Source organism: Adiantum capillus-veneris, chromosome 25 (assembly GCF_014529385.1).
Source record: "Adiantum capillus-veneris isolate H3 chromosome 25, ASM1452938v2, whole genome shotgun sequence".
NCBI lineage: Eukaryota > Viridiplantae > Streptophyta > Polypodiopsida > Polypodiales > Pteridaceae > Adiantum > Adiantum capillus-veneris.
Genome location: NC_140955.1, coordinates 33384983 through 33457071, shown reverse-complemented (window position 1 = coordinate 33457071; position 72089 = coordinate 33384983). Strand labels below are relative to the sequence as shown.

At 42.3% G+C, this 72089-nt stretch overlaps 2 pseudogenes across 1 annotated transcript; both read right to left on the bottom strand.

The window, feature by feature from the left end:
* Nucleotides 1-21413: 21413 nt before the first annotated feature.
* Nucleotides 21414-23064, bottom strand: LOC147424683 (uncharacterized; annotated as a pseudogene).
* A 23980-nt stretch (nucleotides 23065-47044) lies between these two features.
* LOC147424682 (UDP-glycosyltransferase 85A3-like) lies at nucleotides 47045-49371 on the bottom strand (annotated as a pseudogene). Its single transcript, XR_015186429.1, has 2 exons — nucleotides 48649-49371; nucleotides 47045-48179 (listed from the first exon to the last, which is right to left on the bottom strand). The product of XR_015186429.1 is annotated as a UDP-glycosyltransferase 85A3-like (transcript).
* Nucleotides 49372-72089: the final 22718 nt, after the last annotated feature.

Below are 72089 nucleotides of genomic sequence, written 5' to 3'. Positions count from 1 at the left end.
CTTTGGCTTGATGATATGCTACAGCAAAGCACGTCCGGTTGTTTGAGCATCAGGATCAATTCCCATCATCATTCGAGCTAAATTTTTGCATATTGAATTACCATTACACCAACCTACAGAACATGTAGGAAATCAAAATCTTGCATCAGTATTCTTACTGAATTAGATGGACACGTTTCTTTTGAGCTCCACCACTTGAGGAGAGCAAGGACATCGCTTGTCTCTTGCGCTTACAAATGTGGTAGCCAAGGGGAATGTGTGTGAGATGATGGATTTGCTGATGCATTCTCTGAAGCGTGTTGTAGTTGAACATAATTGTCTAGTCGACACTCCTGCTCTTTTTTTTATTGATGTACTTTTTCAGTGAGATTCGCCATCTCATCGTTCAGTTGCTTCATCTTCTTGTTGTCTTCCTCTCTAACTTGCTATAGATCTTTCACAGGCTTCTCTTGCAGTGATGAATAGGCAGCCAAGAGATGTTTACTTGCTTCTCTTTCATTGACAAAAGCTGAATACAACCTCCAGCAATAGCCAAACAATTTGTCTCTTCCATCTCCAATAAAATGCAAAAGCTCAATGACATTACAAAAGGGTAGTGGTTCATTAGTCATTGGATCACCTGGGTAAATGTGGCCATCAACCCATAAGTTGATTGCCTTGCACCCAATGCTTTGTAGCTGATCTGCAGCATTGGGATTTGATATGCCAAGTCGCACAGTAGCGTACTCCTGCTCCAAATCAGCGTTTAATTGATATTGTTTTGGCCTATTAGTAATGTCTTACAGTGGAGGACGATTGAATGACATGTTTGTTAGCTCATCAAGAAAAATAGAGAGAGAATGTGTAATGGTGACTGTTACAAGCAGGGAAAGCTGGCTATGGAGGGAAAAAGTGGAAGGTACTCAGGGCTAGTAGAAAAGGATTATGTTGTGGAGGGAAGAAAGAGAGGGAGTGTAGCTCAATCTCCTTTGTATTCAAAATGTTGATCATGAGAGCTTTAGAGAAAGAAATACAACTGCACACAAAGGTAATGGAGTTCTCCATTGCTCTCACCTGAAGCTGGAGTGGCAGAAGCATGAGAGAGAGAGAGAGAGAGGGAGAAAGACATAAAGGAAGAGAGTGGGAGAGAGAGTAGATCTACATCCTTGGAGGATCTGCACTTTCTGTCAGATGTAGGCAGCATAGAATGTTTGTTAGCTCATCAAGAAAAATAGAGAGAGAATGTGTAATGGTGACTGCTACAAGCAGGGAAAGCTGGCTATGGAGGGAAAAAGTGGAAGGTACTCAAGGATAGTAGAAAAGGATTATGTTGTGGAGGGAAGAAAGAGAGGGAGTGTAGCTCAATCTCCTTTGTATTCAAAATGTTGATCATGAGAGCTTTAGAGAGAGAACTACAACTGCACACAGAGGTAATGGAGTTCTCCATTTCTCTCACCTGAAGTTGGAGTGGGAGAAGCATGAGAGAGAGAGAGAGAGAGAGAGAGAGAGGGAGGGAGAAAGACATAAAGGAAGAGAGTGGGAGAGAGAGTAGATCTGCATCCTTGGAGGATCTGCACTTTCTATCAGATGCAGGCAGCATAGAATGTCCTCTTGATGATTGGGAGGTGGAAGTGACAAGAGAGAAAAAAGGGGGGGGAAGAGAAAGAGTTCGCTCACATTTTAGAGAGAGAATGCAGTGAGAGAATATGTAAAATCTTTTTTTTTGGCAGGGGGCTGAAAAGTGCTTCTTTTAATGAGAACTAAGTGAGAGAGAATGTTTTATATGTTAGAGAGAGATGGGGAAAATACATTTTAAAATTCAGTTACTCACCTCTCTTTTGTGTTAAAATAGCCTGTTTTCAAAATACAAAATATACAAATGGTATTTTTTTTAAATCTTAATATAGGCCTTGTTGCCCTCTCTTTTAGGCTTGGTCAAACTTGGCTTAAGCTTTAGGAATTTCCTTAAACTTCCAAATAAAGAGGCCATCCTATACCCCATTACCTTCCTAATGTATAGAAATCACCTTATATAAGTCGTTCTAAGGCTATTAAGATAAAATGTTCTATTGAGATAAAATGTTCTCTTGCTGATTATCTGAGTAGAGGGTTTATTCAATCAAGGCTTTCACCTTGGGCATCTACCATTTGCTGGTGAATAAAAAAGACGATACTATGTGCATGTGTGTAGATTATCATGGTTTGAATATGCCTACCATTAGGAATAAGTATCCTTTTCCATGAGTGGATGATTTATTAGATAAAATCCTCCATGTCCATATTTTTACCAAAATAGATTTATGGTCAGGGTATCACCAAGTGCAAATTCAGCTTGTTGATATAACTAATATTGCTTTTCGAGAAAGGTTTGGACATTATGCATTTTTGGATATGCCTTTTGGCTTAACCAATATGCCAACTGCTTTCCTGACACTCATGGACATTGTTTTGAAACTATATCAGGGTAAGTTTGCCATCGTTTTTCTTGATGACATCTTAGTGTATAATGTATATGAAGCAAAACGCTTACAAGATTTGAGGCAAATATTTGATCTGCTATGGCAACACAGAGTATATGCTAAAGAAACCAAGTGTGATTTTTTTAAAAAAGAGATTTACTATTTGGGGCACGTAATCTTTGCTGCCGAAGTGCATATGGATCAATCCAAAGTGGATGCCATCCGAAATTGGCCTTCTTCTAAAAATTTAAAAGAGCTCCAGATGTTTTTGGGCTTCATATGTTTTTATCAATGGTTCGTTAAAAACTTGATCCAAATTGTTGTTTGTAACAGGCTTGGACACTCCAAGCGAGAAATCAATAGCAACAAATGAACAAAAAATTATAACCATTGAACTTTAATACACACACACACACACACACACACACACACACACACACACATATATATATATATATATATATATAGAGAGAGAGAGAGAGAGAGAGAGAGAGAGAGATAGAGAGAGAGAGAGTTGACACGGCCTACGGTGTAGTTCCGTGCCCAGAGGTATTGGTCCAAAGATTGATGCCCCTTTTGGTATTTCTTTATCATTAATCATTACAAGTAAAATTCCTGAGGGACCTCTACTCTCAGACTCTGCATCCAAATGCTCTACAAAGTGAGACCCCAAGGGCTCTTATAAATTTATAAGGAATGTCTCAAAAGCTTCTAAACTCAAAAGCAAAGAGTTCCAAAAGCAACTCGTCACATAAAAATTCATTCCAGATCTAAGACCATGATTCCATGCAACGTATTTAGCAATTGCATCTAGATCCACATAGGACCTCACTGATGTCGGATTCAACTAATCCTTATTGCAATCATGTCTATAGATTCTCAAGTCCATGATTCCTTGCAAAGTATTTGGAAATCATATCTAGATCCACATAGGACCCTCGATAGGACCTCACTAATGTCGGATTCAACTAATCCTTATTGCAATCATGTCTATAGTCTCGCAAGATAAAAATGTTGTAGCCATTTCATCTCACAAACCTGCACTTAGACACAATCACATGAGTGAGCACAAGAATGAAATTCATTCTTGGGAGTCCCATTTTGAAGTACTTCTTTCATAAAGGCATCCAACAAAATACTGTTAGCACATCAGTATCCCTCAAGTCTAAAAGAAAATCAGTGACTTTAGTTCATCCAAGTAATATGTGACAAAGGAGCAGAGTAACTCCCCTCTTGTGCAGTCTCGCATGCAACAAAATACTGTTAGCACATCAGTATCCCTCAAGTCTAAAAGAAAATCAGTGACTTTAGTTCATCCAAGTAATATGTGACAAAGGAGCAGAGTAACTCCCCTCTTGTGCAGTCTCGCATGCAACATACTCAACCCATTGATCTCCAGAACTCTTGAAATAGCCAAAACTAGACGAAAAGTGTCAAGGTAAAGTTCCAAATCTGAGGGGTATCCGCTAGGTCCTCCTCTTCCATCAACTTTGCATTCAATGCCGGATGGTTCTTCACTAAGAACTACCGTTCACTTTACCTTTGTCTTTTCTTTCCTACTGAGCTAGTATCTATTTAAAACAAAAATCTCCTCGCTCTCTTCCAATTTAGGTTGCTCCTCAGGCTCCCTATTAACTAGCACCTCATCCTGGAAATTTTTTTCAAGAGACTCACATGAAAAGCATTGTGAATCTTCCAAAATTCTGGCAACTTTAGTCTAAAGGATACATCATTTATCTTCTCTTGAATCTGGAAAGGGCCATTGTATCGCATTCTTAGCTTTGGAAAAAGCTATTCCTTTTATTTTTGTTCCATTAGGCATGCCTTTTCAAACCGTAAGAGTGCCCAATCATCTTCCTTCACCTATGGAATAGGTCAAATCTTATCGTCTATCTTCTCATGTCGTGCTTGAGACCTCTAAAGAGCCTTGTGCACCTTGGAAAAGGTAGTATCTAGATCTAGATCATACTGCACTTATCCTGGGTGTGGGGAGTTTTTTTATTTACCAATTGATTCCCTATTTCCTTTCTTCCCCTGTCCATTGGCACATCAATCTCAATCGTCAGAATGCTAAGACACATTATCATCTGATCCACTTTCTTTGGAATCCTTTGATGAACCTGCAATGTGGTTCCCTTAGTTTGTTGAAACCTTTGGATGTGCTATCATCTGATTCTCCAGAATCCTGCGATGAGTTGTCATCCGATTCCCTTGATACATTCTTTTTAATCTAGTAGACTTTTGCCTTGTTGATGTGGACACTATCCTGTCCATAAGATAAGTCAGTGAGCCTGCATGTATTCCAAATAATTTTTTAGCATGTTGCATAAGTCGCTGAATAGAGTCACACTTCTAATTTAGACAACAGTCTTGAATCCTTTTCTTAGCAAACCATAACAAAACCGCTCAATCTGGTCTTTCAAAGTAATATTTTGAGATGGACACTAGCAAATAAGTATCCCAAAACCTATGGCAGTAGTCATTCAATGTATCAATGTCAATCATTTTCAAGTGATGTCAAGCCATGATGACATCTCTTGCATATTCATCTGATATCCAAGTTGACATGAAAAGTAATTTTAACCACGTCACATGTGCTTCTGTATGTAACAAAAGAGTAAATCACCATGCTTGCACAGTTCCTTTCAAGTAAGGTGTCGCCTTTTGCACCCTGGAATTTTTCTAAGAATTATCCTCCAGAGAAGGCGATGTCAAATTGTTGTACAAACTCAAGGGCTCAATGGGTGTCCTGATAGCGTGAAAGCAACTCAAACCTGACAGCCTAACTCCCTTCCTTGAAATTCTTGGTTTTCTTGTTCATCTAGTCATTGTCAAAAGAGGACGAGCTCTCCTCCTCTGAACTACTAGATGGTCTTCCATGCCTTCTAGACTTTTTTTTAAAAATGCTTCAACAAATCTTATCTTTGGTGCTTAGAAATTGAGGAACCTTCTTAGCACCCTCAAATACTTCAAACGCCGCTTTCCCCGTGTGTTGTTATAAGCAAACTCCACCGAGGGCAGATAATTTTTCCCATCTAGTCTTTAAATCCAAAAAATAAGACTTCAATAAATCCAAAACCATTTGATTGGCTATCTCAATTTTCCCATTTGTCTACGGGTGGAACGAGGACGAGAATTGTAGTTGCGTGCCAATGTTCTCCTAGATTGCCCTCCAAAACAACTAGTAGATTGGGGTTCTCTATCCAAAACAATGGACTCAGGCATGCCATATATTCAAAAAAATTGTAAGATAGACAGTTTTGCCAAATGATTAAGGTTGACCAATTTCTTCACTAGAATAAAGTGAGCTTGCTTGCTAAATTTGTCAATGACAGTCCAAAGACCATTGTGCCCACTTTGAGTCTTAGGGAGATAAAAAATGAAATCCATAGAAATGATTTCCCAGGGGCGGGTGGGAATGGGTAAAGGTTGTAAAATTCCATGTGCCTTATGCCTGTCAAGCTTGACCTTCTGGCGTACTAAACAACTGTGAAGAAAGTCAGCCATATCCTTTTTAAGCCTCGACCAATAGAAGTAATGCTCTACATCCTTCAAGGTGGTGTCTATGCCACAGTGGCCTGTAAAAGGTGGACAATGGAACTTTGTCAAAACATTTTTTCCTCAAAGTCTATGTAACACACATCATTTTCCGTATAAAATAGCTATCCCGTATGGAATAGCTTGCAACTATCTCCCCACTCTGTATCCAATGAAGGATGTCTGCAAAATAAGGATATGTGGCATACTGATCTACAATATCCTTGAAGCTTTGATGATGAATCGCAAAAAATAGCCAGAACCAAGGGCTTCCAAGGCAATGCATTTGCCACCAAATTCTTATGTCCTTGAATATGGACAATCTAAAAGTGAAATTGTGACAGGATGTTAGTCCATCGCATCAGCTTTTTCAAAAGATGATTCTGTGACAAGAAGTAGCGTAAGCTCTAATGATCCGTAAATACTCTAAAATCAGCTCTATGTAAATAACATCGCCACTGAGTAAGAGCATGGATCACTACTAATATCTCTTTTTCATACATCTGTGCAACCATTTCAGGACGTAAAAACATTCTACTCTCATAAGAAATTACATGGCCTTCTTGCATCAAGAATGCTAACAAACTGCAACAATAAACATCACAGTAAATTGGGGATGGGAATGGAGGGAGCTTTTGAAGGGAGCTTTGGAGGGATCTTTTTCCATTTTTTTTCTCACCTGACCGATTAAAAAAAAAAGCTCGCTTCGCTCCAAAATCAATTTTTGGAGCGAGCCTGGAAAGAGTTTTTTTCTTACTCTCTCTCTCTCTCTCTATATATATATATATATATATTGATAGCCATTTTTTTGGCTCTTTGTAATTACCACAGTGAGTTACCTCACCCTACCAAAATCACACAAACACTGTGGCTATCCCTACCATTTCACTGTACATAGGCGTGCGTGAGTCACGGGACTTTTCCCATATCTTCTTAAAAAACCCTCAATTAGCTAGTCATTGGGCTAGTTGAGCCAAAAAAAATAAAAAATAAAAAATAAAAAAATATAAGTATATTATGGCCCATGCGTATGTAAATATTTCTTTATATATAGGGCCTAAATAAAAGATTTTTTCATAATTATTTTGGTATTTATTTAAATATTTCTACCTAGGTGTGTGTTATTTATGCTCTGTACATTGCCTCACCATTACCACAATTTTTTCTTACCATTTTTCATACTCTTTATTCCATATAGAAATATTTTCATGTAAGCTTCTCTTATATTTGGTGTAACTCCACCCCAACAAAAATCCAAAAAAACTAGTTTTATTTATGTGTATATTTTTTCACTATTTTGATTTTTCCCTTCCTACATCTATTTTGTTTTTTTCTAAAAAATTAGAACACCAAAAATATTTATCTTTTTATGGTAGCCTCATAATGAGAGAGATTTCTTTTGACCCCTTTATATTTTTTCCACTTATATTATTTATATTTGACATGTACATATTTTTTAGACCCCTCAATATTTGATTTTCTTAGTTGTACTATTCACTTATATCCTAATCTCAACAATATCTTCAATTATAGACCTACCAAATAAGGTCAAGGGTAGGTGGCATGCATACATGCACTATGGAGGGCTCACTCTTGGAGGTATTCAAAAGAATCATCCAAAGAAGGACCCCACAAGGACCTTGCAGTGGAAAAAAACGGTCGGTTTTGCTGAATTTTTAAAGTTCACTTGCTCTTCGAATTTGAAAAGGTGATACAAACAAAAGTTGTAGCTCGTGGGCTGAACTTTTGCCTCAAATTTTTTCATATTTTTTTGAGCTACGAGCTGTGAGCTATGATTTTTTTAGTGGACCCCAGTTTTCCCATGCTATGCAGCCACACTCTCTCTTCCACTTTATCATTTTCCTCTTTCACACACACTTCTCCACTCATCATCCCCACCTCTCTCACCACTCCTCTCTGCACCCTACTCACCTTCTCCTCAACCTTGAAGAATAAGAGAAACCATGGTGAACTCATACCTCCCACACACAATTCCATTCAAAAATTGACCACCTAGTCTCATTTTTCCTCCTCCAATTTACCCATATCTATCAAAAAAACCACAAAATTCATCCTCTTCTCTTAAAAGACAACATCATGGTGGTTGATTACTCAGCTTCAATTACCTTGTTTCTCAAGGAAGGTCAAGAGTGGAGAAAAAATGTACCGTCAAAGCTAGTGGACCGTCAACAAGCGTCAAAATCAGCCCTACTCAAGACACTTGGAGCATCAACCTTGTAAGAAAGCCACCTTTTCTTACCTCTTAAGAGTTTTTCTTCCTTATTTGTATCCTACATGGATACTCCCATTGTAAATATCCAATTCCATTTGTAAATTAATACTAACTCTACTAACACTAACCCACTATGAAAAGTCCTATCACCTCCATTTCTCTCCTCTCTCTTTCCTCACCAACTTCTTGATAATTCCAAGCAAAAGAAATTAGATAAATTGCTGAAAATCTAACCCAACCATGGTTAGAGGAGTAACCCTAGCCTTCAAAATTGCTATAAAAGGAGGGTGTAGCTAGCACAAAAGGAGGAGCCATAAGCAAGAGCACTATGCTATAGCTTGAGAAGCCAAGCTCAACCTCTCTAGAAGGAGCTCTTGAGTGGAAGCTCATTGTCTTATGCATGTGCATGTGTTGTAATAGGGGATTATCAAGGGAACTATATGCCATTGTAAGAGAGAGAGTGATCATTCAATTGAGAGTAGGAAATCTATCATTTCTCCTACTAGTGTAAGCCCACCATTTGCTGAATCAAGGAGGGTGGATTTGGACTAAGCTTGGATACTTTGTCTCCCTTCCAACGTGAAGTAATGGACAACAATGATGCGTAAGTGTCTTGGTGTTTTTTGTTAAGTTCTTGATAGCTTGTCTCTGGTGTTGTCATCAATCTAGCCATAAATCCCACATACTGTAAGAGGGCGACACGGTGGAGAGGACTCCCCTGGCCTTAAGACAGGGGAGTCCTTGATAGCTTGTCTTTGGTGTTGTCATCAATCTAGCCATAAATCCCACATACTGTAAGAGGGCGACACGGTGGAGAGGACTCCCCTGGCCTTAAGACAGTGATTGGGGTGGCTTTTCTTGTGATGTGTTGTGGTGAAATTTACGCAAGCTATGTTGAACAAATACTAATCTCACTTTGATTTGTCATGACAGATTTGTAAGAAGGTATTAATGCAACAAGCACCCCCTCCCCCTTTCTCTCTCTTTCTTAAATATATAGTTGTGTTTGCTTGATCATTGCCGATACATTTCAAAGCAGCCCGAGCACTATCTCTCTCTCTCTCTCTCCCTCTCTCGTGTCTTAGTGTATGAGAGTGTTCCATTGGTGTTAGGGTTAGTGTAAATTCCTTGCTTGTCTGTGGGTTGCTCTAACGATTCTCCTCTTTTGCGTCCTAGTTCGCTCTTAAACTAGGTGGTGCCCCTTGTGTAGTTGGGATTTGGCTGTGGGTTTGTTGTTTTGGTTTGTGTTGTGTTGTGCCCCAGCCCCATTGAGCAACACGAGAGCCTTGAAGGGTGTCTAGAGGCCACTCTTCTTGTTGCCCGCCCCGGACCGCCTCAAATTGGTGCCCCCACTGAGGACAGGGTTGTGTATGTTTTGTGAAGGCTCAACCTTTAGCATAATCAAGTAGCTTGCATGAATCACGAGAATTTGTATGATCCCTTCATTCCCATTGCAAGGCAAAAGGTACACATAATTGTTAGTACTAAGTTGCAATTTCAACGTGTCATTCGTAGAATTTTAGGTCCTCTTAGGTTGGCCGAGATAAACGCTTCAGTAAATCCTTTTATTTTGCCTCTCATTAGGTACGACCTTAGTTTGGACGTCTATATTTTTGTTTTGTTTTAAGCATTAGGACATGCATAGGCCATGGATAATGGCCCAGGAATAGAGGTTTTTCCCTTTCATTTTACTCCACACACTAGAATAAACGTTGCAATTAGTAGAAAGATCCATTTTCAACAACGAATGGTGTTCATGTTTGGTGCCCAAAGAGCAGGAGAAATTCTTGCATCACCAAACCCTGTCATTCTACCTCTCATCAACTACCACACTTCTTTTGATGTACATGTGTTCATTTTATTTTAAAATGAAGTGCAGCCCGGCAAAATAGTGTGTATGTTTGTTTTTTCTTTGTCCAAGTTGTTACAAGAAACAAAAAAACGATCATTTGTTCTAACTGGGAATGTGTGTGCAGTGAAAGTTCAATCCTTAGAGATCTAGCTCTATTACCAATTGAGTTGCAGGAGCAAGTAGTAAGGCGTCTCCCTCATAACAAGAGGGTGGTGAAGTTAAGACGGAAGGTCCTACGCGTGGATTCCATTTTCCTCTTGTTGTTGGGCACTAAGGAAGACCGCGCATTCATCCAACTAGTGTGTGCCCTAAGATTGGTAAATAGAGTGAAATTTGGCGTTTGGCGAGTGCATTTCACCATTGAGGAAGACTCTTCAGGAAACTTGCGGCCAGAGTTCACGCTTCATAGACTCACATTTGGTGAATTTTTCCCTCATTTGCATCTTATTAATAGTCTTCCTTTCGCTTTCAACAAAGGAGATAGGGAGCTATTTAGAGCTTGTCTTAATAAAGAGAGCATAGAGAAGATTGCAAATTTGTATAAATTCTCATCCTTCTCTACTTTCTATGACACTTTGTTCATAGAGACATTGTAAATCTCTTTATGCTTTTGAATGATTAAACCATAATCCTAAGGAGTTTTTGTCCAGGAATTTTGTAGCACAAGTGGAGTCTTTAAATCTTGCAAACTTGATTGGACTTGATGAGGATGTTCTTTATGAAATTGTGAGAAGGTTGCCTCACTCCGACTGTGTGGAACTCGAAGGAAAGGAGCTCCTAGTCAATTGCTACTTTCTCACGGCCTTCGACGAGCATGAAGATCTAGTTTTTATACAAACCACTTGTGCGTTGGGAATTGTAGAGCAAGTGCAATTTATCACTTGGGACGTGGTTGCTCTTTTGGATCCAGAAAATGAAGTTCTAGAGATTTATGTTTATCGCCTTATCTTTGGAGAATTTCAACCCTTCTTAGAGCTCATCAATAGTCTACCTTTTTGTTTTGATCAAACAAATCGAGACCTTATTGAAGCTTGGATAGCTGAAGAAGAAAACCTAGAGTGGTATTTTCTCACTTCTTCATTTGCAGGCGAGTGGTTCTAAATCTCTATTGTATCCCTTATTGTAACTCGTGTTGTAATCTTTCATAATAATGGAGAGCCAACGCCAAATGTCTGGATATCCTCTTTTCTTTGGAGAGCCTGGAGAGGATGCAGAATTATTTTTAGCAAATTTCAAGATGTCTTGCCGTATCAAGAGGATAGTAACCGATCAAGAACGTGTAGAAATGTTTGAGGTGGTCCTTAGGAAAGATGCTAGTACTTGGTTTGACTCTTTGCCTGAGGAAGTTAAGGGGAATTACACAGAAGTTTTGAATCGTTTTAAGAGATACTTCTTTGATCCCCAAAACACTCAAAAACTATGGCAAGACATTGTTTCTCATAAGCAAAAAGACTTAGATGACTACTACTTGTACAAGCAAGAGTTTCTACGTCTTTGGGCTCTATGGATACGAAATGTTGCTAACCCTGGTGATGGTGCAGAATTTTTAAAGAAGGAGAGGTTCATAGCTGGACTCTTTCCTGACCTTAAGGTAAAAGTTGAGGCGGGTGCACCTGCTACTTTTGATGCAGCTGAAACTAGGGCTGCTGAGAAGTATAGGAAACTCAAGTGCTTAAGGGGAGAGGTTCCAATAGAAGGTCTTAGACCCAAAGGTAAGTCACAAGCATCAACATCGAGGGAGCTTCCTGAGGTAACGGCAGAAGTAATTGAGAAGTTAAACGAATCTTTAAGCAGCCTGTCAATTCACCTTGCACAAGCTGTAGGTCCAAAGGGACAAGCAAAGAAGTCTGAAGAGCGAGATCCACGACCTAGGAGAGTCTTGCAATGTTGGAATTGCGGAGAGTCTGGACATGGGATGTATAATTGTCCTTGGCCCCGTGGGGAGCCAGGGAGACCTAACTTGAATTACCCAGTGATGAATGCAGGAGAAGGAGCTGGTCAACAACCAAGGCTTCTACAAAGGCCAAATGGACCAAGACCACCTCCACAAGGGGTAGAAGGAGTTCCACCTTTGCCAGATCCAAATGTGCATGTGGTAGAGGTGACAAATTCAAATGAGGTTGACATGGAAGCCAATGGCATTAAGCGTGGCCGAGGGAAAGGTAAAGAGAAAGAAGGAGTCACATCACAGAGTGACCATGGACAAGGCAAGAAGGCAAAGGAGACCAAGGAAGCTAAGAGGACTCGACGTCGTATCAATCTCCAAGACTTCCCTCTTGGACATGGTATGGCTCCATACAACCTGTTGGAAGACATGCGAGGTAAGGGTCCTGATATCTCATGGCCTCAGTTTCTTGCATTATGCCCACAAGTTAGGAGGGATTTAACAAGGGCAGTTAGCACTAGGAGAAAGGTAAAAGAGAGTGTGCCTGTTGTAAAAATTGCACAAGCTGAAATGAATGAGGACATTACACCGGTGCTAGACTGTTACATCAAAGGGAGATTGGTTAGGAAAGGTCTAGTGGATGGGGGTGCACAAATTTGCATCATGACAGAGGGACTCATGCAAAAACTAGGCATGCACATCCATGAGACACCTGAAATTAGGGTCAAGATGGCAAACAATAGCAAGGCTAGGTGCGTAGGCATTTGTAAAAATGTTTTTGTGGAGGCCTTTGGCATTAAGAAGGCAGTGGATTTCTATGTCATGTCTACCAAGGGAAATGGTTACCCATTTATCCTAGGAAGACCATGGCTAATGAAATGCGAGCTTTGCAGGATTGGGAGAGTGGAAAGCTAATTTGCAGGAATGACAATCACAAGAAGGTTGTCTTTGACATGAAGGAGCAACGCCAATAGGAGCTCCATGAAGAATCATCTCAAAGTGAGACGGAAGAAGGTTGGACCGATAGCACTTCAGAAGAAGAAAGTAGCAGCAGCATTACTGAAGAGGAGTCTTCCATCGAAGTCATGGGGGTAAGGTTTAAGCCAAGCAACCAAGAGACCTCTTGTCAAGGCTTGGAGGAGGTAGGTCCTCAAGAGAACGAAGGTGTTCAAGATGAAGGGATGCTGGAAGGTATGCTATCAACAACACTTACAAAGGATGAAAGAGAGGAGTTCAAATGTGTGCTAAGGAAGTTTCCTAGGCTTTTTGCTAAAGACTACACCGATGTGCGTGGAGTAGATACTGTTCAACACAAAATTGAGTTGAAGCCAGAGGCCACACCTAAGGCTCAGAAGCTACGAAGGCTAGGAGTCATCAAGGAGCAAGCTTTACTCAAGGAGGTAAGAAAGCTTCTAGCAGCAGGTTTCATTTATCCAGTGGAGAATTCAGAGTGGGTCTCTCCCGTTGTTGTCACTCCTAAGAAAAACGGAAAGTGGAGGGTGTGTGTGGATTACCGTCCACTCAATGAGGCAACAAAAAGAGATCACTTTCCCCTCCCATTTCAGGATGAGATACTAAATGAGGTAGCTGGTCATGAGAAGTACACTGTGTGTGATGGCTACTCACGTTACTTTCAAATAGGGATTGCATTGGAGGATCAATTGAAAACAACCTTTATCACTCCTTGGGGTTGTTATGCTTTTAGAGTCATGCCATTTGGTCTGACAAATGCTCCTGCAACATTCCAACGTTTCATGAACATGGTGTTTCAAGTATTCTTTGGAAAGTCAATTAGGGTGTTCATTGATGATTTCTGTATTTATAGCTCAAAATCATTGCATCTACAAAGGGTAGAAGAAGGTTTAAAGAAGCTCTACGACATGGGAGGTCAACTCAACCCCGACAAGTGCCACATAGGTGAGGATGAAGTGATCTTGCTCGGTCACAAGGTTTCCTATAAAGGCATTGAGGTGGATCCTTCAAAGGCAAAGGCTCTTCTCGAGCTCCCCTCACCCAAGAATCTCAAAGAGGTCATATCATTCGTTCAAAAAGTGAAGTATATGTCACGCTTTATTCACTTAGCTTCGGAGTTGCTTCATCCTTTGCAAAAGTTGACACAACAAGTAGAATTTGCATGGTCTGATGAGCTTGAAGAGTATTTTTGTAACATTAAAGTCATTTTGTCAGAGCTACCAACACTCATGCCTCCTTGTTGGGAGTACACATTCTTTGTTAGCTCTAGTGTTGGAAGGGAAACAATTGGTGCTGTGTTGCTACAACAAGATCCCCACAGTACAAGGATGCGACCCATCTACTTTGCTAGTAGGGTCATGAATGCTTTGGAGAGAGACTACACAGAAGCAGAACTCATGATGCTTTCTCTCTTGTTTGCGGTGAGAAAGTTTAGATCCTACCTGCTACCAAAACCTTTTGTAATTCTCACTGCAGAGAATTTGTTCCCTTGGGTGTCATCTCAAATGAATCTTAGTACTAGGATCTCAAAGTGGATTATGGAGTTGCAAGAGTTTCAATACTCTTTCAAGGTAGAAGATAGTGTACGTGCACAATTGGCAGGGATTCTCACTTATAGGGTGCATGAAAAGGAGATTAAGGTGCCTGAAGTAAAGACCCTACCATTGCCACCACCAAAAAGTATTCCTAATGCTTTTACTTTGTTCTTTGATGGAGCTTTTCGTCGAGCCACAGGAAAAGCAGGGGGAGGGCTAGTGTTGCTCAACCCAAGTGGAGAGGTGGTCATGAAAGAGAAGTTCAATCTACCAAGTTCAGCTAGCAACAATGAAGCAGAATATGACACTCTACTTCATGGTTTGAAGATGTGCATTGGCCAAGGGATACAATGCCTCATGGTAAAGGGAGATGCACTTCTCATTGTTAAACAGATTTTAGGCATTTGGGCATGCAAGAATGAAAGCTTACGGACAAAAGTTCATGCCATTCGTAGATTGTTTAATCAATTTGAAGAAGTGCAACTATATCATATTCCTAGGAAACAGAATGAAGATGCCGATTTACTTGCACAGCAAGTAGTTACATGTGTTGAGAAAGAAGTGCAGGTCATCATGGTGGCAGCAATCGTCAAGCAACCGAGATACCAGGGATTGGAGTCATTGACTCCCATTATTAGCTACATTTTGGAGGGCGAGTTTCCACAAGACTTCACGAAGTCTCAGAAGAGGAGACTCATGAAGAAGGCAAGCGTATATCTCTTCCTAGAAGGCTCCCTCTATCAAAGAGGGAGGGATCAAGTATGCAGAAGAGTACCAACTATTGAGGAAATTCCAGCCATTCTAAAAGGTTTGCATGAAGAAGCATGTGGTGGTCATTTTGCCCAAGAATTAACTGTGAAGAAGATTTTGCTTGTGGGGTATGTTTGGCCAAGTCTGCATGTGGATGTCCAACATTGGTGTAAAAGTTGTCACAATTGTCAGGTAAATGGGAATAGAAGATTGGTTTATGGTCCAAGGCAAATCGTGCTTGCAAATGGACCGTTTGAAAAGTGGGGCATTGATGCTATGGGTCCTCTGCCTAGGACAAAAAATGGTAAACTCTACATTCTAGTGGTTGTAGACTATATGACTAGGTGGGTGGAAGCACAAAGTGTGGCAAAGGTAAATGAGAAGACAGTGAGCAAATTCGTCTACACTCACATTTGTTGTAGATTTGGCACACCTTTGGAGATTGTTTCTGATAATGGTCCAGGGTTTAGAAAGGGATTGCTCACAGAAGTCTGTGAAGAACTTCACATTCTACATCATCACAGTACACCCTACTATCCCCAATCAAATGGTTTGGTAGAAAAAGCTAATGGTGTCATTGCAGGCATCATTAGAAAGATGGTGAAAAACAAGACAAAGTTGCGGGATGACTTCTTGGATGGTGCCTTGTGGGCGTATCGAACCACATATAGGGAAGCCACGGAGTTCACACCATTTCACTTGGTCTATGGTCAAGAGGCTTTACAGCCAATTGAACTAAACATTCCAACAATGCGACTTCATGACAAAGCAGCACAAGATGATCAAGAAGCATGGATGGATCGACTTCTTACCTTAGCTGAGCTTGAGTGGAAAAGAGAAGCAGCATACGAGTGCTACAAGAGGAAAGCTACGCAGGCGAAGGAGAAGCTTGACAAGAAACTAAAGGACAAAGGCATCAATGAAGGAGATCTGGTGCTAAGGTATGACAATCGACTCGATAATCGTTTTGATGCCAAATTTGAAACAAGATGGCAAGGGCCATACGTAGTCAAGAAGGCTTTCAATTCAAGTTACTATCAGCTTATGGACTTGAATGGTAAAGAGCACTCCAGGAAAGTAAACGGGTATCGCTTGAAGCCCTATTTGAGTCGCCTTCTACCAAAGGATCTACCAAAGATCTGTCAAAAGGCCACTGTCTCATGTAAGTATTGTTACATGAAGCATGAGTGTAACTCCAGCCAAAATTCTGAGGGGCCAAACAATGAAGATCTTGTCAAGGACTCTGAAGCACTCTCTTTGGAAAAGATGCTCTATGATGGTACATGAATATACCATCATCCAGGGGGAGGGCTAATGATAGCCGTTTTTTTGGCTCTTTGTAATTACCACAGTGAGTTACCTCACCCTACCAAAATCACACAAACACTGTGGCTATCCCTACCATTTCACTGTACATAGGCGTGCGTGAGTCACGGGACTTTTCCCATATCTTCTTAAAAAACCCTCAATTAGCTAGTCATTGGGCTAGTTGAGCCAAAAAAAATAAAAAATAAAAAATAAAAAAATATAAGTATATTATGGCCCATGCGTATGTAAATATTTCTTTATATATAGGGCCTAAATAAAAGATTTTTTCATAATTATTTTGGTATTTATTTAAATATTTCTACCTAGGTGTGTGTTATTTATGCTCTGTACATTGCCTCACCATTACCACAATTTTTTCTTACCATTTTTCATACTCTTTATTCCATATAGAAATATTTTCATGTAAGCTTCTCTTATATTTGGTGTAACTCCACCCCAACAAAAATCCAAAAAAACTAGTTTTATTTATGTGTATATTTTTTCACTATTTTGATTTTTCCCTTCCTACATCTATTTTGTTTTTTTCTAAAAAATTAGAACACCAAAAATATTTATCTTTTTATGGTAGCCTCATAATGAGAGAGATTTCTTTTGACCCCTTTATATTTTTTCCACTTATATTATTTATATTTGACATGTACATATTTTTTAGACCCCTCAATAGTTGATTTTCTTAGTTGTACTATTCACTTATATCCTAATCTCAACAATATCTTCAATTATAGACCTACCAAATAAGGTCAAGGGTAGGTGGCATGCATACATGCACTATGGAGAGCTCACTCTTGGAGGTATTCAAAAGAATCATCCAAAGAAGGACCCCACAAGGACCTTGCAGTGGAAAAAAACGGTCGGATTTGCTGAATTTTTAAAGTTCACTTGCTCTCTGAATTTGAAAAGGTGATACAAACAAAAGTTGTAGCTCGTGGGCTGAACTTTTGCCTCAAATTTTTTCATATTTTTTTGAGCTACGAGCTGTGAGCTATGATTTTTTTAGTGGACCCCAGTTTTCCCATGCTATGCAGCCACACTCTCTCTTCCACTTTATCATTTTCCTCTTTCACACACACTTCTCCACTCATCATCCCCACCTCTCTCACCACTCCTCTCTGCACCCTACTCACCTTCTCCTCAACCTTGAAGAATAAGAGAAACCATGGTGAACTCATACCTCCCACACACAATTCCATTCAAAAATTGACCACCTAGTCTCATTTTTCCTCCTCCAATTTACCCATATCTATCAAAAAAACCACAAAATTCATCCTCTTCTCTTAAAAGACAACATCATGGTGGTTGATTACTCAGCTTCAATTACCTTGTCTCTCAAGGAAGGTCAAGAGTGGAGAAAAAATGTACCGTCAAAGCTAGTGGACCGTCAACAAGCGTCAAAATCAGCCCTACTCAAGACACTTGGAGCATCAACCTTGTAAGAAAGCCACCTTTTCTTACCTCTTAAGAGTTTTTCTTCCTTATTTGTATCCTACATGGATACTCCCATTGTAAATATCCAATTCCATTTGTAAATTAATACTAACTCTACTAACACTAACCCACTATGAAAAGTCCTATCACCTCCATTTCTCTCCTCTCTCTTTCCTCACCAACTTCTTGATAATTCCAAGCAAAAGAAATTAGATAAATTGCTGAAAATCTAACCCAACCATGGTTAGAGGAGTAACCCTAGCCTTCAAAATTGCTATAAAAGGAGGGTGTAGCTAGCACAAAAGGAGGAGCCATAAGCAAGAGCACTATGCTATAGCTTGAGAAGCCAAGCTCAACCTCTCTAGAAGGAGCTCTTGAGTGGAAGCTCATTGTCTTATGCATGTGCATGTGTTGTAATAGGGGATTAGCAAGGGAACTATATGCCATTGTAAGAGAGAGAGTGATCATTCAATTGAGAGTAGGAAATCTATCATTTCTCCTACTAGTGTAAGCCCAACATTTGCTGAATCAAGGAGGGTGGATTTGGACTAAGCTTGGATACTTTGTCTCCCTTCCAACGTGAAGTAATGGACAACAATGATGCGTAAGTGTCTTGGTGTTTTTTGTTAAGTTCTTGATAGCTTGTCTCTGGTGTTGTCATCAATCTAGCCATAAATCCCACATACTGTAAGAGGGCGACACGGTGGAGAGGACTCCCCTGGCCTTAAGACAGTGATTGGGGTGGCTTTTCTTGTGATGTGTTGTGGTGAAATTTACGCAAGCTATGTTGAACAAATACTAATCTCACTTTGATTTGTCATGACAGATTTGTAAGAAGGTATTAATGCAACAAGCACCCCCTCCCCCTTTCTCTCTCTTTCTTAAATATATAGTTGTGTTTGCTTGATCATTGCCGATACGTTTCAAAGCAGCCCGAGCACTATCTCTCTCTCTCTCTCCCTCTCTCGTGTCTTAGTGTATGAGAGTGTTCCATTGGTGTTAGGGTTAGTGTAAATTCCTTGCTTGTCTGTGGGTTGCTCTAACGATTCTCCTCTTTTGCGTCCTAGTTCGCTCTTAAACTAGGTGGTGCCCCTTGTGTAGTTGGGATTTGGCTGTGGGTTTGTTGTTTTGGTTTGTGTTGTGTTGTGCCCCAGCCCCATTGAGCAGCACGGGAGCCTTGAAGGGTGTCTAGAGGCCACTCTTCTTGTTGCCCGCCCCGGACCGCCTCAATATATTTATATATATATAATATATATATATATATATATATATATATATATATATATATATATATATATAGACACACACACACACACACCATACTATATATATATATATATATATATAGTATGGTGTGTGTGTGTGTGTCTCTATATATATTTTTATTATTATTTATTTATTTATATTTATATCTTCCCCTCTCTCTCTCCCTCTCCCCCTTGAAGGCTGAAATTGTAAAATCTCGGTTAGATTTTGAGCTTGCCTTTAAGAAAACCAGGTAATTTACACAAGTTTCAGTGTAATTACTGGCAAAAGTTTAAAAATTTCAATGTAATTACTAGCAAATGCTTTAAATTTTGACCTAAAAACCGGGAGAATTTCAAGGTTGCCCTTATTTTCACCGGTTGCGAAAAATGTATTTTTCTAGATGCGCGGCCCCTTCCTTCTCTCTCTCTCTCTCTCTCTCTCTCTCTCTCTCTCGCCCTCTTACACATCACACACACACACACAGGGGGATAATTTTTCTTCTGCAAGCCTTCTCTCCTCTGATTCGCCCTCTCTGCATCCTCACCTGCATGCTAACCTCTTGACAATGTCCATCACTCTACTGCAAGCTTCACAATAGACGCTTAGCTGGCAAGAGATTCCCCAAGAGTTATCGGTAAGCATCAAAGAAACCATGGCGAGCTTAGCAACCTATCGCAGAGCACCTCTGGCGATGGAAGCACCTCGGCCAGACGCACATGCAAGCTGGATATGACACAATAAGAGTGGATTGGCAAGGCATTGGAGGAGGTTACTCGCATGCAGTAGGCAAGCAACATCTTTCAGGGCAAGAACAAAAGGAGTTATTGTGAGGGCGCTGCTGCATGTGAAACAAAGGAAGGCTACGCAAATATGCAGTCTATGAGTGGATGAGGGAGGTGGCAACAGTTTTAAGGTGGGATTGGTGGAGGATGTCCTCGTGATCACCTTCAAAGGCATCGATTGCAGGTGGCAGGGAGTTTAAGGATCCCATATGCTTGGCGTGGTGAGGCAGCAACAAGGTTGAGGGTGTGAAGCAAATAGGAACTGATGCTAATCGATAAACAACAACTAATCTAACAAAGTAAATAATGAGAGAGAGAGAGACACTGCAGTGTAGCAAGGAAATGAAGCTAACTTGAATTGATAGAATGAAATAAGAACTTGCACGTTTTTGAACATAACAAAGATGCCTTTATATACATTAGGCAAGGGGAGCCTTATTGGGTAAGTGCTAGGATGAAGGGACATTACCTAAATTAGGGGGAGATGATTTAGGGGGTGGGTGAGATGATTGAGGCACTGAGTGAGCACCGTTATAGTGATAGGATATTTCACATCCCCCCGTAACGGTGAACACCTCATTACATGGGAGAATCCCCCCCTTAAGGAGGTGTGCAAGCAGTAGGCACAAGTAACAAATTTCAACATGCTGTAGTTTGGGTGGTAGCAGGTACTGATTGGGTGAGAAAATCTGCCCAATTGTGAGCAGTGGGCACATATTGTAACTTTAAAAAACCATTGGTGACCAATTCCTTGATGAAGTGATAACTGATTTTGATGTGCTTTAGTTTGTTGGAGAAACTTGGGGAAGCAGCCAGAGCAATTGCAGATTGGTTGTCGCAGTAGAGGGTTATGGCTTCTTCCGAGATAGGGTATGGAAGTTGAAATTCGTGAATGAGCTCAGAAATCCAGAGAGCTTCCCTGGAAGCAAGAGCGGCAGCAACATATTCGGCTTCAGTCGATGAAGAGGCAATTGAAGATTGTCGCTTCGTTTGCCAGGATATTGGTGCACCTGAAAGAGAGAATATATAGCCACATGTGGAGAAGCAGCGGGGATCCAATTGGCGTCGACATAGCCACTTAGAGAGATAGGGGTAGTGGGATCATAAGCATAAGTGAGAGCATAGTGCTTAGTGGTCGGGAGATAGCGAAGTGTGCGTTTTGCAGCTTGCTTGTGTGCTTTGCATGGCTCTGACATAGCGCGAGATAAGATATGGCCGGTGTAGCAGAGATCAAAGAGAGTGCAGGATATCAGATAACAAAGCTGACCACAAAACTTGGGATAATGAAGAGAAGGCCAATAGAGCTCATCGGTGGGAGAGTAGGCATGAAATTCAGGTGCTAAGTTGTGTTTGAGAGGAAGGGGACTAAATTCAGGAGAGCAAGTATTCATGCCATAATAAGTGAGAAGCTCTTCAATGTATTTTACCTAGTTGAGTTTGATCCACTTGCCATAGGGGTCACAAAGCACTTGAATGCCGAGAAAATACGTCATTGGTCCCTTGTTACTGACAAGGAATTCTTGTTGGAGACAGTCGATGGCACGCAATACCATGATTTCGGTGGTGCCGATGAGTGGGATATCATCCACAAATAATCCCAGAATGGCAAGGCCATCATTTGTACGCCAGATGAAGATATTGAAGTCGACACTGAGTCGCTCCCACCCACATGCAATGAGATAATTGTGTATGCGTGTATACCATTCACGTGCAGACTGTTTGAGGCCGTATATAGGCTTATTTAGCTTGCAAACATAATTAGGATAATATGGATTTGCAAAGTGCGGTGGTTGGGTCATGTAAACAAGCTCGTAGAGCAAGCCGTGCAAAAAAGCTGATTTAATGTCAAGGTGATGTAGGGGCAAATTATACTTTGCAGCTATAGCGACTAAAAGTCTAAATGTAGTTAGGCCTAGAACAGGGGAGTATGTATCAAAATAGTCTACACCATACCTCTGTGTATAGATGCGAGCGACAAGTCTGGCTTTGTAACGCTCAATTCTGCCATTCGGGAAGTACTTTTTCTTCAATAGCCATTTGCATGTGACTATATTGTGATGCTCTGGCGGTGGAACAAGATCCCAAGTATGGGCTTCTTCGAGTGCCTAAAGCTCGGCTTGAATTGCTTCGTGCCATACATCTCCCTCACTAGAGGAGAGGGCATCGACGACCGAGATTGGCAGAATATCTTCGACCGGAGCGGGTGGGGTGGTCGATTTGAAGTTCTTCTTGGAGAACAACCGAGAAGCTTGTAGTAGCGTAAATATCTGCTAATGAACTTGTGCGGACGCGACTGCTAGAAGTTGCTTGATCAAGATGTTTTGCTGATGGTGATGAATCCGACGAGGTGCAGGTGGTGGGAGATGTCGCCGAGGTGGAAGTAAGCGGTTCGACCTCGTCGATCCCCGATGGAATAGGTTGATTTGAGGGGGTGGCATGAGAATCCTCCACTGGCGAGGGAATCAATGTCGAGGTGGTAGGTGTGTGATAGGATGACGCAGAGCGAGATGGCTCTCGGGTAGGGGCTGTCAGCAAGGAGGGAGCAGGTAGGGGCATTGAACTTTTGCGGGCAGTTTGGTAAGTACGAACCATGATGGGCGAGGGTGGGGTTTGCAAGGCGGGTGGCCGATGGTGGGAAACGCTGCCAAGGGGGAAATATTTTACTATGTTGCGAGGTGGAAAAGTAGTTGATGATGGCGCAGCAGGTACAAACGACCGTGTGATGCCGCGAGGGGAGGATGGAGAGTGATAGTCCCCCAAGGGGCGCGAATGGTTGAGGAGGCGAAGCTGTGGCGAGATTCCTGTATTCAGGTTGGCGAGGAGTCCTGGCGATGCTGCAACCGAATGTGGCGCAGGTGGGGATAGTGGCGCAGCTGGCGAAGGTGGCGCAACAGAGCTGTGGTGAGGTGGGTGGCTCCGTGGGGTGGAGAAAGAGGGGTATTCAGCATCGGCAGTAGGAGGAGACCATGAGAATGGGGTATAGGGTGAAGGGCTGGGCCCAGGGCGTTGTGTGCATGGATAAGGAACGCCAGCAGGGAGAAAACGAGGCTCGGGATGCAGAGGGAGGGCATAGCGCATGGGAGAGAGAGGGGGTAATATGGGCTCCTTATTCTCCAGATGGCGGCATGCAGCCTGCTTTCTAATTGAGGAGGGTGGTGAGGGGGTAAGAGTGGAGTCATGCGGGGTTTTACTCGGAGAAGGGAGGCGAGCCAAGAAATGAGCGGGATAGCGAGCTGGTGGGTGTACTTCATGCGGAGGAGAGTAAGTATTGGAGGGAGACGGGCCTTGGAGGATGAAATCCTCATAAAAAATGATGGTTCTGGCATGAATGAATTTGTGGAGCTCGGGTTGATGGAGGCGATAAGCTTTGACTCCAAGGCGATCTCCGTAGCCGACGAAGATGGTGCGGGTGGCTCTTGGTGATAAGTTGGAGACGGGATTGGTTTCGAGAGGATATGCTATGCTACCAAAAATGCAACGATGGCCAAGGCTTGGCGGGTTGCCATACCATAGAGCGTATGGAGTGGGTTTTGGATTTTGAGAGGACGGGATCCGATTCTGTACATAGCATGCGGTGGCCGTAGCTTCTTCCCAGTAATTGTCTGCTAGACTGGCTTGAATGAGCATGGCGCAAGCAGCATCAAAAATGGTGCAATTCTTGCGCTCGCCCCCCCCGTTTTGCTGAGGGTGAGCAAGGATGGTATATTCATGACGAATACCCGCCGTGTGGCAGATATCCCGAAACTGATGGGATGTGTATTCCCCGCCATTGTCGGTGCGGAGTACCTTGATTTTCCGATCATGCTGGTTTTCAGCCAGTGCTTTGAAGCAGCTAAAATATGTGATAGTTGAAGCTTTATTAGGCATGTAATAGACAGCTGTGAACTTGGAGTAGTCATCAATAAAAGTGAGCATGTAAAGGTTGCCAATGAGTGATTTGACAGGCAAGGGGCCACAGACATCAGAATGAATGAGATCAAGCGGTGCGGAAGCGCGTGATGATGATGTAGGAAAAGGTGCATGATGTGATTTGGCAAAAATGCATCCTTCACAGAGGGTAACGGGAGTGAGATGCTTGGGCAAACCGAGGGCAAGCTGGCGGTGTGTGAGCTGATGTAAAACATGTTGAGAAATGTGACCTAGTCTATAGTGCCATTTGAGGGTGGTGTCATGTGGGGAAGATTGTGCAGAAGATGCAAGAGCATGTGCAGGAGATGAATCACCTAAAGGGTAGAGTCACCCAACCTGGGGTACCTGAAGATTGATATGCTGGCCATTGACATCTCGGGCTTGTATGTTGCAACCATTTTTTGTGAATTTAATGGTAATACCTGAAGAGGTTAGCTCGCTAATAGAAATAAGATTTTTCTTTAAGCCAGGTACATAATAAACTTTAGATATAGTAGTGCGTAGGCCATTGGGAAGATTGATGGTGGCATCGCCATAGGCTGTAGCGAGTTGGAGGCTATTATCTCCGAGACAGACTTCTAGGGGAGTGTGGAGATAGGTTAAATTTGAAAGCCAATGAAATTGATAGGTCATATGGTGGGTGGCACAAGTGTCAAGCAGCCAGAGATCAGGGGATGAACTATGGAGAGTAGCGGCATATAATTGCATAGGATAAGAAGGGTTATTCTCATATGTAGATATATGAGCTTGGCCATGAGAAGAGGGTGAATATAGAAGGGTATAGCCCCCCCTTGAGGGTATGACGGATAAAATTGAGAATATGCAGCAGGAGGCCGAAAATTACCTTGATTACGGGGTTGCCGACAATCCTTTGCAATATGACCAAACCGATGGCAATTGGTGCATTGCTTCGGGCTTGAATGATGCTTCTTTCCATGGTTGTGGTGCTGACGAGGAGGGCCGGAGTGGTTGAACGTCTTCTTGCCAGGGTGAGGTTTGTGAGGTTTAGCCATAGTGACTAATGCCGTAGACTTTTGTGAGCCGTTGGTGTGGTCGCGAAGGGTTTCTTCTTGTTGAATCTTTGCTACTAGATTCTGTAGCTGTAGATTTTCCGTCATGGATTGGGTGGTAATGAAGGCCCTCCATGATGTAGGAAGGGAGGTCAACAAGAGCATGGACTCATTGGTGGTGGTGAGCTTCTTCACCATTTGGACTTGCCAGTCTTAGCAGTGGAGAATAATCTCCATCGGAGATGCCAATAGGATCCTTGTCTTTGGGTTTGTTGGGTTGAGTTTCGACGCCCGACGTAATTTCCCAGAGTTGAAGCTGTGTAAGGTAAAGCTCCATTCGTATCTTCCATACTTGATAATTCGTGCCGTTGAGTTTTTCGATGACGTAGCGAGGCTTGTATGCGGTAGAGGACATAGAGGATGACTCGGCCATCGTGCAAGGCTCCGGATTCCTTGACGTGAACGAGCAAACCTTCAAGTGCTTGGAAGATAATAGAGAGGGGCTCTATGTGCTAGCTATGACTGAGATGCAAGGGGCTAAGGCGAGTTCCTAAGCTCTACGAAGCTTTGATACCATGTGAAGCAAATAGGAACTGATGTTAATCGATAAACAACAACTAATCTAACAAAGTAAATAATGAGAGAGAGAGAGACATTGCAATGTAGCAAGGAAATGAAGCTAACTTGAATTGGTAGAATGAAATAAGAACTTGCACGCTTTTGAACATAACAGAGATGCCTTTATATACATTAGGCAAGGGGATCCTTATTGGGTAAGTCCTAGGATGAAGGGACGTTACCTAAATTAGGGGGAGATGATTTAGGGGGTGGGTGAGATGATTGAGGCACTGAGTGAGCACCGTTATAGTGATAGGATATTTCACAGAGGGAAGTCTCTGTTTCGGAGATGAAAGATGCGCATGATGGGGTGCAAAGGGGGGCCAAGTGGGTGAGTTCCTCTAAGTGGGTGCTAGCGCCCATGTGAGAGAGAGAGAGAGAGAGAGAGAGAGAGAGAGAGTTGATGGCAGCAGCAGTTGGTAATTTGAGAAGGGTGGTGGCACTATTGGACGCAGCAGGCTTGTTCTTGGGTGTTGCGGTGAGGATAGACATTAGAGCAGCCCTTCGCGTATATTATCAAGGAGGGATGGGAGCAATGCTCTATCATCCACTGCATTGTAGAAGAGCAGGTTTATTTCCTTGTGAGGAGGGGCTGCAACGATTGGAGCATTGAGGGTTGTGTTAGAAGCCATGAGTGAGGCAGAGGAATATAGTGAATCGTCTGCTTGGTGGCCACAATCATTATAGGACAAGGTTGAACGCATGAAAAGTCTAGGCGATGCCCTAGCATGGCTTGCGTGATCAATAGTAGAATGGAGAGCAACCGGGGAAACATGTCTTGCTTGGGAGGCAGCATCAACAAGACTTCGCGACATAGCAGGATCTAGCTTGGTAAGAAAGGCATCAATGATGGTTGTATTGGCATCGGCATCGGCGTCTGTAGTGGCTTCGCATGAGGAGGGGTGAGCAATGGCACCTTGCAGGGAGGGTATGTGCCATGAGGCAAGAGCGAGGAACAATTGTAGCAGTTGTGGGGCCTTCAGACTTGGGATGGAGTACCTTGCCATAGTAAAGGCTCGACAGCGGCATGGCAGGCTCGCCGTAGTGCATCCGTGAGGACCAAAATAAGGTTCTTTGCCCATAGCAGAGAATGCTTAGGAGTGGGAGGATCATGAGGTTGTTGTGACGATACCATGTGAGAGAAAGGAGCTCACATAGAAGGTGAGAGAGAGAGAGAGAGAGAGAGAGAGAGAGATAAAGGTGCTTCATGGGTTGTGGGACTCGCCTTGAATGGCTTCACGTGAGTATTTTTGGGTTGTAGGGTTGCTCGTAAGGTTTGCCTCTGGCTGCTGCAGGTGAGTGTCCTCGAGATGTAGGACGTATAAATAGCCACGGGAGTGGGGCTACCATCCAAGCAAGCAACACCACCCATGCTGACTACCAATCTATGCCCACACCTTCTATTCAAGGAAAGTGATCTTTGCATGTTGTGTTGGCAACCTTGGTTGCATGTTGAGGTAGCAAACGTGCTACGTTGGCAACCCATGGCAGAAGATGTAGATGGAAGGAAGTAATAAAGAGAGGACTTCCATCCGTGACTATAGGCATTTGCATCCACATGGATGGGTACTCCTCTCTTTTTAATGTATATATATAGATTTATCGTTTGCCTTTGTATCACAATGAAATTTGCGATACAGCAACTGTAAGTCTCTTCATTGCATTTGGGTAACATGGCCATGTACAACAATGTTGTGAACGGATCAGTCTCTTTGGTCATTTTCCAAGCTCAGAGAGAGAGAGAGAGAGAGAGAGAGAGAGTAAGTCTCCGGGGGTTCACTATTTGTAAAACTACCATATCACGTGCGTTCAATACATGTTTGTAAAACCCCTTATCTATGAATCTTGTTAAGAATATAATGTACCCTTTTCTTTTAAAATCTATAACTTTTTTTCAAATTTGAAAAAATAATGCCTTTTTGTATATATATTTCTGTACGTTTCAAGAATTTTAAATACCCTTCTGTTGAACTCATGTGATAGGTTACATTTTTATTAGGTGACTTACCAGGGATATAGATACATATATATATATATATCTATATATATATATATATATATATAGAGAGAGAGAGAGAGAGAGAGAGAGAGAGAGAGAGAGAGAGAAATAGATTGATAGAGAGAGGGCGGGGGGGGGGGGGGGGACGGAAAGAGAGAGAGATAGGGAGATCTCCCTATCTCTCTCTCTTTCCGTCCCCCCCCCCCCCCCGCCCTCTCTCTATCAATCTATTTCTCTCTCTCTCTCTCTCTCTATATATATATATATATATATATATATATATAGATAGATAGATATGTGTGTATGTATATATATATAGAGAGAGAGAGGGAGCAAGCTTTTATGTGGAATTGGTCAGTTGAGCAAAAATATAGAAAAAGCTTCCTCCCAAAGCTCTCTCAAAACCTCTACTCCAGTAAACTTCGAATGGCTTTTGCAAGTCTAGTAAGGCCAACATGATTCCAGTAGGAAACTTTTCTTGAGAGTCTCAAAGGTTGCAATCTCTGTCGGTCCCAAATAAAAGGAACTCCTTTCTGAGTCAGCATATTACAAAGGAGAAACTATCTTTGCAGACTTCCAAATGAACCACCAATAATATGAGGACAAGCCCAAATGAGCTTTAAACTTTATGAACATTCTTCAAATCAGGCCAATAACGAATAGTCTCAACTTTGGACGGGTCCATCTTTACCCCTTCTCCTAAAACGATGTGTCGCAAGAAGTGTATCTTAGGGAATAAAAATTTGCTCTTTTTCACATTTATAACCAATTTATGCTTCCGTAGTGCCTGGAAAACTCCCTGGAAATCCCAAAAGTTGTCCTGAATAATAACCACTCTTCAGATCAATTCGCCAAGTAGAACCTTGAAGTCTGTCGAGTATATCATTGATCCTTGTAATGTGAAAATCTATTCTAGTTCATTGTTTCTTTGTTTTTGGCCTCGGCTAACTCTGTAAGGTGGCTGATTTGGTAGTGTACAACAGAGAATCAATCATGTGATCTTCAGGACGTGAAGGAGGAAACTCGCCTGGTACACCCTCAGAGAAACAATTACCCTAAGCTTGCAAAAAGTCTTGTCGTTCCTTTTTAAGGTCAAACATATTTGACCTTCTCAGTTCTTTCAAGAAAAGCAAGTTTAAAGAAAACTGAATTTCATCAAGTGGGACGGACTCGCCTTACAGTATTTTCCATCAAATACAATCTCTTTGCCCTTCTCATTCATCAAAGTCTCTTTCTTAGCCCAATAGTCAACCACGACGTTGTTCTTGCGGTACCAATAGATTCCTAGTTAGGAGGACATCACGCCCTTCCAAAGGCATGATAAAGTCCTCGTGCCCTAGTTACCCCTGGCAATGCAAGTAAAGTTTTCCAATGATTGGTGTAATGGCAACATCCCTTCTTGGTGCCGTTAGAACTGCCTCCCCCTGTGGCCTCAACATGTCGAGTGTAATTCCAATTAGTTCTCGTATCAAATTTCAAGTTTTCTTTGCCTTTCCACTGAGAGGTGTTATCTCTGTCATATTCTCCACAAGAACCCATGTGTAATCTGGGATTCTCTATGGCTTATGCCATGTAAGACAGAGTGATGAAGCCTGGGCGTGCACGTGATGCGTGATGTACAAAGGGTGGGAGTGGCTAGTAAGTTTGAGGTCGGGACACAAAGATTCTTGCACAAAAACCTGGATTGAATCCTTCGTAGAAGAAGGATATTTTTGAGCTCTAATACCACTATAATAGGCTTCGACACTCCAAGCGAGAAATCGATAGCAAGGGATGCCCCAAAAGCCTTTAAACTCAAAAGAAAATAGTTCCAAAAGCAATTGCTTAAAAATCTATCCAAAAAGTAGGCAACACAAATTATGAAAATCCGTACTACTACCACATCAAGTTGTCATTGCATCAAGCAGAAATCCATACTGCTATCACATGGCACCTGTCAGCGCAAAATCCGAGTTCTATCATACAGTCTGCCAGGTCATCATCTGTCATACATCCTGCTGCCACATCAACATCAGTAATGTTCGGGTGGTCATTCAGGTCATTAATTTGTGACATTGCTCCTAGGATGGACCAATTAAAATCCAAGGGCAAATAATTTCATTAGGGAGAAGCTCAATAGAAAAATTTCAATGCACTTAAGGTCCCCCTAGCTATTGTACCCATTTCAGCCATTGTTCATCCTACATTAGGAGAAATATGAACCTTGCATGGGCCTTGTAAGGAATCCTAATTTTTAGGAATTAAGGCTAATGTTGTTTGGGGTTTAGGGGGCAAGGACATTGAAGAAGGTAGTTTTGAGTAGGCTTTTCTAGCCTTTTTTTTAGACAAATGTAGGATGTGGACCTAAAGGGTTGCTTTCTCTCTCTAGCTTTTTTAAAAGTGAAGGAAGCATAGGGGTGTGTCCACATCAGCAATTCCGTGGGTCACAAAGAGTCAAAATTTGACTTTTTTCAAAAAAAATCATTTTTACTTATTTTTTACTTAAAACTCCCTCCCAACATATATACATATCCAAAAATCATTTTTTGACCCATTTTTTAACCCACAAGCTTAGAAAGTCCATTTTTTCCAAAATCTTTTCTCCCAAAAAGTAATAAATATTTTGTTCTCTCCTCCTCCTCCCTCCTCCCTCCCTCTCCCTCTCTGCCCCTACCTTCCTCCTCCTCCCCAATCTCTCCCTCCCCCTCCTCCCTCCTTCTCTCCTCCCATCTTCCTCGGCCTCTCTACCCTTCCCCCTCTATCTTTTCATCATTTTCTTCCTCACGCAACAGCTTCCATGGTGATCACGGACATCACAAATGGTTTGCTTCCACCACCACGTACTCCGCACACCAAAAGCATACATATTCGCTTACCCACGGCATTTGCACCGAAGACCACTAGTGAGGGTGATCAAAGGTCATCACAGGAACGTCGCACCGCTTGTGAGACCAATGTTGACATTTGGGTGGATGGGCATTTGTACCCTTACGATCCTATAAGCCACTTCCATCCACCGTTTAATAGCCTTTCCACATTTCTTTAATTTCTTGGGAGGGGAGAAGCAGGGTTGTTAGGCTATTCCAAGCGGCTGTGTATGGGTGCGGGTGCTTCTTTGCATATATGGATGCACGAATGTCAAGCTCTTCACCTCAAGACGACGGCATTACAAGAGAGTGTTGCCTCTTCGGAGAGGGTAGTTAAAACTCTTGAACAACAAATGCAAGAAAAGGAGTCCCACATCCAAAAGCTTACCAACACCATCACATACTTGAAAGAAACACCCCTTGGTGCAAGGGAACGCAAACGCCCGTATTCATCCATTGAAACTCTTGCACATTCTGGAGGAGCACGCAAACGACGAGTTACAGCCACAAGGTGATTTGGTCTTTACTTGCATGATGCATTCTTACTTCACACTATTTTCTAACATTTATGTTTATTTGTTGCTAGAAACTTCATCCAGGAGGCATGCGGTGGAACAAGCCAAGATGATCGAGTCAACCTTCTCACTAGTTGTCTCAATACCCAGGACGTGATTTCTATCTTACAATCACCTGGAGGTAAGCACATGAAGGATGCAGTCACCAAGGACCTTATGCGTAAATTAAGAAATGTGGTTAGTGATGATGACATTCAACAAGCTTGTGATGAGGCTGGAATCAGCACCAAAGCCTATCAGGCTATTTTTCAACTCCTAAAGGATGCCCTCAAAGAACATGGCATTGTGGAAAACCTATTTCCCGTTCCTTACAAGGTCAAGCTCGCAAAGAAGGCCACAAACGAAGATGTGTTCTCCTGCATTGGGACATACCTACACATTGAGGACACAATGCCAACTTCCCTTTATGCTTCGTGCGCAACAAAGACAAGGGAAAAAGGTAAGAAACAATCCATAAGACCTTCGGAGAAGGGCTTTCCTTACACAATGTGGAACAATATTTTTGTGGATCTTAGAAGGCTTCAAGAAGCCATGCTTAGATTTTACGAGTTACCTGAAGAAGGTGACACGCTTTAGTTTTTTCTTTGGTATTATTCTTATCATAGACGTTGAAGTTTAAGGTCTTAGCACTATTTATTTTGTAGTGCTTGGCACAAAAGTCGCTTTTGTGCTGAAACTCGATGAGTGTCAAATAGTGAAAGGCCGAAGGTTAGAGAGGCTAAGTGTCACTCTAATGAACGAGGCCCTTCTACAAACCAAGCGAAGGGATTCAATCGAGTCATCTCCCACCCCATCTTTTAGCGTGCAATCAGAGAAAGACATTTGGTGGTTGGGTGCTATTGAGGTTCCCAAAGAGACCAATGGAGTACTTTCATGGATTTTTGAGAGAACTCCATGGATCACAGAAGTAATACACTCCCAAATTGCAGGTCAGAAGTTGGAGATTGAGGGCTTTGGTAGTTATGATGTGGAGTGGCACTTAGGTGGGGATTTGAAGATCATAAAGTGTTTGCTTGGCTGTGGCTGCAAACAAGGGTCTTCTTCTCTCATGCCTTGTCCATTTTGCACTCGAGGGTACAAACCTAATGGACAAAAATCACATAAGAGCACTGCAAAGGCCGGTTACATGCTTCCATGGCAAGGGCATGGAGAACAAGGGTTAGATTGTCGTGATGTCGGAGATGAAGGTAGAGAATGGGAAGCATCTATTCTGAGATGTCCCATGCTCAATGCCCCAGATCGTGATCAAAAGGACCACCCTTGGAATCCAATCTTTCGATTTCCTCTATCGAATGTACATTTTTGTACATTACACGCATTCATGCGCATTTTTGATAGGCTATTGAAGCTCCACATTGACTATGCTTTCACAATGAAACCGTTGGAAAAGTCCCAGGAAGCGATCGAAAGAGTGGAGGTACTCTTGAATTCCATTGGCTGTCACGGTGGAAATGTGTCTATCGTTGCTGCAAAGAACACAGGGGAGGCCCATGAAATTGTTCAACAAGTGTCAATGAGTGGACAAAAAGCTAGACACTTTTTGAAGAAAGTTTCCCAAGGAAAGCCAAGTCGATATGATGCTCAAAACAGCTCCAACCAGCAGGCAGGTAACCTTTGGGAGCTTTGGAAGGAGTTATGCAAAGCTACTATTGACAATGATTCAAATGGCGAGCTTGCAAACAAGCGCAAGCAAGTTTGGCCACATTTTGATAAAATGGTCAAGCTTATGGGTCTTAACAGCACAACAGAAGAACAACGCCAATCATTTCAAGAAGCTTTGGCGGATTTTACCAAGGTCTTCACCCTTTCTTGGGGTGAAAATAACATCACACATTACATGGTAAGTCATTCATGGTGTATTCATTACAAGGGATTGTTTTTATTTAATAATGTGGATCGTTTACTCATGTGAACAACATATCTTGTTTGCGCATGGTGCATTTTTTATGCACAAGTATGGATCGCTTGAAATTTTTAGCACTCAAGGCATGGAGAAGTCCCATTATCGAGCAAGGGGAGTGTACTTCAAAAATACTCGACATGGTGGTGGAATGGTGCAATCCAATTATTTGGAGGAGATATTCAGCTGGTTTTTTCGCACAACATTTTCTCGTAAGCTCACAATGGAGCGTGCGCGACAATCCAAGATTGCTATTGAAGTGCGCATATGGAGTCATCAAGAGCATAGCAACAAGTGGCAAATGTCGCAAGGTCCCACCAAGCATGCTGCATGGCGGCGATGCAGAGTGCGACAAGGATCAAAGTGGATATTGCGCGAGTCACTAAACGTGAACACAGGGTCCAACTCTTAGCAACATGTTTATTTAAAAAATAATACTTCTTTTCAAAAAATTAGTGTGAACAGGGCCCTTTTTAAATGGGCCCTTATAAATATTGCATGCTCTCATAAACCACTCATTTCTTAAGAACAGGTGAGCTCTTACCAACGAAATGGCGCGCACCAAACAAACCGTGAAAGAGCATCCGCCAGCCAACAAAAACACTCTCCAAGGATGTGAGAAGCTATCATGGCTTAAAGGCACAAGAAAACGGCCACGAACACCTGGCTGTTCCAGGAACTCTTTTGGTAGTGGGCATGGTGGTAGGGCACGAGAGTCATCGAGGACTGTTGAATCTCCACCTCCTCAAGATATAACACCTAGAAAGAGAATGAAGCAACGTGCCCAGCATTGGAGAGAAGTAGAGGGCCAGCAAACAACAGAGTCCGATAGGGAGCAGCCGTCGAGCCCCCAATCACAAGCAGGACCATCCAGGACTCGGGTGGTCCATACAGACACCGAATCAGAGAGTGAGCCACCATGGATGCGAGAAAAAATACCGCGCACACACCGGGTGGCCGTTGGGGGGAAGACATTGCCTCAAGGCCTTTCCTCAAGGCCTTGCCTCAAGGCCAGGGAGCTCTCCCCACACGACAAGATCGGCAACCAAGGGAAGAGGAAGAATCAGAAGAGGCTGCAGAACCAGCCCCAAAGCATGTAAACAGGCGCAAGTCTAAGTTTTTCAAGAAGCCTAAACGCCGCCCGCCAGCAAATGTGCAAGTACCCCCAAGACAACCACAGCGGCGCCAAAAAATAGCAAGGGCATTTGCAAAAATCCGCCACTACTAGAAGATGACGGAGCTTTTGATTCGACGCGCCCCCTTTGCGTGCACTGTGAAGGAGGTGCTTCAAAGCTATGGAAATCAGTATAGAATGCAAGCAATAGCGCTAGAGGCTATTCAAGAAGCTGCAGAGGCCCACATCATTTTGATGTTGGAAGATACCAACCTATGCGCCATTCATGCAAAGCGAGTGACAATACAGCCAAAAGATATGCAGCTTGCACGTCGATTGCGACGAGACTTCGAGCATTAGCCGAACTTACCCCTCTTTTTATATTGCACATCCTTATCTTTGTAATGATTTGACTTTCCAATGACAATATGATCAACAGTTGTGTCTACTGTGTCTATTATCTTTGTAATGAAATGACTTTGTAATTTCAAGTTTTGTATGTAATTGTAGTCAATTTCAGTAAATTTGTGCTTTTTAAGTTCCCTTGAGGGTAGATAAACCTATAAGGGGCAAAAAAAAATCCTGGCCACAAGGGCGCGCAAATGGCCCATCCAAAACTGCTGGATGGGCCATTTGCGCGCCCTTGTGGCCAGGCTTTTTTTTGCCCCTTGTAGGCTTATCTACCCCCAAGGGTACTTAAAAAGCACAAATTTACTAAAACCTATTGGTTTTGCATCATTATTTTACATGTATCCTTGTGGACACCCTTTTTTGGCCATTTCAAGCTTTGAATTCCCTATAGGATATCAAAACAAATAACATATTGTGAAACCAAGTGTCTATGCAACATTAATTTGGATTTTTCAAATGTCCAATGTAATTGGACTTTTTGGTGCAGGGGTGTACTAGGTAGAGCTAAAGCAGGTGATAGTGTGCTGAAAACTTCATTTCATAATTGATTTCACCTTTTCTAGTGTCCTTGAGTGTGAACATATGCTGGAATTGCCATAAAAAGGGTGCATCTAAAGAAGTGATGCAAATCCAATCCATTGCAATCAATTTGTGCTTTGTAGGTATCCTAGGGGGTAGATTAGCCTAATAGGGGCAAAAAAAAGCTTGGCCCCAAGGGCGCGCAAATGGCCCATCCAAAACTGATGGATGGGCCATTTGCGCGCCCTTGTGGCCAGGCTTTTTTTTGCCCCTTATAGGCTTATCTACCCCCAAGGGTACTTAAAAAGCACAAATTTACTAAAATTGACTGCAATTACATACAGAACTTGAAATTACAAAGTCACCAATCAAAAAAAAAAATCATATCACCAATTGAAACAATTTTGAAGATTGATAAATCACATTCAAAAGAATTTGCAATATAGAGAGACAATTTCAAATATTTTTTATTCCTTTCAAAACGGTGATTTTACATCATGTATCTGAGGAGTTCATAATTTTTTTGACCATTTCCTGGCGCCTATTTTGTGCGTAAGGAAACTCCCCAGTCAAGAGGGACTGCGCTATGGCCTTTGGGTCAGTTGAGCCAATGGAAGCATGTATCCCTATCTGGGCAAGCACTTTACCACGAAAGCCAGTGCCAAACGCTGTGCATACAAGGGATCTACGCACTAGGAACACTTGATGCGCAGTTTGAGCAATGGTGCTCAAACACAAAAACTTGCTCAAAGCTTTTAACGACCAAGTCACAAAATGGGCTTGGGGAGTAATTCATTATGGATAATGGCCACATCGCCAGGGGGGAGTTATCCTAGGTAATGCGCAAGGGAAGCTTGAGGTCCAAATCCCGTCCGCTTGCCACCCATCCTTGCAGCAAAATCATCAACCTCCACAACATCCTGTCATAAACCGATGAAGGTTGAGAAAAAAGACAATGAAGGATAAAATAGTAACATGAAAATTAGGATACAGTTTACCTCCTGCTCCTTGTCGTCCTCCTCCATGTTGCCTTTTGCATCCAAGTCAATGCTCCCATGCACCACAGATACGAGCTTTGGATCATCAGATGGGAGGTTGCATAATGGCATAGGCATCCTAGCAGCCTCAACCTTGGCTTGCGTGGCTTGGAAATCTTCATCGGCCACGTGCAATTGCTCTGCTGCCAGGACCTCCGCACATACAACTGCAATAGTATCAGCAACAGAGTCCCCATCTGGCAAGATCTTGCTTTCTAGGGCATCTGGCGTATTGTCTAAGGGACATTTGCTGCTGTTGCATAGCACGCTCAAGCATTCATCCATGCGTAGGCCAAATGCTTTCTCCAAATCATGTAGGAACACATACTCCTCCCCATCCACTAACACTGAGGAGAAGCGGCTTATTTCTACCTCTGGGATAGCCACATCCGTCAGTGGTAGTATCACTGGAGTGTCACTAGGGCCAGCCGCAACTATGGATTTCTCAACCACTTCCTCAAGACCCCTAGGGTACTCGAGCCGGTGTGCTTTTCCTTCCGCTGCACGGTTCATGGGTATAACTTGCTGCTCCTTGGTGTCCTTGATAAAGGACCCAACTTGAAGGTGTGGTAAGCGGAGCTCCTCCAAATCAGGTTCCTCGCTCACCAAGAAGATAAATGTTGCGAGCCGAGAAAGGTACTCCACCCCCAACTTGTGCTTCTTGAGCGCTGACACCCCAGGGGCTTGCTCGTCCAAGTAATGGCCTGCATTGGTTGCAATTTCTTGGAATCGTTGCAACCGCTTGGAGAATGGGCGATCACCTTTGTGTATATAGCGCAAAAGATCGCAAGGCACCCAGATCCCTTCATGTGGGGGGATAGATACAGAATATTTTATGATGTGCTCCTCCATGAACGCAAAAATCTCCTCAAATGCATCCATGTGAAGGGCAACTGTGGCGTCAAGGTCAGGGAGACGAGTAAAAAAGGTGTGGAGGTCCAACTTCCCTTTGTATTTGGTGTCCTCGAGGAAGAGGATGAAGCGTGACAAAGGGGTGGATGTGGGTGCAGATACAGAGGCTGTGGCAGCATCCATGTCTAGCCTGGGGTGTAGATAGAGAGCGGAGGAGCTCAAGAGTTGCAAAAGTGAAAATAGTGAATGAGTTAGGTGGCCCCCCTTTTATAATGGACCCTTTTTTTAAGACATTAGAAAAAGGCACTTTCACCAAAAAATGATTTCTCATCCCAATGCAAAAAATTATATTCAAAGGCATGATTTGCCGAAGCAAATCATGTTGATTACAGCGGGGATCAATATGAAAATTGCAAGAGTTACAAAGTTATAAGATCGATAGCATAGTTCCATCTATCCCTCAGTCCTCCTCGACCTTCAATTTGTCTTCCATTCTCTTCCCAATCTGCGGACATTCATTACAATAAGCATCCAATGATCGACAAACCATGATGTATTGAAAATGTGGTGGAAGGATTCTCACCTTGTGACCTTGTAAACGAAATTGTGCTTGTTGAAGGGCCTCAAAACCCATAATAACCAAATGTTCTCGAACATTACTGAGAGTCCAATGCTTGTTCACTTGGACTGCCTCCAAAGCATCGTTGGGCATCTTCACTGCAATGTCAAAGCTTACAATAGCGCCGTCTACAGTCTGTAAGGGAGTCCACACTCCAAGCTTGCACATCCAACGATCATAGTGAAATCGTATGTACAAGGAGGTGCGGGATTTCAAATAGCGCATTCCAATACCTGAAGCTCCAACCTTACAACGGTACCGGTCCCCGTTGTGCATGCCCTCCACAAAACCCCAGTCCTCTTCTAAAAGCCTTCCTAATTCCTCGTAATGCGCATCTTTACATACAAGCATTGTGGTAGTCTCCACAAATCCAAACTCTTTAAAAATGTGCACAAAACAATGAATAGGCAAACACCAACTCAAGCCCACAGACCTAGAAGCTTTAGAGTATTTCAAAGAGTTTTGGACATCCATTATCATCTTTTGCTTGAAAGATGCTACCGACCATAAATCTGGGACCGGCCACTCCATACTTAATAAGGAAGTTACTTTGATGGGTTCAAGCGTTCCAAACGCTTGTGTAGAAGTAGGGACAATATAGGAGTGAGAATAGAAGAAAATCCTTCTTTGAACCAGTTTGGTTGGGCAAAGATGTGGGAACATTATTGCTCCAATATCCGCATGTATAGGATTGAATGTGCCGGAGAGACTATGTAGTGGCTGCTCCTCCACCAACGTGGATGGAAATATGACTATAAATGCATGACAAATGTTAAGTATGAATCCATAATAACATTACACTGTGATTTCACACCTAGCTTTGTATTCTCAAAACATGTACTTACAATGTGTTGGAAATCGAGGTGGTTGTTGCAAGTGCATGGTTGACATTGAGAAAACATGTTGCACAATGGCTACGGTCCCCTTGTCTTTGCGGTTCTTGAAGCCAAGGAGCTTTCCTTTCCAATGAAGATCCAAGTTTGCACGATTCCGCACACGATGAGGGCCAATAGCAGATGGTTGCATGTATACCCAAGCACCTTTGGTGAACTCTTGTGGCACCCACTCATCATCTACACCTCTAGTGTTGTGGCATGCAACTACTGTGACCTCATCCTTTGGCCGCCTTTGCGAAGTAGAGTTGGCCATGGTTGAGCAAAGAAAACTAGGAGGAGGAGAAAGACCTTGCTTGTTGCTACAATGTAGGTGGGATAAAGTGATATGAGAAGGTGGTTAACCCTTGTGGCAATGGGAGGAGAAGGTGGATAACCCTTGCTTGGTGTGGCAATGAAAGGTGGTAGGGGAGGAGAGAGGAGCTTCCTTGCTGCAGCAATGGAGATGGTGTAGAGAGAGAGAGTGTTGGAGTAGAGGATGAGTGTGATGGTTGCAACCAAGGAGGGGTTGGAAAAGGGGTTCTAGAGAGAGAAAATCACTTTTTGCCTAATAACTACTTTTGGGGGAGCTCTGGATAGAAAAAAAAGATTTTTCAAAAGTTTTTTTTAAAAATTGAATTTTAGGGTTTTTGGGTGCACGTTTTGACTTTTTGAGATCAAAAAATGCTTTTATGACCATGAAATAGTTTTGGGGGGGTTTTCAGAAGATGAAATTTGAGTTTTGAAAATTTTGAAAATTTTTAAATTTTTGGGATTTTTTCAAAACCGGATCAAAAAGGAGGGAAGTTGGAGGTTCCATATGGCCCACCCCCCCCCCCCCCCCCACCCCACCTTCTCACTAGGTAAGAGCCCATTTAAGAAGTGTAAGACTACTTTGTCTCTCTACATTTTTGAGGGCATAGAGTGTGTCCACCACCCTCTTCTCATTGGCTGGCCTCTAATTAACCTTAATCCCAAAGGGCCCCTAGAGGGTTCATATTTTTCCTAATGATGACACTTTTTGTGCTTGAAACAGATGCCAGTAATCAAGACATTTACACAATTCGTCTCTAGGAAGATAGGTCCATGTTTTTTGAAAGCAAGAAACTTGATTTGGCAAATTGGCCCATCAAAATTATTTTGTTAATGAACGCAAGCTCTATGTAATACTAGCTGCTCTAAAGACACAGTGAGATTATTTGTATAGTACTCAATCTAAAATTGTGTTTGACCATGAAAGTATAAAATGGCTTACACAATAGACTAATATGAAGGGTCCAAGAGTATACGCAAAGCTTCGGTACTGTAAGGGACAATACAATGTAGTACCTAATGCTCTTAGTCGCATGCCCAAGATCAACTCTATTCTCTTCCCAAAACTTTGAAGTGAAATCTCTAAAGGGTAAATGCGAGCATGATGATGCGTACTCCAAGGTGTGGATACATGTCAAAATGAAGGATTCTTCTCACTCCAATGCTAACAATGTGTCTACTTCCTCCACACCGGTTTGTCTCTTTTGAGTGATAAGCTGAAAAGATGAAAGAATTTTACCATAGATGATGGATACCGTGTCCACAAGGGGAGATTTTGTGTACTGATGGACATAGATATTTGGTACCAAATTCTTTATGAATTTCATTGGCATTCTTAGTGCAGAACACATAGGCATAAAGAAGACGTATGCACTTGTACAATGACAGCTTTACTGGCCCGGTTTACATGGATATGTTCAAGACAATGTCTTGCAATGCCAAAAATCTCAAGTCAATAAAGCAGAGCACTTGAAGATGGCAGGTCTTTTACATACTTTGGAGATTCCCAATTGTAAATAAGAGAGTATCTCTATGGATTTTATTGTGGGTTTGCCAACCACTTCCCAAGTTCATGACTCATGAGTATGGGTGTTGGTAGATAGGTTAACTTTGTAATTTTATTCCGACCAAGTCCTCTCTTAGAACTCCAGAGTTAGCTAAGCTATTTGTTCACAATCTACACAAATTATATGGATTTCCCAGCAACACTGGTGAGTGATCTTGATCCGAAGTTTAACAATCACTTTTGGAGGGATGCCTTTGAATGCCTGGGAGCACAATTCAATATCAGTACTACAGATAATCCAAAAGTAAATGGGTAAATTGAATGAGTTAACTAAGTGCTAGAGGATATGCTACGCGCATACATTAGCAAGAAGCAATCCAATTGGAAAGATTACCTCCCTTGTTCGGAGTCTTCTTATACTAGTGCTAAGCGTGTTACATCACGCTTTAGTCCTTTCATACTTATGTATGACTTTTAACCTAGATCACCAGTTACGTTGGTGCTGGCTACTGAGAAAATCTAGCAAGTCAAGGAATTTATCCAAGATCATATGGATATGCTAAAAAATGTTCGTCAAAATGTTTTGACAAGCACAAGATTGATACAAAACGTATGCTAATGAGAAACAACGGTAAATGACCTTCACGGAAGGAGAAGAGGTATCCTTACATGTTTCACAGCATTCAAAAAGTCTAAAAACTGGATCAACACCTAAATTGTCTCCTAGATATTGTGGGCCATTTAAAATACTCAAGCGAGTTCATGATATAGTCTACAAACTTTCTCTACCTACGAACTTGTGTATTTATCTTGTTTTGTATGTAAGTCGTTTATGCATAATTTTATAGAGAGGCCCCCATGCCGGTCCACACCTGGCCCTTAGCCTCACATTACTCCCCCCTTGGAGAAGTGTTTTTGTCCTTGAAAACAAATTAGGGTACTTAACTTATTCTTGAAAGGAAGTATCCCAATTCTCCTTAAGAAGTACTTCTTTTAACAAAAGTAGGGTCTATATTTTCTCAAGTGGTACCTTTTCAGGTCTATCTTTACACTTAATTAATGACAACACACATGATGACGAGTTTGTAAATCATGATAGTCAAGAATGTGCTTGGGTTCATGCGGATGCATTGGAGGTTCAATCTAATTGACCAGAATTTGATGATCGTTTACATTATTATCCCTATGCAAGCATTTACGTAAATGATTGATATGGGAAACCTGATGGATATGTGAGTTTGCAAATAGAGAAACTTTGTAGGTCATATCACCAACTTGCTTGAGTATTTCAAATAACCCACCATGTCTAGGAGATAATTTAGCTATTGGCCTAGTTTTCAGACTTTTCAAATGCTCTAGAATACGTTAGAATACCTCTTCTCCTTCCATGAAGGTTACTTGCTAACTTTTCTTATCATCATAATTTTGTATCAACCTTGTGCTTGTCAAACATTTTGACGAGCAATTTTCAATATATCCATATTATCTTGGATAAATTCTTTGAATTACTCAATTTTCTCAGTAGCCAGCCCCCACTATTACTGTTAATCTATAATGAAATCCGTATATTCATATGATCTTGGATAAATTCTTTGACTTATTCAATTTTTCATAGTAGACATCCCCACTATTACTGGTAATAGTGGGGCTGTCTATAAAGTCTTTGACTTATTCAATTTTCTCATAGTAGACACCCCACTATTACTGGTAATCTATAATAAAATCTGTATATCCATCTTATCTTGGATAAAGTCTTTGACTTGTTCAATTTTCTCAGTAGCCAATCCCACTATTACTGGTAATAGTGGGGCTGGCTACTGGTAATCTATAATGAAATCCGTACATAAGCACAAAAGATCTAAAGCATGTTGTAACAACCTTAGCATTATTATAAGTAAATTTCAATAGAGGAAGTAATCTTTCCAATCAGATGGCTTCTTGTTAATGTATGCTCATAGCATATCCTCTAGCACTTGGTTAACTCATTGATCTGGAATATTGATATTGAGTTGGATTCCCAAGTGTTAGAAGATAGCTCTTTGTAACTGATTGTTAAACATGGGATCACAATCACTCACTATAATGGAAATGGCCTATGAACTTTGAGGATAGCAGATTAATTAAGAGAATTAAAGTGAGCATTTTTGTGAGATCACTTTGAGAACATAGAGGGTGAACTTAATTGATGGTAGCAACATAAACATAGTACTTAATTAACTTCGCATGAACAAGACTTTTGCGAGAGAGAGAGAGAGAGAGAGAGAGTATTAATGAACATTACAATAGTTGAGGACTGGGTTTACTTGGAGCCAGTCCCCCCTCCAAAAGGCATTTGTATTATATATTCTACCATCAAGAGAGACTTGATACAATACAATCTTTGTGTTCCTTGTGACCTTGGTGATGCTATGAATATGGAAAGCTTCATACATTACGAGCATAACATAAACTTTGCAAAAAGAATTAGCTATCCCAAGCCTCAGTCCCAAGGCCTCAAACACCTTTGAAGGTGGAGAGAGCTAGCAGGGAATGAGGGTAGGGAAGAGGAAGAAGAATCATTTATAGGAGAAATAATTAGTTCCTCACTTATCATCGCTCTTCTTGCTTAGGATAGCATAATAGCATAGTAATGAAGATTAAGAAGAGCAGCCCTTTTTGCCTTTTCTTTGAGATGGATATAACCTCTTTAATCTTTGGAAAAGATTCTTGTGAGTCTCGGCTATATTCAACAACAGCAGTGAAGATCTTTCCATGTACTTTAAGTAGTAAGGGACTTTTGGATTTTCCCTTAATAACCTCAAAAGTATTCTCCATAGAAGTATGTACATGTCAATGTACAAGTCAATGTACGCATACTCATCTATCATAAAAGATAGACATTGTGAGATACCACATTTGCCAGCAATGTGAGCAATATGAAATGTAAATTGAGAAAGAAAATTTGCCCACCTCATTTGTTTGTTGGAGAACTTTATTTGCGTCATGAAGTTCTTGAGGCTTTGCAATACATTTGAAGGTTGAATGGAGCCTTCAAGAGATAGTGCTTCCATGTGTCTAGGGTTGGTAGAATAGCTATAAGCTCTTTTGTGTATATGCCCAAGACCCGTTCATCCGTATTGATCCTTCGGCTCTCGTATGCTATGGAATGCCCTTCTTGAACAGGACTGCTCCAAGGCAATCACCACAAGCATCACATTGGACCTCAAATGGCTTTGAGAGATCCGAAAGCATGAGGACTGGTTGAGAGGTAAGCTTCTCTTCGAGCTTGTCAAAAGCATTTTTCTCCTTAGCAGTCCATGAATGCTATGAAGCGTCTATAGTATGCACACATACCAATAAAGCTTCTTAGCTCATGTAGATTCCTTGGATTAGGCCATGCTTTTATTACCTCCAACTTTGATGGAGCCATACGGATACCATCTTGAGAGATAATGTGACCTAAATAGTGATTCTCTTGTAGAAAAAATTCACTTTTCTTTTGATTAATGAAAAACTTATTCTCTCTCACAACTTGAAAGATTATCCTGAGGTGTCACTTGTACTCCTTCAAAGAATTTGAGTGGCCTGAAGATTTTTGTCCATCGTGAGTTTGAATGCGGCTGGAGCATTTTCCAGGCTAAAACTTGTAACTTATCAAATAGATCTTCTACCTGCGACGCATGGGAAATCTTTTTTTCTTTTTAGTAATCCTATTTAGTGTTCTATAGTCGACACGCATGTGATATATGCCATCTTTGTTTTGCACTAAAAGTACTGGTGAACAGAATGGAGAGGAGCTAGGCCTCACCATCCCTTTTTCCATCAATTCATGCACTTGGCTCATGATCTCCTCTTGTGGAGTGGGTCTAACATAGCAGAATTGCCGAGGGATAGCTCATTTTGGACTTCTTATGGCTCAATAATGGTAAACCCGTAGGCAACTCTAAAAAGATCCCATTATTGAGACCAAAGCTCCTGAGATGTGCACCATATCCCACATAGTGGGCTCAACAAAACCGATAATAGATACCTTACCCTAATATAATTAACAAAATCAATCATTAACAGGCTACTTAAGGGCCTCTCTTCTTAAGCAAGAAAAGAGAAACCAAATGCTCTGATACCAATGTAATGGAAATGGCATATGAACTTTGAGAGGTAACTATATTCAAACTATCATAATCTATGCACATGCGCATAACTTTTCTCCACTAACAAAATGGGAGATGCCCAAGGTGAAGAGCTTGGTTGAATAAATCCTCTATTGAAATAGTCAGCAAGCTGACATTCCATCTCAATAGCTTCAAAATGACTCGTTCGATAAGGCAATTTACTAAATATGGGTTTAGTATTTACAACCACGTCTATGTTGTGCTGCACAAAACATGTCGATGGTAACCCAAGAGGTAAATCTTTGAGGAAAACATCTTTTCGCTTGTTATGGGTACAGCGAAGTAGCAAGAGAAGAAAAGGAAGAAGAATGAGTCGTTGAGCAATCATCAACTACACTGGAAGTATTATCAACATTAGATTTAAAATAACACAAGGAGTAACACAAAACAGTTCTTCTATTTCATCATCTGAAGAGAGCTTAATAAGATCGATCGGTTGCATAAATAAGTGGTGAGAGAAGCACATCCTTTTTCCTTAATAGCAACACATGCACACTATTGTATTCAAACATTACACTATTATGTCCATAGCTTCAACGTAATAAGGACCTCAATCCATGCACCACTCCCAACTCAAGATCATATCTTTGCTATTCATATTCATAACTTGAAAATCCAACGTGACATGTCTAATAACTATGAATCTCAAGTGGGATCCTCTTTACCTGTATATCTCACCTCTCAACACCATGGCCATTTATCATAGCTACCTTGTAGCAGTGGGTACTAGGGGTCTACGACAGATTGAGACATTTCACCAACTTATAGTAAATAAAATTGTGAGATGCATCGTCATCTACCAGCATTCTCACCTTGTGACCTTTGATAGACCCATGCATTCGCACAAGCTCGTGTGAATCAAAATTCAGTATAAAACACTCATGTACTGCTTCCGTGTGTGTTACTTCTATCTTGGAATAGTGAGAAAAGGATGCTAGAAGAAGCAATGGCACCATCTCCACAATTTTCTCTTTATTTTGGGCATAAGATTTTCCTTGGAAAATTCTTTTTGCCATGCTCGCTTTCCAAGCAATCAAAAAATGGCTTGTCTTTTTTTTTCTTTGTCAAACTCCTCAATTGACAGATGGCCACGAGTCAGTCCCCTTGGCTTGTAGTCCCCTTGGCTCGTTGGACACATGAGATGAGGCTATCGCAAAGTTTCTCTTATTATGATTGTGGTATAGAGCTTCAATTAACGAGTCTTGGGTGGGATGTAGACAAAGGGCCATGAAGGAGGAGGAAAATCTGCCCTGTAAAGACTCCCCTACACACACGCGCGCGGGCGCTGCGTTCTCTCTCTCCGTCTCTGCTTTCCTGCGCAGACTGCTCGCCGCCATCGTTGAGTTTTTGGAGGACTTAGGGTCAAAAACCCTTCAAAAATTTGCGTTCTCACTTGGCCAAGTATCGTTGGTACGAGGGGAGTCAAGCCCTTGCTTTTAATTTTGAGTTTTGCATCGGATGAGCTCTGTCAAGCGACTTCAGGGTTAATTCCCCTACGTGCAGCGTTTTTAGCTTTTTTTTGTCTTACAAAGTTCCTTTTGCGTTTTACTTGTGTCAAACATACTGCAAATTGTTTTATTATTGGGTATCTACCCGAGATACCCTTAAACCGAAAGTCGATTACCAGAAGAACAGTCGGGTATGCGAGGTAGGAGGAGGGATGGGGCAGGGCTTGACGCAGGCGATGATGGCGGATTGTCAGTTGCTAACAGCCGAGCCGGAGTCACAGACGATAGGGGGTGGCATGAGCAGCAGGGGGAAGCGAGCGCGCGACAGTAGGGGGGGCCTTCATCATTTTGTTTAAACATTGGGTGTCTGGTCATTGACAACGTTGATGCTCGTCCGCATGGCTTAGGCGAAACGATCATCGTCCAGCTCCCAGGTTCGAATTCGCCGCACTACATGTTGATTTTGGAGAGTATTTTACTTCGTATCGACTGGCTAGGAAAGGGATCTTATTAGATTCTCTCCAATAAACTTGAGAAGCCACCAATATGGACTAGAAAGAAGATTTAGAAATTTTCTCATGTAGGAAAACGGAGTCTTTGTTAGTGTTTTCCATACAATGCATAACATCATGAGCTTCTGCTCGAAAGGCACCGCATACCTAGCTAGGTATGATTGGGGGCAGAGGACCACCGACCCCCCACAGGGCCGACGGTCCCTTGCCCCCAATCGTACCTAGCTAGGTATGCAATGCCTCCCTCGCAGAAGCTCATGATGTTGCGTCGGCCCTTGCCCCCAATCGTACCTAGCTAGGTATGCAGTGCCTCCCTCGCAAAAGCTCATGATGTTGAGGAAAATCACAATGTGGGAATTACTGTGAGAATTTGTCCAAAACTTCTTGTGAATTTGCAACATACATTACATGATTAACCTTGGGCAAGATCAAGCTCCACAGAGAGTTTTCATGTGTCTTCCTACTTCTCGAAAGAGCAGCATTGAGTAGTGGATGCCACTCTCTTTCTCATCCTCTTGTGTAGGGCACTGTGAAATTCAAGAAATTTGAGCTATGTGGTGAGTATTTGTCCAAAATTCTTGTGAATTTGCACATACATTACATGATTAACCTTGGGCAAGATCAAGCTCCACAGAGAGGTTTTCATGTGTCTTCCTACTTCTCGAAAGAGCAGCATTGAGTAGTGGATGCCACTCTCTTTCTCATCCTCTTGTGTAGGGCACTGTGAAATTCAAGAAATTTGAGCTATGTTATCAGAATTTTAACACTCTTTTTTGCAAAGTTGAGGTGTTATGTGGTTTTTCTCTTGCTCTTAACAGCATTATACTCCACAGTAAAGTTGATTGCCTGCCCTTAAGTAATACTTGTATATGTGCTAAGCCACGTTCAGAAATAACATATAAAGAATATATGATGCATCATCTGTTTTTCTAAGCATCCAACACCTCTCTTCTCATTTCCACCGGGAGGAAACTTAAGTAGAGGAATATACATACAAGACCCTACTTGCTATATAAAATTAGCTTTCTTGACTGAATCAATGAGGGTGTTATCCATGGCACTACTTTGAGGGCTTTGAGCAGAGTGCTCTCATATCATCATATAACTTTTGCAAGTTGCTAAAAGACTGTCCTCCTTGTTGGGTAGTCTTCTCAATAATGTGCATGATCTCTTGCGCTTTGCTTCTAGCTTTATGACCCTCTTCCCCTGCAACAATGCTTTCACTCCAACCTCCACAAAGCTTCTGTCTAAGCCACCGGTCTCCGTGCACCTCAGCTCCAATCCTGCCCCCCACACATTGCAAAGGTAGTGACAGTTCAACCTCTGCTCCGCAAGCGCGGGCAGCATAGAAGAGGAACACCCGCCCACAAGCTCTCCACTGTTGAATTCCAGCCACAATGAGATAAAAAGCCTCCAACCGCTTTGTGTGCTAGCACCCTTACTTGGGGAGCCCAGCTTATAATCATTCCTTTGCCCCTTGTCCGCTCAAGGAAGCCTTCCGGGAGCACTTGAGGCAGCTCTTCCATTGTAACTGCATCCTCTCTTATGACCCATAAGAAGGGACTCCCACTTGCCTCTAGCCCAACAGCAAGCTCTTGTATCTCCTCTACAGACAACTTTGCAAGACTACCGAATGCAACGTAGATGACGGACGACTCTGCTTGCAAGTTGAGCCATGATAGGCATTCGGTCTGGGCATTATCTTCCGTCTTCATCTGTGTGCGTAAGGGGCCGATCGCATAGCTGGAAATTCCGTGAGCTTCAAATGACTTAAATGCATCAGGCTCAAGCTCCAACAGGGAATTGATCAGAACTCTCTCGCTAGACTTCACACATGAAGCCACCTCCAGAAAGAATTGTACAAATTGATTTGATGAGCGCAAATCGCAGATCTTGCGGTACAAGCTCAGATGAGAATGGTGGAAGGCCTGGAATATGAGTTAGCATCAAAGGGGTCTTGCTCTTCCACTGGGTGGGGGATCCTATCCACATTGCAAAAGATGACATCAGCTAGTGATAAAAACTAAATTCAATCGTCATGACATAAAATTCAGTCGACATGTTGCCTGGATAATATTCCTCGAAGGAGAACCTATGCAAATGACAAATGGATGACAGAAATTCATGGGCATTCGATATCTGATGACTTGCCTAAAGTCATGTAACATGTTTATGAATGCTACAACTTTTATACAGCTTTCACAACAATAACTAAGTATGACGTGATTCAGCATTTGCAAATGAAAAATGGATGACAGAAATTTCATGGGCATTCGCATATCTGATGACTTGCCTTAAAGTCATGTAACATGTTTATGAATGCTACAAACATTTATACAGCTTTCACAACAATAACTAAGTATGACGTGATTCAGCATGAGGAGCAACAGACCAATCAAAGACAAGCTCAATACCCTGGAATAGCCCAAGAAAGACAGAGCAAATAGAAACCTTTCTCAGGGAAGATGCCATCAGAGTAGAGGACCTCAAGATTGAAGACCATAAGTAGTCCCATGGCATTGGATGTCCATAATTCAATTCGAGGGATGCCGGCACGCTGGGTAACCTCAAGTGTCCAAGGGCTGAAGGAGTCGCCGATGAGGCATGTAGGTGGGTCACCCTGTTCTCGCAGCTCAACAATAGATTAAACAAGTTCTCCTTCATGGAAGGGGTGACAGAGAAGTGTTTATCAATGTCGCCCGGTTCGAAGGCATCCTCGAGCACATAGATGAAAATTTTACCTCTACCACCATCACCACCGCCGCTACGCTACCATCAAAAGTAGGAGCTGAGTTGCCTACCTCAATGCCATCACTTACAATGGTGGGACCTGTATTTTTTTCACAATGCTCGCCGGTGCAGCATGTGCTCGTCGTAGATAGAGTGTCTCCCCTTAGATCTGGGCTAGGGAGAACAAGACTATTCCGCTCTTTGAGCCTGGCATAGGAGGAGGAGAAGTAGATGAAGCTTACCTTGAAGCCAAGGGCGGCGAGCGATTCCGAGAGGAGCATGGCCGGGACGACATGGCCTTGCCCACTGGATGCAACGACCAAGGCGTGGGGGGTGGCATCAGAGCTGCTATCCATAATATATAAATGGCCTTGTCGGGATGCTTGCATGGCGTGCTGTGTTTTGGTACAATGCTTTTCTGAATTTATAGAGCTACAAAAGACTAGCTCTGCCTTGCAGACCAAGAACGAGAGCCGGGTAGGAGCAGGTTATGCGTCCGACCTCATCGTTTACGTCACATAAGATTAAAGCTTAAATCGTGACCCATTTACTCATATTTCAAATTTGGTTTTTCCACGTTTTTTGTTGAAAATGGTTCCACTAAATATTGGAACCCTGGGAGACCATGGGAGGATACAATGCGGTTACATGCAAAGATTTAAGTTAAAAAGCATACGATGCGGATACTTCTTTGACAGGTAAGATTGAGGCTACGAAACAACCCCTCGTTGCATTGTACAAGACCGCTTTAGGTCAACCAAGTAACTTTTCATCCATTGCAATTACAAAGTGCATGAGAAATGCCAAGCTGATTGCAACTTACAGACCGTAATGCCCATTAATATCGTCACCACCTTATATGAACGCCGCCACTATCTCCTTTAAGCAAGAACATATTGTAAAACTAGTGAACAAAAAGCAATGGCAAATTGTAAAGATTAAAATGTATTACTAGCCCCGGATAACGAGCAATGGTATCATCTTATTTTGGAACGCAAAGGAATCCACTATTGTTGAGCTATAACAAAACAACATGAGTAGTTAAACTTATGCATTATGCAATAAGAAAAAGAGAAACAATATAGATCAAACAGTGTGAGTCGCTCAAAAATAGCCTACAAAACTAAGGTGGAGAGTTGACACTATGTCTCCCCAAAAATAATAAGGAACAAAAGTTGTGCCCTGCCCCATAGACTCGTTCTGTCGACCAAGCAAACATATAGGCATGGAGGTTTAGAGGCAAATTACAAACCTTGAATTTTGCTTGTATCGTTGAACATACATTGCTGCCATATCCTTGAATGACTCTCTCCTAATTGTCCATCCATTGAAAGTGAAAAGAAACCGATTGGTTGCATGATTTATTTGTAACAATATCACTTGTATTTGCTAGACTCATTCTCATGGTTGATTTATGGCTAGTTTAGGCCTTTGTAGGGTTTTCAGAAATGATATTAAGATGTGACTAAAGGAAAGTACAACAATAAATCCCCTTTTGAAGCTTTTGCTCGAGGCTATATTTCTTGGATCTTGGACCGAAGGTCAAAATATGGTGGTTCAATTCCGTGGGAATTGGGTCTTTGAGAGAGCTTTGTGAGAGCGTCTCCTTAGGGGAAAAGGGGCTTGTAAAGGCCTTTCTGAAGCAGCAAGTCGTGGGGAGGGAGACCCTACAAGGGCATACTAAAAAATATTACACATTGCAGCTTACCGCCCACCGAGTGGAGTCCGTCGATCAAACGAGGAATGTGGGCACGAGCAGGGTGTGCGTCAAAACTGCACTAAATGTAGTTGTTGTATTAGTTGAAAAGTAGTTCCACTAAATTATTGGAACTAGTCTTGGAGACCCAGGGAGGATACGATGTTGTTACATGCAAAGATTTAAGCTGAAAAGCATACGATGTGGGTACTTCTTTGATAGGTAAGATTGAGGCTACATGGAGCAACCTCTTGTTGGATTGTACAAGACCGTTTTAGGCCAACCAAGTAAATTTTCATCCATTACAATTTACAAAATGCATGAAAAATGCCAAGCTGACTGCAACTTACAGACTGTAATGCTCATTAATACCGTCACCGCCTTACATGAATGTCCCTACTATCTCCTTACTACGGCTTGGTAGTTGTTAGCTATCCTCGTTGTATAACATCTCTTTGCATCACCAAGTCCACAAATATACATGTTGTTGTGTCACCATGCAATGTCTTGTAATAACTATTGTCCATTGGAAGCAAAAAGACCGAATAGTAATGATTTATTTGCAATAATATCACTTTAACTTGCTATACTCATTCCCATGGTTGATTTATGGCCAATTCAGGCCTTGACACGGGGTTTTGGCAATGATATTAAGATGTGACTAAAAGAAAGTACAACAATAATAAGCAAGAACATATTGTAAAACTAGTGAACAAGAAGCCATGCAAATTGTAAAGATTGAAATGTACTAGGAGCCCGGATAACGAGCAATGGTATCCTCTAACTTTGGAATGCAAAGGAATCCACTATTGTTGAGCTAGAACAAAACAACATGAGTAGTTAAACTTATGCATAAAATAAGCAAAAGAGAAACAATATAGATCAAATAGTGTGAGTCACTCAAAAATGGCATGCAAAAGTATAGTGGAGAGTTGACACTATGTCTCCCCAAAAATAATAAGGAACAAAAGTCGTGCCCTATCCCATATACTGATTCTATCGACCAAGCAAACACATAGGCATGGAGGTTTAGAAGCACATTACAAACCTGAATTTTGCTTGTATCTCCATAACATACATTGCTGCCATATCCTTGAATGACTAACTCCATCTCTACTCCTACATGGAGCAGTATCATGGCCCCTTAACCTTGTATGTTATCATATATAGGTTCTTGTCACCATGCAATGTCTCCTAAATGTCAGACATTGGAAGTGAAAACACCAATTGGTTGCATTGATTTATTTGTAACAATATCACTTGTATTTGCTAGAGTCATTCTCATGGTTGATTTATGGCTAGTTTAGGCCTTTGTAGGGGTTTCCGGCAATGATATTAAGATGTGACTGAAAAAAGTACAACAATAAATCCCCTCTTGAAGCTTTTGCTCGAGGCTATATTTGCTTGGATCTTGGAGCCTACGGTCAAAAGATGGTGGTTCTATTTTGTTGGAGTTGGGTCTTTGAAAGATCTTTGTGAGAGCATCTCCTTAGGGGGAAAGGGGCCTTATAAAGGCCTTTTTGAAGCACATCTCGTGGGAAAGGGCCCCCTACAAGGACAGACTCCAAAATATTACACATTGTAGCTTACCGCCCACAGGGTGGAGTTCGCCGATCGGACCAGGAATGTGGGCACCAACAGGGTGTGTCGTCGGAACTGCAGACACAAAGAGCCATCGGCATGGGCTTCGGGACATAGTCGATCATATTCAATTGGTCATTTGCAAACAATCAAACCCCATGACAAAATCTTTGACATGCGACCCACTAGGCACCTAATTTGGAGGCCCTTTTCCGCAAGAATAAGGCCTTGTCCCATGTTCTCAGCAGACAAAATGATTTTTGTTTTCCTTTGCTTCACCCAAAAGGTGCCTTGAGCATTGAATGCTCTAAAGCACGCACACACACACACACACACACACACACACACACGCACACACACACACACACACACTTCTCAATTGAGGATCTGTAGAAGAAAATCCAGAGAGCAAGCTGATTAAGAAAAATCAATTGGGGCATTAAATCTTGAGATTTAACTCAAAATTGGCATACATAGGCTCAAATAAAAGCTCTTGGGATGGGCTACGTACACACACCAATTGCAAGTGCCAATTTTGCTAAAGTGAGGAGTAGCTATTGATGCAAGATGAGTGGAAGTAGGCTTGAATGCAATATGATAAACTAATGAACTCTATGCTAATTAGGCTTCCAATTAGCCAGTGAGTAGTGACCCAAGAGTCTTTAACTCAAGAACATGCTCATTCTAGCCAATGGAATACTTATTAGGCATGAGATATGCAATAGAAGGGTAGAAGAGAGAGGCTAAGGATTGAATTGGTGAGAGTAAACCTAATGGATCTTGCTAATGATAATTAAGGTATTCTAATCACACTAACACACAAATGCATAGCAATAAACCTAGCTAGCACACCATAGCTCTAATACCACTTGATGGGAATGGGACCGTGCTAGCTAAGGCGCATGATAGACAAACATTGTGCACACAAGTGAGTGTATTAGGCTAGATTGTTACTCAAGCAAATTAGGTTCCAAGATAGATTAACTTGGACTCATAAACACGACCTTGAGTAGTAGGCTAACCCATCACAAGCTCACCATAAACAAGAGACATGTGATGCAAACTTGGAATGATTGTTTATTCACGAAAGGAGCTTTAAGTAGCTCTACAGCTTTAGACCTTTACCTGTGGGATAATTCCACCTTTTGTCTCATTCACTCACACTCTAGTGACTCTAGGACAAAACCCATACCTTACAATCCAAAAGCTACACGTGATAATTTATATCCACTCTCAATTGGTCACGTTGCCAGCAAGTCCAAACTGCATAAACGTGAGGCACTTTGACATCAAGCATTAACTTATTTTGCAAGCTCCGTTGTGCAACCATGCCCTACAAAAGGGTGTGCTCGATAGAATTGAGCTGGCATAATAGGATCCATGTGACCACGAAGGGGGTTCAACTATCCTCCCAAATAATTGATAACTGAGCCTCACATAACCACCACCTAATACACTGACAAAAGTGATATGTAGGCATAAAAAGAAGAAGCAAAATAGCATAAAATTGGTGCAGTGATGAGGAGCGCTCCATTCCAACAATAGAAATGAGCCCCAAGCACATGCACCACCTAAATACTCCACAAGGATGCTTCCTACCCAAACCTGTTTCCAGGCGGATAGACACCTAGGGGAGGTAGCTAGTTGTAAAATACAAGTATGATGGTGTAGTTATGATGAGCGCTCAAATCCAACAATAGAAATGATCTCCAAGCACTTGAACCACATAAAACCTCCACAAGAATGCTTCCTACCTTAACCGGCTTCCAGGTGGATAGACACCCAAGGGAGGTAACTATACCTGGATGTTTCTATAGGGGAAAAATGATGCAAAAAATTTACATGATAAAGCTCAAGCATAATAGCTCTAGTGAGGACACTAGATAGTGTGCCAAAAGGGGTGTATCAGAGTATGGACCATTGTTTATATAGGCCCTCCAGACTTGACGCCTCTTTGAAAATTTGAAGGCAATTTCGAGCCGGCCGGCCTACGAAGGGGGAATGCCGAGCAAATCAAATATCTTGATGTGCAAACAAGAACTCCCGGTTCAACAGGTTAATGTGAATTTGATGTTATTAACACTCCCATGGGGTGTTAATAACATGAGTTATTACCACTTCACACTTTACGTAAAGACATGAATGAAATCCTTGCCCATCTCTCACGTGAACTCACTCTCTAAATAGTGGTTGTCTAAAGACTCATTTTCATTCTCCTCTATGATGAAACCCTTGTAAAGCTCTTTGTAGCCTATTAAAGATTTATTCATATTAGAGGATTAGATTCCTCATTCAAAGCCATTTTTCATCGGTTGAAGATCTTGCCCTATCCTTTGGTCCACACCTTTCATGGAAAGGGTTCTGCACTGGAATAGGCATCCTTGGACCAACAACCTTGGTTGCATGGCCATGGAATATTCCTTGCCACGTGCCTTTAAGTCATCAAATCCCACAAGATGCACACAAACACTACAACATAACCCAAAGTTATCGACGCCTTATATATCGACGCCCGTGCCTTTCCACGTCCATATCGACATTCTTACCATTCGTCGATATCTGCGTCGATATACCTGTGGATATAAGTGTAGAAAGGTAAAGTTTTCCACGCGTATATCGACGGACATCTCGACGCAAAGAATTTGGGGAAAAACAAGCCGAACCCACGCGAAGGGGCCATTTTCGCCCTCAACGCGTGCGTTCTCAGATCTTGGCCGAAACCTGCGTAGCAGGTATTATGCCACTTTCCCCCCCCCCCCCCCTCCCTCTCTCTCTCTCTCTCTCTCTCTCTCTCTCTCTCCACATCGTGTGTGTGTGTGTGTGTAGGAAAGAGATAGAGATAGAGAGAGAGCGGTGTGTGTGTGTGTGTGTGTGTGTATGTACGAAAGAGAGAGATAGAGCGGTGTGTGTGTGTGTGTGTGTGTATGTAGGGGGGAGATAGATAGATAGATAGATTTTATTATCGTCCTCGGAGGTCAAATATGACCTATGGGACCAAAGTTACATGTGATGTAGTATGTGTATGGCTGATGAGTGACTCTCGATGCTCCAAAATTGTAGTGATGAGAGTCGCAATGGAGAGCCCACATTTTGGCTGGGAGAGGAAAGTGTGTAGGTCTAAGTTATGGCTGAAAATGTGAGAGAAGCAAGTTCGGATGTGATCAAAAGCTGAGCACTCTAGTAGTGTGTGGTACTCAGACTCTCGAACTTGCAGTGAGCATAATGTGCACAATCGATTTGACTCTTCTCCATTGCCCCAACGCCCTATCTCGCATCGAAGGAAATGGGAGCTAAGCCGAATTGCTGCGATAGTGCGTATCGCGGACAAGGGAATAGGCTCAAGCATGTAAGTGTGAGTACGGTTTCCTCTCTCAGCGAAGAACATGGTTTTGTAGTTGGGGGCAATATAGGTTGTGTAATGTATGAAGCGTGACCCACCGGATTTCTCCCAAGCCGTAATACATTGGCGTTGTAGAAAAGCTTCATTCACTTGAGAGTCAATTGAAGCATCATGTAGCAAGTGTAATGCATCCCATCTCCCAAAGCACTTCCTTATGTCTTGCATCCATCCTGTGCTCAAGATCTTGCTTTTATGCGTCTTTTGAACTTTTTTGCTTGCTTCCCATGCAATTGTAGGAAGTCGATGTGAGGGGTTTTGACGCATCTTTATCATGTACTCCACAACCTTTTCCATGCCCATAACCTCAATTGGAAGAGATCCCGACTCAAGAAGTAGGAGCATATATGGTGTTTGTGTCTTAACTTGGAGAAAGTTTGTAAGAAAACGCTTTTGGACATTCTCAAACTCTTTCCAAGTAGACTTTGAGATGCTCTCGCCCCACACTTCAACTCCATAAAGAAGAACCGGTGTCACCAATGCATCAAAAAGATACTTCTGAGAACCCAACACTTGATGTTTCCCACATTACACATGTTTTCAAATGCATAATATGCTCTCTTCCCGCTTCCAAACGACGCATAGCACATTCATGCCACTTGTGATTGGATGGAACCTCAAGGCCAAGGTACTTAAAGCTCTCAACAACTTCAAGTGTCTCGTTGTTGTACACAATGCATGGCTTCTCCTTATGGTTGGTTTTCACAAGCATAACCTTTGTTTTGGATTCATTTACAATCAGCCCACTATGCAAGCAAAAGTTCTCAAGGACAACCATAAGCTTTTGTGCATCTTCTAAAGTGTGTGCTAGAAGCACTACATCATCCGCATACAACAAAAGCATGATTACCGCATTGCAAATAGTGACCTCTTCAATGCCTTCTTCTTGCATAAAGTCAAGTACCATTTGTTCCAATTGATCGATGCATAGACCAAAGAGAGTTGGTGACCTGAAATTTTCTTCCCATGCGCAATTGACAAACACTTCTCATAGATTCGAGAAACCGCAAGCATAAACTCACTTGGCACTTGGAGTTCTTCCATCCTTCTCCACAAATTGTTACGTGGAATCATATCAAAGGCTTTCTTAAAGTCCAAAAACAACAATACAATCGCTTGCCTTTCAACCGACTTTCCTCCATGAGAACACAAAGAGTGACAAGATGATCAATGGTGCTATGGCATCGACGAAAACCCTTGTCCCTTTGCACGCTTGTCATTCTCTTCAGCCCAATCACTCATTTCATCTCCATTATGCACCCAAACAACTTTGCCATAAGAGACCCAATCATTATAGTCCGGTAGTTGCTTACATTCTTTACATCCCCTCCTTTATGCAAAGGCTTAACCCAATTAGTACTCCAATCATAAGGCATACCATGTTGAAGTGCAAGGTTGAACATATCACACATCCACTCATGGGTAAAATCCCCCGTCCATTTGATCATCTCCGGCTTGATACCTTGAAGATCTCCCGCTTTGCGAGTGGCCAACTTTTCAAGCCACCGCATACATCCTCAATAGTAAAAAAAAACGGCATACATGGGAGTGAACCATAAAATGGCATTTTTTCAGTATTTTCTTGCTCATATAATTGCCTACAATGTGTGTACATATCCACTAGACTCAAGTTACCAAAATTCTCAACCCGCTTGCCTCTCAAGTTTCTCCAAAATCTTCCACATGCATGTGCCTTTTCTTGGACTTGAAATTCTTGTTGCTTTACTTCCCATCTTCTTCTCTTCTTTTGAATCAATGCCTTGTATGTATGCAAATGACTTTGATAGTTGTCTTTGTCCATAGTTGCATCAAGCTTTATCAAGGACTTTCGAGCATCTTGACATTCTTTATCAAACCACCTTTTGCGTGATCTATCTTTGTTGATACCATGGAGATGCTTTATGGCAAAGCATTCTTCCGCACAAGAACAAATAGCTTTCTTGAAAGCTTCCCATTTAGTTTCCAATGGTGCATCACATTGAAGCTTTGTCATCCATAATTTTTGCTCAACCATTTCAATGTACATTGGTGCCCGTTTGAAATCCATACATAGTCATAACTTCTCTTTCCTTTGGCTGAGATTATCATGCTTAGTTGCTTCTCCACATGAAAGGTCAATACATAAGGTGCGATGGTCGGATTCCGGGGTCCATTGACCAAACATAAAACTCTTTATGCGATACATGATGGCTTCAGAGAGTAGCATATAGTCAATCACACTATCCCCATTATGTCTCCTACATGTAAATCCATTGGTTCCACTCCACAAAGATACACCATTGGCAATGAGCATACCCGTGCTATTACACATGTGTAAAAGTAACTTTCCATAGTGATCCGGCTCTTTCTCATCCATTGAATTACGATCATATAAGTGAACTTCCTCCAACTCCCTTGAAATGTATGGCATATCAAATTGTTGAGTATCATGTTGCAATGTTTTTGTGCGAGCATTCATATTCCCAAATACAATAACATCACCTTCACCTTTGAAATAAGCAATGTCCTCTTCCAAATCAGAAAATGGTGGAGAAGAGGGTGACCTCTTTCTCGCCTTTTTCTTGTCTTGATCTTTGTCGTCTTCACCATAGCTTTCATAAGAGGAAGAGGATGAAGAAGATGAGAAGAGGGTGTCCTCTTTCTCGCCTTTTTCTTCTCTTGCTTTTTATCATCCCTCTTTGAATTGTGGTGAGGAGAAGAATACAATGGTCTTCTCCGCTTTGGTGGTGATGGAGAGCGTTTAGCCCGCCGTCTTCGTGGAGCCATCTCCATCGAGGTGGCGGGAGACTCGCTTCTTTCTCGTTCCTTCGGTGGAGGCTCTTGAGTTCTCCTTTGGGAAGGAGATGCATCATCAAGAAGTAAATTCTTGAGCCCTTCATATGGATTCTCTTCCTCTTCCCGAATCGGAGAGAGACCTCTTTTGGTAGTCTCACAAGGAGGCTTCCTAGGTGTTCTCTCGTCATGGTGATGAGCTTGGAGAATCCCGTGAGCACGGAGCTGCCGTTGCACTTCACTTTGGAGAGATGGATTGCCCATGGCTTGTTGAAGCCTAGAAACAAGATAGTTAACAAGCATTGAAGCATCATTAGTAGCTTGCTCATGAGCAAAATCAAAGTTATCAACATTAATTTCACTCTCTTTACTATTGTCAGCCATTCTAACAACTTTTAGGTGTAAACTTTTTAGGTATACTTTGGCACTTCAAGCCCTAGTTGCTACTCCTCTTTACCCCTTTAGAAAAAGCACTCAAGCTACTGTACCCGCGGCTCGAATACCATTAATTGCAAGGAATAGAAGAGAGGGTCTTTCGACACCAAAACAGCACCGGCTCCTGTCAAGCTTCTAATAGCTCAATAGTGGTTAAGCCATAGGCAACAAGCCCCGTGGGACTCCACTATTAAGACCATAGCTCTCGACGGTGATGCCCCGTTAACTGCACAAAGGCAGGCGCACTGCAAGGCTGAAAAATCCCTATTCTACTTACTCCAGGCAATTAATAATACCAACCATTTGTAGCTAGCTTGAGGACCTCCCTTCTTGAGCAAGAAAAGAGAAACCTTGAGCTCTGATACCAATGTAACATTTAATGGCCTAATAACTTATGTGTAGCGGAAATTAGCATGAACATAGTGGGCATTTCATTAGAATAGATTCCTAATGATAATTACAAGAGTGCTTGGGTGGAGAGAGCAACAAAAAGCATAACATCTAGTTAGATAGCATCACAATACTTTCAAAAGAGAGAGAAATTAAGCTATTGACAACAGTTGAGGACCGGATTTGCATGGAGCCGGTCCCCCCTCCAAAAGGCTTTGTATTATGGTTTCTCCCATCAAGAGAGACATTGTACAATACAATTCTTTGTGTTCCTTCAAGACTAGCTAGTGCAATGAAGATGGAAGCTTCATACACCAAGCAAAACACTTAATCAAACACAACTTGAATTATCCCCGTTCTCAAACCCAAGACCTCACACACCTTCGAAGATGGTGAGAGCTAGCAGGGTATGAGAGTAGATTGAGAGGAAGAAGGAGTATCTTACAAGAAAGATGTACATCTCCTCACATAATCACTCATATTAGCATAGCTTAGCTTAGTAATTAGCTTGGTAGAGGAGATGAGCATGCATTGAAGCTTGGCTCTTGGTTGGATTTGCATCCACATGCCAAGAGAGTGTTGATATAGGCTTCTATCTCACAAGCTTGGAGTAGGTGATGAGCTCTCCATTAAAGCTTGGGAGGAGATAGAGTATTCTTCCTTCACACATGGTCAAGTGTGTGTGTGTGTGTGTGTGTCAATGCCAAGCAAAAATCAGCCCCCTCTCTCTCTTGGGTGAGCCCTAGCTGCTAATTAGGTCTGGCTTTTGCCTCATTGGACCTCCCCAGGTCAAGCCAATAGGTATTAAGCAGCATAAGTGATAGCCTTCTGACATGTGTCCCCCTTTCCCCTTTTGTGAGAGCTTTAGGTAATTAAATAATTAAATTAAACTCTCATTGGACCCCTTTGTCTCCTGGCCAATAGAAATCAGGCAAGCCATGGGGCTTCTGAATGCTCATTGGACCCTTTGGGAGACTGCCCAATAGTCTTCTAGGAGACTTAATTCTCATTGGTTTCTTTTATTAAATGTTTTTAAATTAATTAAACTACATTTACTCTAGCTTAATTCTCATTGGTCCACTTCAAGGGTCTTCCAATAGGAATTGGGCACACCTTGTGGGCATCTGGCCTAGGGAGCTGACATGTGTCCCTCATTCCCTTTTTGTAAAGGGAGCCTGTGTGTGTGTGTGTGGCTTTCTCTGTCATCCCCTACCTTTGGGGCTCACCCCCTCCCATGTAGGGATGTGCAAAGACTTTTAGGGCACACACAAAGCATCCAATTTTCCCTAGGGTTGACCTTTGGACACTACCTTTGAATTTTGGAACCTTAGCATTTTGGAAGTCTTAATGGGTTGAACCTTAGGGTCTTTTTAGCCCATTGTTGCACATGGATCTTTTGCAGATGGCCCCCCCTTTGGATCCCTATTTTCCCTCCTTTGGATCCCTACTGTGGCCGGTCTGCTAGCTTAACCAATATTCTAGCTTTTTCTCCCTCGGCACTTCCCCACATCAAATGATCAATTTAATATGATAAAATCATTTAGGAGAATTAGATATTGATTATTATGACATTACCTCTCTCTTGAAATCATAGTCGTCCTCGACTATGGTGTAGAGAAGATAAAGCATATTCATGAGTCCTTTTCTTAGCGGGTAGAGGATCCCTATGTTACCCTACGACATCATTCCATAATGGATGTAGTCCATTTGGCGCTTGAGAGCCTGAGGCTGCCGCAAGCATGTCTGCACATTAGTCCTATCAGTCTTCCATAGTAGAGTGACAAGCTCTACTTGGTGTTTGGGAGACGTCGTCTCCGCAAACTTGATCTAAGCATGCATACTACTTCATTTTTGTGCACAAATAAAGAAAAAGAGAGTCTTATAAGACAAAAATTTGGTTCATTTTTAACATTTTGTACATTTGCTTACTCTTGGGAAGCATTGTAAGCATTGACAAGGTTTAGGTTATCCTTTAATTGTATGCCTTGCATCCATCTAGCATCTTCAAAAGGATAATTCTTAAACTTAATAAGATATCGTCGGATAGTCTTACCGCCTCTTAATACCTTGTCTTCATGTCGGAGAATGGACTCGGGCTGCAGCACCTCCTCTTGGTCCTCGATCTCCGGTGGGTCTTCAATAGTTGGTTCTTGAGGTGGCTCTCCTTTGTAAGGCTTTAATAGGCTCACATGAAAAGCATTGTGTATGAGCCAATGATTGGGAAACTTAAGTTGATAGGCCATCTCATTGATTGGCCTAAGAATCTGGAAGGGACCATAGTACCTTTTTGCTAGTTTAGCATAGTACTTTTGGTGGCCCGTAGGATTCTTGCCCGTCGTGTGCCTTAATCGAGCCTTGGGAAACTTTAACAAGACCCAATCGTTTTCTTTAAAGGCTTGGGCTCTTCTGTGCTTGTCAGCAGCAGCCTTTTGCCTTTGCTGTGAGATAGAGATAGCATCCTTAATCTTTTGGAAAGATTCTTGTAGGTCTCGGCTATACTCATCTGCAGCGAAGATCTTCCCATGTACCTTAAGTAGCAAGGGACTTTTTGATCTTCCCTCAATTACCTCGAAAGGTGCTTTTCCTGTGGAAGTATGTACAGTGTTATTGTAAGCATACTCTACTAAGGGTAAGTACTTCTCCCATTGGGATCTTTGATCTACTTCCGTTACATAGGCTTTTAGTAGATCGAGAATGGTTAGGTTAGCTATTTCACTTTGGCCATCAGTTTGTGGATGATAGGCCGAAGAGAAGTTTAGCCTTGTTCCTAAATTCTCAAAGAGACCCTTCCAGAAATTACTGGTCATTCTAGGATCTCTATCCGACACTATGGACATTGGCAAGCCATGGTACTTGAAAATTTGTGAAATGAAGAGGGTTGCCATTTGATGGGCTTTGATAGTCTTTTTGACAGGTATAAAATGAGCTTGTTTACTGAACCTGTCTACTATCGTCCATATTCCCGTATTCCCATGGATAGACTTAGGCAATCCAAAGATAAAATCCATGGATATGCTCTCCCAAGGTGAATTAGGGATTGGCAAGGGTTGAAGCAATCCAGGTTGTTACCATATACATGTGGTAGTGATGTGTGTGAACACACTAGGACCGCCGGGGCATTTTTTCCCTCTTTAGGAGGTTTTTTCCCCCGTGCATTGTATATACGCCCATCACTCTAGGGCTATCTATCTTTCCATTGCACACTAAGTAACACACTCTCTATTGTGTGCCTTGAGCTTCCTTCGTCTTCTCCAAGCTGTGTGTTTCTCTGCAACCCTAATTCCAACAATTGGTATCAGAGCAGGTCACGTCCTCCCGGGCTTAGTCGCCAGCTGCTCCAGCACACGCCTGCTCACTTTCTCCGATTTCAGTGAGCTTTGGCAAGCGTTCGCAGGTCGACAAATATTTTGGGAGATCTCGAAGAGCTTGGTCTGCTCAGAATTTTGATTTGGGCTCATTTCGGCCTCCGTTTCCACTACGGGCAGTACTGCACAGGTTATTTCGTCATTTTGTGCAGATTTTCTGTCAGTGCCGTTTTCTGCATAACAGGTGCCTTATAGTCTTCTACGGTTTGTGCTATATAGCACAAGTTGTTCCCGCTCCATTTCTCCTATTTTCGGGCAGTTTTCACATCAGGTGCAGCATTTACCATGGCTGACAACAACAACACAGATGTGTTCAAGATGTTTGCTGCTGAGGACAGGTTGGATGGGGACAACTACCCTATGTGGGCTTATATGATGCAACACGTTCTTGTGTCAAAAGGTGTCTGGAACATTGTGCAGGGCATTGATGTACGTCATGGTTCTGAAGATGTAGGCGATATTGAGGATGTTGCAGGTCTTGCTGCAAGGATTGCAGCTGTTAGAGTTGTTTTGCCTACAACAGAACAAGCTCGTTGGGATGTTAAGGATGCGCAGGCTCATGCATTGATTGCGTTGTCTGTGAAGCGCACCATTATTCCTCACATCCGTTCAGCAAAATCTGCAAAACAGGCTTGGGATATTCTAGCAGGTCTTTATGCAAGCCGCAATGAGGCTAAAATTGCTTTGCTGCGTAAAGAGCTAGAGTCGAAGATTATGCATGAGGAAGATGATATGGACACTTTCCTTGCTAGTGTCAAGGATATCAATGAGCAACTCATTTCTGCAGGTGAAGTCATTTCTGACAGTTCCCTTGTGCAGACTGTTCTTGATGCCTTACCAGATTCCTACCAGACTTTTGCTAGTACTTGGAGACTGATGACCCAAGGAAATCCTGAAGTTGTCAAGTTTGATGCATTATGCACATTGCTGTTGCAAGAGTCACTTTCTAGAAAAAACAGGACTAGGCAGCGTGCAGTTGAACAGGCTTTTATTGCTTCTCAAAGAAAGGGTGGTAACAGTAATGCAGCCACTTCTTATGGTTCTGCTGCGAGTGGCAAAAATTCTGTTCCTAATGCTTCTGCTGGCAGCACTTCGTCTGGCAATTCTGGTGATAAGGGCAAAAAGAAGATGCGTTGCCATTATTGTAAAGCCAATGATCACTTGATCAAGTCGTGTCCTAAGTTGAAGGCCAAAGAGGCTAAGAAGAAAGAGGGTGGTTCCACTGCAAATGCTGGTTCCACTACAAATGCAGCCATTGTTGAGTCTTCTGTGAAAGGAGATTGTGATGCTGATGTTGATGCAGAATGGGCTTTTAGCGCAGAGTGCACTTACAATCCTGCTGTCCATGATGCATGCTTGTCAGTTGCTGCAGATTCACATGTGTGGTATTTCGACAGTGGTGCTACAAAGCACATTACCTCACATCGTGAATTGTTTACCTCTCTCGAGTCTGTCCCTCATGGGAATTCAGTCACTTGTGCCAACAACGCCTCTTATCTAGTTCAGGGAGTTGGAAAGATTGTGCTCACTGCTGCTAATGGCAGTTCCTTCACACTTGTTGATGCACTTTATGTACCTGGGATCAAGAAGAATCTATTGTCTGTATCCGCACTTGCTAGACTTGGACTTGTAGTCAAATTTGTGGATGACAGATGTACAGTTCATGATCTCAGTTTTGGTGATGAAATTGTTGCATCTGGGCTTTTGTGCCGTGGGCTGTATAAGCTCACTTTGTATGACAAGTGTGGACAAAATTTTGCAAATGCTGTTGCAGATTCAAGGGCTATTTCAGATGCAAAACTTTGGCATGCACGTTTTGGTCATCTGAATTTTGCCAGTTTGCTGCGTTTGCAGAAATCTGATATGGTTGCTTCTTTGCCGCCTCTTGAAGCACCTATCAAACATGTTTGTGAAGGCTGTATTCTGGGTAAAATGCAGCGTTCTAAGTTTCCAAAGGATGGTTCAGTTAGGGCCACATGCAGGTTGCAGCTTGTGCATAGTGATGTTTGTGGGCCCATGCAAACTCCGTCCTTGGGCAATTACCTGTACTTCGTGACTTTCATTGATGATTACTCCAGGCATGCATGGGTATTTCCGCTTAAAGCAAAGTCCGAAGTTTTTATGTGCTTCAAACAATTTTTGGCTATGGCTGAAAATGTCTCAAAATGTACTATGGGCACCCTCCGTTCCGATCGAGGGGGGGAGTATATGTCTCATGAATTTAATGCATTTCTGGCTAGTCGTGGGATAAAACACCAATGTACAGTGCCCTATACACCTCAGCAAAATGGTGTTGCTGAGAGGAAAAACAGGTCACTAACGGAAATGGCACGATGTATGGTCAAAAGTCAAGCTTTGCCGCATTCTTTTTGGCTTGAGGCCATCATGTGTGCCACTTATGTACTTAACAGGTGTCCTACGAAAGCTTTGCAGTCTATTACTCCATATGAAGCATGGCATGATAGAAAACCTTCTATTGAGCACATGCGTGTTTTTGGCTGTTTGGCATATGCTTTGGTGCCACAAGTGCAGCGCAGAAAATTGGATGATAAGGCTGTCAAATGTATTTTTGTTGGTTATAGTGCTGAAAGCAAAGGTTACAGGTTGTATCATCCGCAAACAAAACGTATTTTGGTTTCACGGGATGTAGTGTTTGTGGAAGATTCTGTTCAACCCTTGCTGTCATGTACTAGAGACAGTAATGTAAGCTCACAGGACATTTATGACACTTTGTTGCCTCTTTTCAGTGGTGGAGATACGAATGTAAGTTCCAATGAGGCAAATGTACAGCCTATGGGGGTTTCTGAAAATGTTTTAGAACAGCCTATTACTGATGCAGATGTACATGATGTACTTGATGAGGAAAGGGCTGAAAATGAGCAGGCTAGAGGTATGCCAAAATGGCTGGTGCACACTTTGCGTGACAGTAAATTGGATGCACCTTTATCTAGTCGTACTCGTTCAGGCTCTCGCCATGCATCTTATGCATCAAATTGTTATGCTTTGGCTGTGTCTAGTTTACATGATGTTGAGGAGCCTCTGTCTTTTGATGAAGCACAGAATTCAGAAAATTGGATTGCTGCCATGAAATCAGAATATGATGCACTTATAGAGAATGATACATGGACTTTATGTGATTTGCCTCCTGGCAAAAAGGCCATTGGTACGAAGTGGGTTTACAAGTTGAAACGCAAGCCGGATGGTGAGATCGATCGCCATAAGGCTCGACTTGTTGCAAAGGGTTATGCACAACAAAAAGGCATAGATTATGAAGAGACTTTTGCTCCCACTTGTCGTATGACTACTGTGCGTTTTCTATGTGCATTGGCAGCTCATTTTGGTTGGGATGTACATCAATCAGACATTGTTACTGCTTTCTTGAATGGTGACATATTTGAGGAAGTTTATGTAACGCAGCCTCGCGGTTTTGTCATAAAAGGACAAGAGGACAAAGTGTGCAAATGTAAGAAGGCTTTGTATGGGTTGAAGCAATCTCCTCGTGCTTGGTATGAGAAAGCTGACACTCATTTGGTTAAACGAGGCTTTCGTAACAGTCCAACAGAAAGCACATTGTATGTAAAGCGTGAGGATGATGTATTTCTCATTGTGGTTCTTTATGTTGATGATTTGCTGATCACTGGACCAAATGAGAGACATATTGCTGAATTTAAGGCTGATTTGAATGCTACTTTCAAGATGAAAGATTTGGGGCTGTTGCATCATTACTTGGGTATACAGTTTAAGCAGTGTGATGGTGGTATTGCCTTGTGTCAGAAAAGTTACATAGAGACATTGCTATGTAAGTTTGGACTTGAGGATTGCAAACCTATTGCCACTCCCATGGAAACAGGTTTGAAGTTGAGTCTACATGATGCTGGCGATCCTGCTGATGTCACTCTTTACCAAACTGCTGTTGGCTGCCTCATTTATGTATGCAACACGAGGCCAGATATTCAGTTTGCAGTCTCGCAGGTCAACAGATTTATGCATAGCCCAGGGTCTAAGCATTGGCAGGCTGTCAAGAGGATTTTCCGCTACCTTAGTGGCACTTTACATCTTGGCTTGTTTTATCCCAAGGGGGGATCATTGCCGCCAGACTTACATGCTTTTTCGGACTCAGATTGGGCTGGTTGTTTTGACACGCGAGTGTCCACAAGTGGTTTTTGTTTCATGCTTGGCAGTTCATGTATATCATGGTTGAGCAAGAAGCAACCTACTGTGGCCACTTCGAGTTGTGAGGCTGAGTACAGGGCAGTCTTCACAGCTACGGTTGAGTGTGTATGGCTCAGACGCCTTATGGCTGACTTGGGTGTTGGACAGGACACTGCCAACACTATCTACACTGACAGTCATAGCGCATTGGCAGTTGCGAGGAACCCAGTTTTTCATGCTCGCACAAAGCACATTGAGGTGCATTACCACTATGTCAGGGAGAGGCTCTCAGCAGGAGAGATCAGCTTGGCTTATGTGCCAACACAGGACAACCTTGCAGATCTTTTCACAAAGGCATTGTCTCGTGAGAAGCTTGAAGCTTTCCGCAAGGCTTTGGGCTTACTCCCCTTTGTGGACTGATCCTGTCCTCAGGGCATGGCACTTCCCTTTACTCATGTGCCAGCTCTCGTTCACCGCATCACTCCAGGGGGATTTGTTACCATATACATGTGGTAGTGATGTGTGTGAACACACTAGGACCGCCGGGGCATTTTTTCCCTCTTTAGGAGGTTTTTTCCCCCGTGCATTGTATATACGCCCATCACTCTAGGGCTATCTATCTTTCCATTGCACACTAAGTAACACACTCTCTATTGTGTGCCTTGAGCTTCCTTCGTCTTCTCCAAGCTGTGTGTGTTTCTCTGCAACCCTAATTCCAACACAGGTTGCTTCCCTCTATCAAATTTTGTCTTTTGACATACCACACATTTGGAAACATACTCTTGTATGTTCACTTTCATGGTAGGCCAATAGAAATATGTTTCAATTCCCTTTAAGGTAGACTGAATCCCTCTATGCCCCGCATATGGGGGAGCATGAGATTCATACATTACTTTCTCACGTAGTGAGTTAGTAACACATAGTCTATTGCCATAGAGAAGATAACCATCTTGTAAAGTAAATGGTTCTTCTTTCTTCCCTAATGCAAGGGCTGAAATCACATCTCTAAAATTGGGATCAATAGCATACTCATCTATCATTGAAGATAGATCATTGTGAGTTGCTATGGAAACCGCATTCACTCTCGGTCATCTTGAGAGTGCATCGGCTACTTGATTATGCTTGCCAGCAATGTGAGCAATATGAAAATGAAATTGCGAAAGGAAATTTGCCCACCTCATTTGTTTGTCGGAGAGCTTGGTCTGCGTCATGAAGTACTTAAGACTTTGGTGATCCGTTCGCAGAATGAAAGGAGTCCCCAATAAGTAGTGCTTCCATGAGTCTAAGGCATGTAGAACTGCAAGGAGTTCCTTTTCGTATATGCCTAGAGCTTGCTCAACAGGGTCGAGCCTTCGACTCTCATAGCCTATGGCGTGCCCTTCTTGGAGCAAAACAGCCCCAAGGCAATCACCACAAGCATCACATTGGACCTCAAATGGTTTTGAGAGATCCGGTAGTGTAAGCACAGGTTGAGAGATAAGCTTTTCTTTAAGCTTTTCGAAAGCATTGTTCTCCTTAGCAGACCATGTATACCTAACGCTTTTCTTTGTTAGGTCATGTAATGGTCCCGCAATTTGTGAGAACTTTTCTATGAAGCGTCTATAGTATGCACACATACCTATAAAGCTTCTTAGTTCATGAAGATTCCTTGGTTTAGGCCATCCTTTTATTCCCTCTAACTTGGATGGATCCATTTGGATGCCATCTTGAGAGATAATGTGACCTAAATACTGAATCTCTTGCAAGAAAAATTCACTTTTCTTTCGATTAACATAAAGTTTATTCTCTCTTAAAACTTGAAATATTACCTGGAGATGTTGCTTGTGTTCCTCCAATGAATTAGAGTAGATGATAATATCATCAAAGAACACTCCAGTGAAGGTTCGATGAGGCCTGAACAGCTTCTCCATCAAGCGGTTGAATGTGGCTAGTGCATTGGTCAAGCCAAAAGGCATGACAATGTATTCGTAAAGACCAAATGTAGTACGAAATGCGGTCTTTACAATGTCTTGATCAACTATCCTTATTTGATGATAGCCACTTTTTAGGTCAATCCTACTGAAGTAGGTCGATCCTTGTAGCTTATCAAATAGGTCTTCTACCCGTGGAACGGGAAACCTATTTTTGATAGTGATCCTATTTAGTGCTCTATAGTCGACACACATACGATATGTGCCGTCTTTCTTTTGCACTAATAGCACAGGTGAGCAAAATGGAGATGAGCTAGGCCTAACCATGCCCTTCTCAACTAACTCATGCACTTGCCGCATAATCTCCTCTTGTTGAGCTTGAGAAACTCTATAAGGAGGTTTGTTAGGCGGTGAACTTCCTGGAAGAAGTTCAATTGCATGGTCATCATTACCTCGTTTAGGAGGTAGCTCACAAGGGATGTCGTCAATAAAAACATCTTGAAACCCCTTGAGAAAATTGGATAACTCTAATTCCTTTGGTTGCTTTTATTTTCTTTTGCTAAAGCATTAGATTCATTTTGAGAATCTTTAACAAAAATCATGTACACAGAAATAGAGCTCTTTATTGACTTGTTGAAAGCTGGTGTATGTACAATGGGGATGGTGTTACCCATCTCCTTAGCATCTATATACATGTATTTTTCCCTGAACTTAAAGGAGATTCTCCTTTCAGGAAATTTAACATCGGCAGCCAGGCGGTCAAACCATGGTGCCCCTAAGATTACATCCTCATGCTTGAGAGGAGAGATAAAGAAGTCCTCTTTGTCCACATAGCCTTGGACATGAAGCCTCAATTTCCCGATTAAGGGAGTGACTGAAGCTTCTTGCCCCTTGAAGGCACTGTCTGCGGGTAGGATATCTCCCATCTCGTAGGATTGTATGCCTAGCTTGGTGGCTAACTCCATAGATATGAAATTGTGAGTAGAACCAGGGTCAAAGATAATAAAATCATCATGTTATCTTACCTTTCCCCAAGCATGGCATAGAGGAGATCCTTTGTGGTGAGTTTGGTGAATCTCCTCCTCTTGGATTTCAACCAAAGAAGCTCTAGGAGGATCTTGGCGGTTGTTCTTTTGGGGACAAGCGCGGTACGCATGCCCTTGTTCGCCGCACTTGAAACACCAGTTATCCTTACGATAACGCTCAAGCTCTTCAGGAGAGAGTTTATTCTTTCCTTTGTAAACTCCCTTCTCTTTAGCTTTGTTGGAATTGCCCTTAGGAGACTTTTGGACATTGTCCTTCCCCTTAGGCTCATTGGAACCCTTGTTTTTCGGGGGCTTATTATTTCTTTTACCCCCCGTTTGGAAATTGATTCGAGAGGCCACCATAGTATGGTGTATTACCGCCGATATGGTACGTGGCCTTTGGGAGTTGACATACTCCGCCATTTCTTCGGTTAAGCCCGCACAAAATTGTTGCTTTTGCTCTCCAAAATCCAACCTTTTGAAGACAGTGGCTTTGAGTTGTAGGTCCCAAAACTTGTCTACATATTTGTGGATGGATTCATTGGGAGAGAGCTTTAAGCTTCGCCATTCGGTGAGTACTTTGTCTTTGGCATCGGTGGCCAAAAACTGCTTCATAATGGAAGGTCTTAAAGCCTTCCATGTTCGTGGAGCTTCACCGTTGGCTCGTAGGCTAGACCACCATTGTCTGGCGGACTTTTGAAAGTGCATAGCTACATGGCGTAGCTTAGAGGACTCCGTGAAGCCCTCATCTCCAAACGCCGCATCGAATTGCTGGATAAAGGCCAAAACTTTGTCCGTAGCACCGAAGGTGCCATCATAGGTAAGGAAAGAGATGCTCTTCCCTCCCTCTTTGAATTTCTTCAGCTTGGACGACCTCTTCCATGCGGCATAGAATTTCCTATGGCCTCTTCATTTTGATGGTTCAAAAGTTGCACCATCACTTTCTTCAGAAGGTGGAGAAGAGGGTGACCTCTTTCTCACCTTTTTCTTGTCTTGATCTTTGTCGTCTTCACCATAGCTTTCATAAGAGGAAGAGGATGAAGAAGATGGAGAAGAGGGTGTCCTCTTTCTCGCCTTTTTCTTCTCTTGCTTTTTATCATCCCTCTTTGAATTGTGGTGAGGAGAAGAATACAATGGTCTTCTCCGCTTTGGTGGTGATGGAGAGCGTTTAGCCCGCCGTCTTTGTGGAGCCATCTCCATCGAGGTGGCGGGAGACTCGCTTCTTTCTCGTTCCTTCGGTGGAGGCTCTTGAGTTCTCCTTTGGGAAGGAGATGCATCATCAAGAAGTAAATTCTTGAGCCCTTCATATGGATTCTCTTCCTCTTCCCGAATCGGAGAGAGACCTCTTTTGGTAGTCTCACAAGGAGGCTTCCTAGGTGTTCTCTCGTCATGGTGATGAGCTTGGAGAATCCCGTGAGCACGGAGCTGCCGTTGCACTTCACTTTGGAGAGATGGATTGCCCATGGCTTGTTGAAGCCTAGAAACAAGATAGTTAACAAGCATTGAAGCATCATTAGTAGCTTGCTCATGAGCAAAATCAAAGTTATCAACATTAATTTCACTCTCTTTACTATTGTCAGCCATTCTAACAACTTTTAGGTGTAAACTTTTTAGGTATACTTTGGCACCTCAAGCCCTAGTTGCTACTCCTCTTTACCCCTTTAGAAAAAGCACTCAAGCTACTGTACCCGCGGCTCGAATACCATTAATTGCAAGGAATAGAAGAGAGGGTCTTTCGACACCAAAACAGCACCGGCTCCTGTCAAGCTTCTAATAGCTCAATAGTGGTTAAGCCATAGGCAAGCCCCGTGGGACTCCACTATTAAGACCATAGCTCTCGACGGTGATGCCCCGTTAACTGCACAAAGGCAGGCGCACTGTAAGGCTGAAAAATCCCTATTCTACTTACTCCAGGCAATTAATAATACCAACCATTTGTAGCTAGCTTGAGGACCTCCCTTCTTGAGCAAGAAAAGAGAAACCTTGAGCTCTGATACCAATGTAACATTTAATGGCCTAATAACTTATGTGTAGCGGAAATTAGCATGAACATAGTGGGCATTTCATTAGAATAGATTCCTAATGATAATTACAAGAGTGCTTGGGTGGAGAGAGCAACAAAAAGCATAACATCTAGTTAGATAGCATCACAATACTTTCAAAAGAGAGAGAAATTAAGCTATTGACAACAGTTGAGGACCGGATTTGCATGGAGCCGGTCCCCCCTCCAAAAGGCTTTGTATTATGGTTTCTCCCATCAAGAGAGACATTGTACAATACAATTCTTTGTGTTCCTTCAAGACTAGCTAGTGCAATGAAGATGGAAGCTTCATACACCAAGCAAAACACTTAATCAAACACAACTTGAATTATCCCCGTTCTCAAACCCAAGACCTCACACACCTTCGAAGATGGTGAGAGCTAGCAGGGTATGAGAGT